General features: G+C 40.7%; 7 protein-coding genes and 1 non-coding gene across 22 annotated transcripts in view; 5 read left to right on the top strand and 3 right to left on the bottom strand.

Annotated features, from left to right (window-relative positions):
• Window positions 1–25405: 25405 nt before the first annotated feature.
• Window positions 25406–29706, bottom strand: LOC4340409 (G-protein coupled receptor 1). Its single transcript, XM_015786034.3, has 9 exons — window positions 29433–29706; window positions 28778–28809; window positions 28378–28547; window positions 27789–27883; window positions 27106–27207; window positions 26929–26985; window positions 26457–26600; window positions 25931–26001; window positions 25406–25813 (listed from the first exon to the last, which is right to left on the bottom strand). Exons 1-9 carry the CDS (start codon window positions 29619–29621, stop codon window positions 25708–25710), a joined length of 966 nt encoding a protein of 321 aa, XP_015641520.1. The 5' UTR covers window positions 29622–29706; the 3' UTR covers window positions 25406–25707.
• Window positions 29707–33512: 3806 nt separating this feature from the next.
• On the top strand, window positions 33513–36068 carry LOC4340408 (phosphopantothenoylcysteine decarboxylase-like). Of its 4 annotated transcripts, none has more exons than XM_066311138.1 (4): window positions 33525–33667; window positions 34330–34684; window positions 34813–34960; window positions 35485–36068. In XM_066311138.1, exons 2-4 carry the CDS (start codon window positions 34346–34348, stop codon window positions 35556–35558), a joined length of 561 nt encoding a protein of 186 aa, XP_066167235.1. In that variant the 5' UTR covers window positions 33525–33667; window positions 34330–34345; the 3' UTR covers window positions 35559–36068. The 4 variants fall into 4 exon arrangements, with proteins under 4 accessions (NP_001389710.1, XP_066167235.1, XP_066167236.1 ...); XM_066311139.1 differs by having other exon boundaries at window positions 34317–34684; NM_001402781.1 differs by lacking the exon at window positions 35485–36068 and having other exon boundaries at window positions 33513–33667; window positions 34813–35468.
• An 8268-nt stretch (window positions 36069–44336) lies between these two features.
• On the top strand, window positions 44337–45386 carry LOC107278582 (uncharacterized). Its single transcript, XM_015787624.3, has one exon. It carries the CDS (start codon window positions 44584–44586, stop codon window positions 44971–44973), a length of 390 nt encoding a protein of 129 aa, XP_015643110.1. The 5' UTR covers window positions 44337–44583; the 3' UTR covers window positions 44974–45386.
• Window positions 45387–49423: 4037 nt separating this feature from the next.
• Window positions 49424–54232, top strand: LOC4340405 (polyadenylate-binding protein-interacting protein 7). The gene is made up of 6 exons (XM_015787622.2): window positions 49424–49647; window positions 50986–51791; window positions 52346–52727; window positions 52853–52923; window positions 53454–53578; window positions 53739–54232. Exons 2-6 carry the CDS (start codon window positions 51054–51056, stop codon window positions 54016–54018), a joined length of 1596 nt encoding a protein of 531 aa, XP_015643108.1. The 5' UTR covers window positions 49424–49647; window positions 50986–51053; the 3' UTR covers window positions 54019–54232.
• A 726-nt stretch (window positions 54233–54958) lies between these two features.
• Window positions 54959–65978, top strand: LOC112936032 (pentatricopeptide repeat-containing protein At3g18110, chloroplastic). 12 transcript variants are annotated; one of them, XM_015788591.3, is made up of 10 exons: window positions 54959–58531; window positions 58612–58812; window positions 59651–59741; window positions 60364–61040; window positions 61162–61242; window positions 61354–61434; window positions 61517–61568; window positions 61667–61722; window positions 62515–62655; window positions 65611–65978. In XM_015788591.3, exons 1-4 carry the CDS (start codon window positions 55032–55034, stop codon window positions 60898–60900), a joined length of 4329 nt encoding a protein of 1442 aa, XP_015644077.1. In that variant the 5' UTR covers window positions 54959–55031; the 3' UTR covers window positions 60901–61040; window positions 61162–61242; window positions 61354–61434; window positions 61517–61568; window positions 61667–61722; window positions 62515–62655; window positions 65611–65978. The 12 variants fall into 12 exon arrangements, with proteins under 12 accessions (XP_015644077.1, XP_015644075.1, XP_015644069.1 ...); XM_015788589.3 differs by having other exon boundaries at window positions 61354–61568; window positions 65616–65978; XM_015788583.3 differs by having other exon boundaries at window positions 61354–61568.
• LOC4340404 (U4 spliceosomal RNA) lies at window positions 65693–65843 on the top strand. Its single transcript, XR_003243192.1, has one exon. It is a non-coding gene; the product is annotated as a U4 spliceosomal RNA (transcript).
• A 168-nt stretch (window positions 65979–66146) lies between the features above and the next one.
• LOC4340403 (putative glycine-rich cell wall structural protein 1) lies at window positions 66147–67272 on the bottom strand. The gene has a single exon (XM_015788594.2). It carries the CDS (start codon window positions 67235–67237, stop codon window positions 66440–66442), a length of 798 nt encoding a protein of 265 aa, XP_015644080.1. The 5' UTR covers window positions 67238–67272; the 3' UTR covers window positions 66147–66439.
• Window positions 67273–69936: 2664 nt separating this feature from the next.
• The window catches only part of LOC4340402 (pollen receptor-like kinase 3), a 2366-nt gene continuing 1828 nt past the window's right edge, over window positions 69937–70474 (bottom strand). Inside the window, exon 1 of the mRNA XM_015787237.2 lies at window positions 69937–70474. This exon is cut by the window's right edge and continues 1828 nt beyond it. Within this exon, the coding sequence (XP_015642723.1) occupies window positions 70167–70474 (308 nt within the window). The 3' untranslated portion in view covers window positions 69937–70166.

Genomic DNA, 70474 nt, shown 5'->3' with positions numbered 1-70474 from the left:
GGAATTTTAGAGGATTTTATTTCTATTAGAATTTTTCATATATAGCCCTTTGAATCAAAGGAATGGATCTTATGGAATCCTATGAAATTCCTATGAATTACCTAATGCCATGCAAGTTTTGGAGGAATTCTAACATGAGATAAAATCTCTTGAAAACTTTCTTTTGAGTCTTTATCTTTCATCTAATTCCTGTGTTTTTCCTGTGATCCAATCAAACGACCATTCCTATGTTTTACAGTCCTCTGTTTTACAGTTACATTCCTATCAAAATCTTGCGTTTTTCCTATTCCTATGTTTTCTTATTCATGCGATTCAAAGGGGTCCTAAAAGTTTAATTTGATCTTCTATGTTTATGGAGTAATATATTACATATTAATCTATATAGTTAAAATTTTTCATAAACATTTGAATATTATGGATATCCCTTTAGCAAAGATCATTAATTTCTTCAAACGAGTCGACCCACATAATCCTATTGAAATTTTATCAGCGTTGTTTTAATTACGACGATTGTATGTACAAGCTGAATTAACCAGTTTGTGCGCCTCAAGACACTCCAAACTCTACAGGCCGCGCATTAGTACGAAGAAATTTCCGTAGCGTTCGGCTAATTCGATCGGGCCTCCGCGTTGTGAGGTCTTTAACGCGTTGTGGCACATCCACACCGTGCCGCGCGTACGTACGTCGGAACGTGAATAAGGCCATGTTTACTTCGTGAAAAGAAAATTTCATGTGTCACATTGGACGTTGGACGTTTGGTCGGATGTCGGAAAGAGTTTGTGACACGAATGAAAAAACTACTCCCTCCGTCTCAATATATAACACCCTACAATAGGATGAGGCCCATCCTAGAACAACAAATCTGGATAGTCCAGATTCGTTGTCTCATGTGACAGTCCAGATTCGTTGTCTCATGTTGCTATATATTGAGACGAATGGAGTAATTTTATAACTCATCTGGAAACCGTGAGACGAATCTTTTAAGCCTAATTAATGTGCCATTAATACGTATGGGTTACTGTAGCACTTATGACTAATCATGGACTAATTAAATTCAAAAGATTTGTATCGTGATTTTTTTTTCTAACTGTGCAATTAGTTCTTATTTTTATCTATATTTAATGCTCTATGCATGTGTTTAAATATTTGATGTGACTTTTTTAGAAAATAAAAATTGAAAACTAAACCGGGCCTAAGTGATCCACCGATCGAGCTGCCGGCTGCGTGTGCGCGACGCGAGCAGCGGCCAGCAGTGAACAGAATACGCTGAATACGCTGAATAATCGTACTGTCGCTAGAGCCGATCGATGGACTGCCGGTGCGTGCGCGCTAGATAAAACGTGCCGTGCGAGTGTTGCGGGCGCGAGCGCCGTAGATTCCTGTGGCTTGGCTGGCTGGCTGTCTGCGCCGAACGTGAAAATTAAAGGCTTTCACTTAATAGCTCGTTACTACGGTATGTTTACTTCACATCAAACTTCTTCCCAACTCCTAACTTTCCATCACATCACATCACATCTAAAACTTTCCTACACACATAAACTCCTAACTTTTTTTTCCAAACTATCAATTTTTTCCAAACTTCTCCCCAATATCAGGAACTAAACACACCCTGCATACTCTCTCTAGCTAGTTCACGACACTATTACATTCTCTCAGACAGCACAGCTAGCTAGCCAGGTAGTAATGGAGAAATTAATGGCTTCATCTTTTCGCTTATGTTTATACTAATTAGCCAAAATTTACATTTTCAACATTAAATTTGAAGCTAATTTTGGGGTTTTTTTATCGAAATTTATTTTTCAGTTTTTGCTTTTAGGTTGCTAAGAACACGTATATAAAAGTTTTATTAACACCTTACTTCTCATATGTAAATATGCCGTTTGGTTTATTCCAGGAATCAGCTTCAATTTTCGCTGCGTCTCTACTTTGAGTAATCTGTCTGCAGCTTCGGAAACTTCAAACGCGATTTGTACCAACCAACCACGCTCACCCCAGCCCAGCTCGCTTGACCGCTAACGCCGAGGAATTTGGCATACAGCGCCATCAACGAGTGGCTCGGTGCGGAGGCGTGCGGCGTCATGGTCGCCCGGTCGTCGTCACGCAGCAGCACATCCACTTCGTGTCTCCGAGGCTCGGACAGGTCGGTACTGGGCGGTAGGTCCAATGTGCCCAACTTTTCAACTGCTTTTCTACCAGCCCACTCCAATCAGACCACACTTGTTCAGGTCAATCAATGCCCCATGCAAAGACTGCCCTGAGAAATGAGACTTTTTAAGGGGGTGTTTGCGAGCTCTCAAAAACATAAGTTCTTAGGGTAAGGACACTTTTATGAGAGGGACTAAAGTTTAGTCTCTAGTTGCTAAACTTTAGCCCCTCTCTTAAAAACATAAGTCCTTAGGGTAGTGACTTATTCTTTTGTGAGAGGGACTAAAGTTTAGTTCAATTGTTCAATGCTTCCATCCATTGTTACCTTCGCAACAAAATCTAAGATCCTCCTGCGATGCTATCTTAATTTGGAAGTAGTGGTGGAATCATTGCCGCATATGTACAGTAACGATTATTTTTAAGATTTATAATCTTAAAATAAGTCTCATCCCATCCTAAATTATAATATTTTAGGATGGAGGGAGTAATTCATAGCACAGTTCCACAGTAAAAAAAAATTGTGTACCTGACCCTCGTAATACTGGCTGGCTAGTAAAAGTTTTTTGTGTGCTATGGTTATATAAAATAAGTTAACGTTGGAAAGTCCAATTTGTTCTCGCACTATCTACTGGAAAGTCCAATTCTCTTCAACTAACTTGACTGGACTTGATCGGTAGTCCCTCCATCCCATAATATAAGTATTTTGATATTTTACTTGCATCATTCGTCTTATTAAAAAAATTAGAATTATTATTTATTTTATTTGTGATTTACTTTATTATTCACAGTACTTTTAGCACAACTTTTATTTTTTATATTTGCATAAATTTTTTAAATAAGACGAGTGGTCAAACGTTAGAAGAAAAAGTAAAAATCTACAGTATCTATAACAGATTTTGTGTTGGAGCTGCTGCCGTACCGATCAGGCCCACTATATAGGCCACACATGCGCCCACCACATAAAATCGCCGCAAGGTTGAAAAGTGTGGGCTAAAAATATTTGTACTCCCTCCGTTTCGAAATGTCTGACGCCGTTGACTTTTTATCACATGTTTGACCGTTCGTCTTATTCAAAAAATTTAAGTAATTATTAATTCTTTTTCTATCATTTGATTCATTGTTAAATATATTTTTATGTAGGCATATAATTTTACATATCTCATAAAAGTTTTTTGAATAAGACGAACGGTCAAACATATGCTAAAAAGTCAACGGTGTCAAACATTTTGAAACGGAGGGAGTAGTATGGATTATTGTAGTACTCCACGAAAGAAGTAGGAGTACGAGTTTATAGCTTTTAAAAACAAAAAGGGGAAAGTGACAAGAAAAATCTACTTCCATGTGTATTGGTAGCTCTATTCCAGATGCTGGCGGAACCCGACAAGGACATAAAGAAACAAAATCTAACTTTTTCAAACAATAAAGAAAGGGACTAGCTAAAAAACTGTCCAATGTTTGAGGAGAAAACTTTCAAATCTAACTATAGTATATAATTTCACTAGATCTATACTATACTAATAATAACTTATATATATGTATTAAAATAATATATGCAACTTTATATGTAATTTATATAGAGATAACAATATAGTTATAGTGTAGTTACACTATAATTACATTGTAACTATAGTTATATATTATTGCATGTTTATGGTAGATTTGTTTAAGTTATATCTAAGTTATATTCTATAATTACATTGTGACTATAGTGTAACTACAATGTAACTAGCATGTAACTGGAATATAACTTAGATATAACTTGAACAAATCTACCATAAACATGCAATGATGGGACTAGCTTGTGAAAAGAGGGTTTAGATCTAATAGCAAAATATCTCAGTACAAATCTTAAAGCAGAATCGACGGCTAAAAAATTTGACAGTTTTCACTCAAAAAAAACTGTCGACAGTCCTCTAGCAATTCCGATAAAGAAAACAAAGTTTTCACAAAAGATCCAGAAAAAGCAATAATTTTCCGTGAACAGAAAAATAACAAGCTCCATCATATCGTCTCGGATTTGATACTGCAGGTCTGCAGCTTATTGCCGATTGAAACCGGGAAGAAAAGGAAATGAAATTAAGATGCATGTAACAGTGGCCGTATATAATAATCGAGTAGAATTGCTAGTATTTCCAATTTCCATCAAAATCCAATAGCTTTATAGACCTGCACAAACGAAAGATACAAGCACGCCCAACTGCCTCGATCAACGCCTGACGGCGACGACCGGAGGAGGAGCGATCAGATAGATCTCACTTCCCCCTCACCTACTCGATTCCGCCTGCGCGAGCGGAAAAGAAAGGAAGGATGGCTCGGCGAGGAGAGCTGTCACGGCGGCGGCGGCGAGCGTTGCGGTGGCGACGGCGAAGAAGCCACCGTGCCCCGCTCCACCAGCGGCGCCGAGCTTGCCGACATATGCGAACAGAAGGAGACAAGTGAGCTCGACAGAGATCAGAATGGTAAAGAAGAGAGCACCTGCGGCGAGTTGGGCGCCACGATCCAGCGACGGCGAGGTCGCGCTCGACGCGGCGAGGAAGGATTCGAGCGACTGGAGGGCCCCAAGCAAGATCGAGAAGGCCGAGATGACGATCGGTGGCACGCGCGAAGCCATGATAGAGCTGTGACTGGTGAAGCGAACGGAAAACGAGAGATTTGGGCGGAGATGTGTCAGCTTTCGTGCATTTTATAGAAAAAAAATAATGATATGATTCATTCGTCCCAGAATATAATGAGTTTTAAAGTTAGACACGGTTATTAAAGAAAGAGGTAAAAAAAATTTAGATAATAAAGAAAATATGTAGAATTAAATGGTGTAAGATTGTGATTAGTTGAGAAGTAAAGGTAGATATAAAAATTGAATGGTGAAGGATCATAATTATTTTAAAAAGAAATATTGGTGAAGAAGTTATTGATATATTTTGGAACCGAAGGATTATAGGAGAATCTTATTCGATGATGAGCATGATGACGCGATTAGAAAACTGGAAAGAGCACGAACAGCGGAATATTTAATTGATTTCCTAGTACTTGTACTAAAAACACAGATGCAGCTTTGTACTATTGTTCTTTCTACTTTTGATGCAGATATTACTTGTGATTCCGACCTCGTGATAGACTTTTCCACCAACCGCAACTTGAGCCTTTTTCGAGTTTTTTTTTTACGACCAGAAAAAGATATTCAAGAGAAAGTCTTTTGGCTTTCTCAACGCGAGGGGCAAATCCAGCGGTTGCATAGAAGATGCTAATTAATTCGTCAGATTCACCTTCACAGTGTTAAACCTGTTCTTCCTTCTTTTATTTTCCTATCTAACCTGTTACCTGTCGACCTGTACGTGCAAATTCAAGGTCTGAACTTCACAATGGATTAATGGAATTTCTCGACGCGAGATCACAGCGAAATAAAGAAGGAAACCTTTCATGCATCCATCCGACCATCCCCTTGGATCATACCTCCACTCTCTCACTTTTGCAAGGCATCCACAACCGAACGAATTCATCGACTTTTTGCACACAGTAAAGTCATTCGTATCGACCTTTTGCCGATTATTATAAATGTTCAAACCGGGCTTAGGTTCACTCATTAAAACGAACGAACAGTAAAGGTGTGGACATGCATAATTAAAATCCAGTATACAATTCGGCCTAAAGATGATCATGCTTTGCCACAAAAATGAAAAGGAGTAAACGCACTTCCGTTACAACAACAAGACCATACAACTCCTTGTAACGAGAAATCACCATGTATGATATGTTTGAAGTTTGCTATAGGTCACAGGCACTCAGGCAGAGCTCCGATTTCCTAGTTATCGCTCCTCACGTCCAGTTCGTTCCCCTCCTCCCTGAACTTCGTTTGTGTCGTCGCCGGCCAGCCTCCACAGAAAATTCCACCACCACCAGAGCTTTCCGCGAAACTTCGCCAGTGCAGGTGTCGGCGTCCAATTTTCAACGAAGGCAGCTTCGACGAAACTTCGGGCGTCGATTCTTAAGCCATTAAATTTGTATTTGGTGCTTATTTTTCAACGATTTCTCCGTAGATGTCACCATGCCATGCCATTTTTCCCTTGTAAAAAATGAATCGTCTTGCCGTTCACACAGATATATAAATCGTGCAATCACTTTTGATCATGCATATATATGTTGTTCCGTCGATTCATATGCATTCTTGGTCTGATGCATTTGCATTCTTTGCAACGCAGTGCCTTCGCCGAGATAGCTTGCCATTGTAGAAGATAGCCCTGGTGCGTTGTAGTTTTGGATGGCCGCGGTGATGGAGGCAGAGGCGGTGATGGATGCCACTGATCGAATTGAGCGAATAAATTTTGATCTTTCACTAGTTGAGACCTAATTTCTCGGCATTGGTTTTCTCGGTTCGGTCTTATTCTGCCCACCCCTACCTCTCTCACCTTCTGTTCGTCGCCGCCAGATCTGGTGGGTCACGCCTCCTACCCCTCCCTACCTTGCCACCAACTCCGCCCCTCCGCTCCACTGACTCCGCCCCAACGCGTTGTTGAGTCCATCGCCTCCAGCCTCTCCTCACCGCGCCGCCGAGAGTGAAAGGGAAAAATACCCTGCGGGAGCCGGGACCACAAGAAGGAGGCGTGGCCACGGCATCGCTCAACACGGAGCCATGGGTTGTGGATCGGGGAGGAGTCGAGGAGCGCAGGGAGACACGTCTTCTCTGCTCACAGATACGCCGTGTCTCTCTGCTTATTGAAAAGTGACAGCAACCGAACGACGTCGCTAGGGCTACGAGCCGAAGACATGCGTTGTACATGGCCTTAGGGCATCAGCAATCAAAGACACTCTATGGGTGCCCTCACTAACCGAAGCCACTCCATAGGGCACCCATCTTGCAATGGAGGATACTTGTAGCTAGGTTCTTCACAATCTTAGGCAACAGGATAAGACTACTTCAGCCCACAACGGGTTGCTTCACCCCATATAGCCACAGGTATTATTTCCCTCCCTACCCCTAGCCTCTTCTCTCTCTCATTTACTCAGCCCACCCATCACCACTAGCCATTCCCTATTTCCCCATTTCTCCCCAGTCCCCATCCTCCTCTGCGTGTTCGTCTTCTCCGCCCGCGCGTTCATCCTCTGCCGTGGCCGCCCCACCGCCGTCGTCGCCAACCTTCCCGCAGCGAGCAGCGCACGGGGGGCGGTGGACAGGTCTGGTCGGGGGCGCCGTCGGCGCCCGTCGCGCCGTCGCCAGCGCCGCCCATCACATCGTCGCGAACCTTCCCGCCGCCGCCGTCGCCAACCTTCCCGCAGCGAGCGGCGCACGGGGAGCGGTGGCCAGATCTGGTCGGGGGCGCCGTCGCCGCCGTCGCAGGGTCATCGCCGTCGTCTCCATCGCGAGGTCGTCGCCGGGTCATGGCTGTCGTCTCCGTCGCGGGGTCTACGCCGCCGCCATGCCCCACCTCTCCAGCTCTGCCCGCCGCCGCGTGTCGCTCGAGGTGGCTTCCCCACCGGAGCTTCTAGAAGCTTCTCTAGGCGAAGCCTCGATGTCCATGGGAGGGAGCGGAAGTGGAAGGGGAAATATGGGAGAGGGGTGTCCAGGCGCTGCGGCGAGGGGTGGAAGGGGAAATTTGGGGGAGGGAGCAGTGTCCACGGGACACACGCCTAGCCAACACGCGCCCTCGTGCCGTGTCTCAGCGAAAAGTGAGCGAGGGGCACGTCCCTCTGCGAGCAAACGCGCACCCACGCTGGGAGACGGCTCAGAAACGGGACGCCGACGCCGTGAGCAGGGATACGGGTCTGAGATACCATTGCTGATGCTCCTCACGGTCACAGTGCTAAACCTTTTTTTCGTCCTTTTCTTTTCCTAATCGGTCCACCAGGCACCAGTACGTGCTCCAGCTGAGTACTGACTGCACACTGTGTGACATTGAAATCTTGATTTAGGCCTTATTTAGTTTTTTTTTTTCAAAAACATCACATCAAATTTTTAGATACATACATAGAAGCATTAAATATAGATAAAAAATAATTACACAATTTGCATGAAAATCGTGAGACGAATCTTTTGAGCCTAATTAGTCTATGATTAGTAATAAGTGCTACATTAACTCACATATGTAAACTGTTTACAGACCTAATTAATAAATTCATCTCACGGTTTATAGACGAGTTATGAAATTAGTTTTTTTATTCATGTCCGAAAACCTCTTTCCAACATCCGGTCAAACTACCGATTTACCACTCAATTTTTTTTTTTCGCGACCTAAACACACCCTTACATAGAATTCAAAATTGTCTCAACTTTCCAATGGAATTTTTCGCTGACACATGATCACCCACCTGCGTGTCAAGATGCCAGTGCCCACTGCCCAGTGGGTGTCCACCATCCAACATCCATGCATCCATATCCTTCTCGTATCTTTATTTGCTGTGTCACGGTTGCTAGGGTTTCATAGGCGATCCAATTCATCGAACTAGTTAGCATCTTGGCGGCCTCGTTTAGTTCTAAACTTTTTCTTCGAACTTTTAACTTTTTCATCACATCAAAATTTTTCTACACACATAGACTTCCCAACACTTTTCCATCACATCATTCCAATTCCAATTTTAACGTGAACTAAACACACCCCTTGTGTGATTTACATCGAATAATTGCTGATTCCTGTGTTCAGACATGACTTACATTTATATATAAAAAAACCTCTTCAAAATGAACAGTAAAGATATGGTTATGATTAATTAGATATATACCGAATTCGGCCTAAACATACATAAGAGCATCCTCAATATGTAAAAAAGATAACCTTAAACAATAGATGCAACACTTTAAATATTGAGTATTAATATACTTAATACTCATACTCATACTAATACTCAATATGCGAAAGAGCCTGTAATTGGTTATAAGAGCTTCAGTAGCACCTGAGGTCCTGGGTTCGACTTTCCATGGGAGCGCTGTGTAATTTGAAAAAAATATCTATCTTTATATACTAAAAGTCCATTAAATTTCCTATAAACGCTCTCATGCCACCACGTGGGATTCCTACAAACGCTCCTAGATTGTCATGTGACATTTTAATAAATTAGAAAAAATACTAAAAATTATAAGAAGAAGAAAAATAAATCTAACCTTCGATTGTCATTTAAATTGGTGGACCCATTATTTTTAATGATAAGATGTTATCTCTAACACATAAAAACAAACTCCGATCCCTTCCATCTTACTATGGGCACGGCCACCCTCCATCCTCTCCTCTTTTTTCTCCGCTGTCGGTAAAATCGAAATCATCGTATAATGATGTGGCACCAGTTGACCGGCATGGTGCTCCCATCTGTACAAGAGATGTATCAGCTACTACTCACGTTAATTCAGTGATGGCACCACAGCTTCTCCAAGTTTCCAAACAATCTGCAGGTCCATGGCAGCAAAATTGCAGTCCTCGAGATGAACATACGTATATAGTTCACGATTAACTGGGTTTTATCATCTCTCAAGCATCACAGCTGTCCACTCTACTTTTTCTCGATCATCCGAGAAATCAGAACTGAACAATATCTTTCTACTCCTAACCTTCTGTTATGTTCGATTAGTGTATTTGTGTTCGCTCCCTTTCAAAAGGAACAAGCGTCCTATAGAATGCAATTTGGCCATGTTCCAATGCTAATAAAAATATATTCTAACACGAAAAAAAAAACCTTTTGCTACTGATTCCTAAAAGTTTATGAAAGACACTTCGCAAAATCAAAACAGTTCATATTTATGCGAAGTACTTTTTTCCGATCAAAATCCATTTTTTAGGGATTATAAAAAAATAAAGTATTCTGCTATACCATAAATATTTATGGAATATCTTCTACTGTTTATAATTAATTACATTCTTCCGATAAAACCATTAATATGTAGGGTTCAGTCTACTATACCCCCAAATATTAGTGCCATGTATATATCCATATGTATCCAGCAACTGAGTCACGACTGCCCATTAGATTCTAATAGTTTTGGATCCATGATTTTTTTAAACTGGATATCCGTAGCTCCACAAATCTATCCATCTAATTTTTTTTCAATGGATTTGTTTATATACCTAAAACCCATTGAATTTTTTAAAAAAAAATTGAGGTAAAAATATGAAAAACGTTGGAATTCTGATAAAGGAAAAAAATACCCTCCCTTAATTTCATCTTTAATTTAGTGATCACTATGTCATGTACCTAACTAGCTGGGTGGCCCGCGCAATTGCGCGGCTAGCACCCAAACAAAATCATATACTTTTTACTATAACTTTACTTAAAATTTATTAAATAGCTATCTCGTTGTCTTAAGATTTTAAAAGACCAAACCTTATCATCCTCGTGTTTCTAATTATATAGATTTTAAAAGTCACACCAGTTGCTTCCCCTTACTTCTGTCATCTCCTTCTTTATTTGCTTGCTCGATCTATCACTATTTCTATTCATTCTCCTTGGATCCTTTAAAAATTGAATCTTATAGTTTCTAGAGTTTATTGTCATGTTGGGTTTCTTTTTATAATTTCTAGAAGTCCCGTCAAACGTTACCATTATACGCCTCTACGGCCCGTCCAATTTTTTTTATTGTCATTGGGATTTTAAAAATCAAACATAATTATCGTTCGAGTTCATTTTTTACTTTCTAGAAGTCCCACCAAACCGTTAGTGGCTCTGCCATTGTACTTATCTATGGCTCGCCCGCTGCCTCCCTTCTTTATTATCATTGAGATTTAAAAATCGAACATGATTATCATTGGTTTTTTTTTACTTTTCAGAAGTTCCAAACCTTTAAAAATTGGGCCTTGTTGTTTTTAGAGTTTATTGTCTTGTTGGGTTTTATTTTTTATAATTTTTAGAAGTCTCGTCAAACGATGCCACTATACTCCTCTATGACCCATCCACCGCCTAATCTTTATTGTCATTGGGATCCTAAAAATTGAACATAACTATCATTGGAATTTATTTTTTATTTTCTAGAAGTCCCGCCAACCATCGGCGGCTCTGCAATACTCCTATACATCCCACCTGTTGCTTCTCCTTTTTATTGGCATGGAGATTTTAAAAATCGAATATGATTATCAATGGGATTTATTTTTTTACTTTCTAAAAGTCCCGGCAACTGCCTTGCCCGTTTGCTTCACGGCATGCCTGTCGTTCCTCCTTTTAATCGTCATTAGGATTCTATTTGGTGTTTTATTAACAGTTTTTATATGTCGTATCAACCGCAACTACTCTACTCCTTTATAGGCATGTTACTTAATTTATCTCATTATGTCTTTTTAGATGGTCTTTTTCTTTCAACAGTCTTTATTTTTTATCACCAATTTTAGTTATTTATAAATTGTATTCCTAACTGAAATATTTTTTTTCCTTTTATTAGTTTCAGAATTTATTTTTTTTTCAAATTTTAATTAATACCGTATAGTGTTCTTTTAATATTTTTTTTTATTTTCCAATTTCAGTTTTTTCAAAATTATTCCTACTTAACTCTCTTTTAATTTTTCTAATTATGGATATTATTTTGTTTTTTATTCTGAATTTTAATTAATCTTGTATCGGGTTCTTTTATATATTTTTCTTTCAATATTGATTATTTTTAATTCCAAATTTTAGTTAATTTTAAATTGTATTCCTACTTGAACTTTTTTTTTTCTTTTTGCTAATTTCAGATATTATTATTATTATTATTTCGAATATTAACTAATCTCGTATTAGGTTCTTATATGGACTCTTCTCTTAATATTCCTTATTTTGAATTCTGAGTTTCAGTTATTTTTAAATTATGTTCCTACTTGGACTCTCCTTTTATTTTCTAATTTTGGATTTTATTTTATTTTTATTCTGAATTTTGATTAATCTCGTATTGGGTTCTTATATGGACTCCTCTTTCAATATTGTATATTTTTAATTTCGAATTTCAGCTATTTTTAGATTGTATTTCTACTTTTGGATTTTTTTTCTTTTTCTCCGATTAATATGGGAATTTCTAGCTAACGTGATGTCTCCTTTCAAAGCTGTTTTAATAATATAATAGATAGATTGACGCTATTATAAGTAATCGCAAAATAACACCGATATTTCTTACTTTGCACAAATTTAACATCGTAGGTATCTTGCATGTCATGTGTACAGTTACTAAGAAAGTAAACATGAGTACCAATTAGACAGCATGCTGGTATAAGTGAACACATCCATCCACAAATGTTTGGAGCATGACTCAGATGATGTATGTTTGCACTTAATCTACCTTTTATCTAATAGACGATGAAATATTTTTGGTGTCAGTTGAGAAAGAGAACTACCATGCATCTATCTATTATATATTAAAATTCCATTAAACTTCCTAGAAACGCTCCTAAACCGCCACATGACGTTCCTATAAACGCTCTTAGATTGCCACGTGGCATTTTATAATCTCACCGTCGATTTTCATTTAAATTAGTATGGACCCTTTATTTTAAACCATTAGATTAGATCTATTTTGCTTTACGCACAATAAAAAAAAAGGAAAATATCACGTCACGTACGTACACGAAAAAAAAGGAAAACCTCAAGTACGTACGCACCATGCGGAAAAAAAAAATGAAATCTCAAGAAATCTTACGTAGGTACGCACAATTGAAAAAAAAAACCTTTAGATACTGTTCATTAAAAAAAGGTACATACATATGATAAAAAAACTATTAAAAAGGTATTGTTTACTTGAAAAAAATTACATACTTATGCGAGTAAAAAGAAAATCTATAAAACCTAAAAATTAGATGGTTTTTTTAATAGTATTTTCTATAGTAGAAAAATAAAATTTATTACTCCACAAATATGGTAAAAAACATACAATAAAAATATATGATTTAAAAATATATGTTTTCAACTGCTTGGGCTGCACAATGCACCTAATAATTAGTTTACATGCAGTAAACACGTGTGTCATCAAAGCAACAAAGATAAAAGATGATACTAAGTGGGAAACCATTAACAATAAATCATAGGTAAATAGAGATTGCCACAAAATCACAATAAACAATAGTTGACTACAAGTAGATTGTGAGTATGAGTAATAGTGTTCCTATACTCCTACAAACACTTGAAGATGCCATGAGATGCTCTAATAAATAGAAGAAAATTTAAGAAAAAATATAGGGGAAAACAAAACATATAGCCATCGATTTGCACTTAAACCGGTGAATCCATTATTTTCAACCATTAAATTAGATTGATTCAGGTAAGCCCTCGCTCCTAAGAACCAGCTAATCCCTCTATATGCACGTGCATACACAAGAGATGTCAAAAACAAAAAAGAAGAATGCATATATGGTCCACCCCGTCTGTTAATTTTCTGTTTTTTTCTTTGTAGCCCTAAGGTTTTCCTCAAATTATGCATATATGTAGTGACCACTCTATGCGAGGTTGACGAAGAAGCCGCGCTGCCATAGCGCTGCTTCATGCCACTCTGGCCAATTTTCTTGAAAGTATTTTTTTTAACTAACAATGTAAAAGTCAATCATAGACGGCCATATAAACATGTGCACACCCACCCTATGAATGCACATACACAGATCCTACCTCCTATGAGAGAAAAATAATTGTAAAAAAAAACATGAAAAAGTATGTAGATATGAGAGACTGCCATTCGCAAGAAAAACCTTACATACATATGTACAATCCAAAATGTCATATGGAACCATATTTTATCTTTTTTAATTATGTTGTTCTCATATAAATTATGCTAACAATTAGTACAAATATTTTTGACAATATAGAGTATTCCTTTGTATATTACCCATGAACATGTATAGGTAAGTTAGATGTATAATATAATAAAAAAATCATCACTCATATTATGTTTACAAAGGATGATAATAGGTAAGTTTACATATAACTGAAACAATCTATGGTCTATTTCACGGTATAAATATTTTATTCTTTTACAGTAAGGTTATAAGACAATATATGGTTTTTATGTTGATATATGACTTTTTTTCATAAAATAATAATAATAAATTGCCCACGCATCTGCGCGGGCTTCCTTCCTAGTTTATTTAATAGGGTAATCATCCGATCTTCAATTTATCCTTAATTTGCATGTCCAATTTTTAAAATAATTTGCAATAACATTCAAAAGGATGGTCATCAAAGTACGCGGCCAACTCCCTAGAATTTTGAGAAAATCTACTCAAAGTCCATTAAACACACTCTAATCCCTCCTAAGACATCTAGAACTTCTCTTGGTATTTCAACAAAATTAGAAATCCTATAAATTCGAAGTAAGAGTAGAAAAACAGTTGGCTTTCTTTTTTTTTCCCATAAATCGGGATAGAACAATTATTATACATGGTTATATATCTAATGCCTTTTAAAAAAACTTAATTAAGTTCTCTCTTTTGCTATAACTGTTTCTTTTTTTCCCATAAATCGGGATAGAACAATTATTATACATGGTTATATATCTAATGCCTTTTAAAAAAACTTAATTAAGTTCTCTCTTTTGCTATGAAATTACACATGATCAGTGAACTTTAATATTGAGATGCCCTATGCACCAATTGCTGGTGCCATTATTTTTAGGGACCTGACTGCGTTCCCTCATCCATCCTTAAATTCACTGTAGTCTTTAGTCAAATAACGGATAAAGGGTAGATGATCCGAGCATCATATCGTGTCGTACAAAGCATGTCTAGCCTTTGGTATCATAGAAATAGCTTATGCGTAACACCTTAGCCCCATTTGCAGCATAGTATGGCACATTGTTTAAGAACACTTTTGTTCAGCAACTCGGGTGAGATTTTCCACGGCACAAAAACTACAAAAGTCATTAGGAAGTGATTACGTAACTATTAACCATTGCATATTTGTTTTATTTTTTAAAAGAAACTTCTATACACAAATATTTTTACACGAAATGCATTGTTTAATAGTTTAGGAAGTGGAGCAATGGAGAATGAGGGACTTGCTCACCCAAATGTCCTAGAAGTGGTTGTGGTAATGGTGGTAAGATATGTGCTATACGTACCCATAAGTTCACAACATGTAAAATAGTGGTAAAGATTTCACAGTTTCATAGTAATTTTAGTTTACAATCTATGTGTTCCTACGGTAATTGCAATGAAATCATAACCAATGTTGAAAGCAATCTCAAATAATTTTTTGAGAGATCTCTGAAGTTTAAAATAGAATAAAAAATATTATCTCAACTATAACCCATTCAAAATTGAATATTAACTTTACTCTCATATCTTTTTACAAAACATTAAAATAGGATGCCTGCACATAAGAGAATAAAATATACTTTTTTTATTGATTCATTGTTCATACTAGTTCACTAGGAGCAGATGAGAAGCAATATTTTTAAGATTTAGTGGGACCTTGTGAGGTCTACCTAAATTCTATTTCACAACCATAGCCATTGTAGAGTTGGCATTAACTAATGTTACCTGTACTAGGTCCCACCCTTATGATCAATTGTTGCATACACATTAAGGGCCCCTTTGATTTGTAGGAAAAATGTAGGAATTTTGGAGGATTTCAATCCTATGGAAAAAAATCCTATGAAAGCCTTTGAGACAAAGGATTGAATCCTATCCAATCCTTTAAAATTCCTATGGAATGGGTTTTGGAGGAAAGTTAGCAAGAGGTCTAACCTCTTGGAACATTTTCTCTGAGTCTATCTCTCTCATCTGATTCCTGCGTTTTTCCTGTGGTCCAATCAAACAGCCATTCCTGTGTTTTTCCTGTGTTTTGCAATCCTCTGTTTTACAATTGTATTCCTGTCAGAATCCTGTGTTTTTCCTATTCCTCTGTTTTTTCATTCCTACGATTCAAAGGGGCCCTAAGCATACATTACCAAAAAAAAAAAAGGGGAAAAACACAACTAGTACACCCTTTCACTAAGGCTGCTTGCCTAAAATTTTGAGCAACATGTGAAGTATTGATTATTATAAATTTATAAAATAAGCTTATTTAAATTTTAAAACAAACTTTTACATATAAAATATTTGGAAAAAACTGTGCAGTTTAGAACGTGATCCCGGTAAACGAAGGAATAGTTTAGTCAAATTATAATTCCCCGAAAAAAAAAAGTTTAGTCAAATTATAGAATCGCAAAGGACCATTCTGAGCCTCCGATCCGATGTGCCTAGTTTCTCGCCCCTCACGTCCGGTTCGTTCTCCTCGTCCGAACTCCAAACTGAAATCTTGTCACCAACTTCGTCCCCGTCGCCGGCCGGCCAGCCTCCACAGAAATTCCACCACCAGGGCTTTCCGCGAAACTTCGCCAGTGGAGTCGGCGTCCAATTTTCAACGAACGCAACTTCCACGAAACTTGTATTTAGTGCTTATAATCCTTTTTAAACTTGTATTTAGTGCTTATCTTTCAACGATTTCGGCGTAGATGTCGCCATTGCCGCGCCATGTTTTTCCTTACCGAAAAGGAATCGCTGGCTTTCCGTTCACACGCATATATAAATCGTGCGATCATATGTATGCTGCTCCATCGATTAATATGTGTTGCTGGCCTGATGCTGGTGCTTACTGCTTTGCAAACTTGTGCCTTCGCTGAGATAGCTTGCCCACTGTAGAAGATAGCTCCTGCGCTTCGCCGTTTTCGATGGCCGCGGCTTTTCATTTGCTCCCTTTAAGATCAAAGTTAGGCCTACTTTGGAACGGAGGAATTTTATAGGATTTTTGCGGGAATTTTAACAGATTCCTGTAAAATTCATTCGTTCCAATGTAGCCCTATTAGCTTTGGCAAGCAAGCCAGTTGAGTTACATGTGCTCTAGCTAGACTACAAGAAGGAAATCAGGTTCAAGATGGGAGCTGTGTATCTTCATCAATGGGTGGCCGGGTTTTCAGTGGCAGCCGTTGGACAGAACTACGACATGGAAGGAGCAAGGCTCAACAGAAGAGAGCTTTGAGTCAGAGATTAGATGTCCAAGTGCAAATGAATGACATGCAGAGAGGAGTTTTGTGATCATGCTGGCATGGAGATTGGGCACCAGACTACTGGAATAGCGCGCATCGGCGCATGGTTACAATTCTTTCAGGAAGACCTACCAGAAATATCACAGGGTAAAGCAGTTAAGATTCTTACAGGATACATACCGGGAATATTACATGATTCATACCAAGTTTTTTTTTTTTCATTTTGAGAACTATTCATACTAAGTTAATGCCAAGAAACATACAGTAAACTTGTCATTTGTCAAGAAACATACATACAGGGCCGGAAGAATGGGTCCAAGCTGATGTGGATGCGGTTTTGAAAAGTCCATGGTTTGTTGTCGAACATATCATTTGTTCAGTTCCCACTTGTGGGAAAAGTCATCAGTAAGGTTCCTTCTGTACTTGCAAAGGTCAAGATTATTTACTACTTAACTTGGAAGAAAGAGGAGAAAAACAGTGTTAATTTTATCTTCTTTTCTATCTCTTTATCAATTCACTCATCTTCTGCAACTGAGCACATAACTGCTTTGTAGCACGACTTGAAAAGGCACAACTGATTGAAAACAAATGTATACCTTGCAGGACTGAAATTTGCGAGAAAAGAAAACCAATCACTCAGCTGATTGTAAATTGCTGTACATGATAAATTTACAGAAAACTCTATGGTGCATGATTCTTCTTCTCCTTCAGGCCCATCAAGCACACTGGAGGTCGCTGGTTGATTTCAATGCAAGGACCGGAATGTTCCATGTCACCATGTGCCACCTTATGCCTCGCCGGAGCATACTGGTTGCCCAAGATTCCTAGTCACTGGCAGAGCATATCAGCATACTGTCATGGACGGACCAGCTTGGTAGTGATAGGTACAACAGATTCTTTCCTGGATCATGCTGACGACTTGATGAAATATACAAAGTTCGAGATCTGCCGTGATGGAGCACTCTCTTGTGAATCCAAGAAAGGACATCCTGAAAGGTCAAATCTTTTATTCAGCCGTGCTCTAATTTCTTTCTTGGCTTTTCCCTCTGATGAATTGCCCCGTATGAATTCGGATAGTGCCACAGGGGATTAAGATTTAAGACCCAAATCCTTCTCAAACCTGAACAGAAATCTCAAAGAATCCCCAAATAACGAGGCTATGACAATTGAGAGACACAAGCAGAAGCAAGGCCGAGCTCACGATCACCGGCGACTCAGAGAGCCACTCGGCGGTAGACAAGGATTATGCCGGTGAAATAGGCGGCGGGGAGGGCGAGGCGGAGGAGGTCGCCGGCGGCGGCGTCAACGGCACGGTTGCCCGTGAAGGAGCCGTTCTCGAGGGCCTCGATAATCGGTCCCAGGAAGCCGGCGCAGCCGACCGCGAGGCAGAGAAGAAGAAGCGCGGCCGCGTCGAGGTGGGACGCCATTTGTGTTAGGTATGGGCACAATCTGGAGATCGAGCTAAGACCGGGAAGAAATTGGACAAGGTGCGTGCAGCGATGCAGAAAATGCTACCGCGACAGTAAGCAAAGTTTTTTTTTTTTTAATCCTCCTCCTCGTCCCCCTCCTCCGCCAGCCGCCGCCGCCGTCTTCTTCTCCTCCGCCGACGACGTAGCCGCCGACTTCTCCTCCACCTCCTCCGACTCCGCCGACGCAGCCTTCTAATCCTCTTCCGGCGCCGCCTTCTTCTTCTCCTCCTCCGACAACGCCGCCGCCGCCTTCTACTCCACCTCCTCCTCCGCCGACGTCGCCTTCTACTCCTCGTCCGACCGCCGCCTTCTTCTTCTCCTCCGCCGACGACGCCGCCGACTTCTAATCCTCCTCCTCCGCCGACGCCGCCTTCTTCTTCTTCTCCTCCGACGATGCCGCCGCCTTCTACTCCTCCTCCGCCGACGCCGCCGCCGCCGCCTCCTCCTCCTCCGGCTGCCTTCTTCTCCTCCTCTTCCGCGGACGCCTCCTGCTCCTCCTCCGGCCGCCTTCTTCTCCTCTTCCTCCTCCTCCTCTCCTCCGCTCCCTCCTCTCCGGCCGCCTTCGATTTCTCTCCTGCTTCTCCTTCTGGAATGAGGTAGAACCTCGAGTCATCCGGAGGGCTTATTTACAGGGGAAAGGTATTTGTTTTACTATGGCACTGTTTGGAAGATTAGCCCACGGTTAATTTTAAGAGCTAATATTTAGCTAAATTGGTAGGCTAAACATTAGCCTAGGGTGGTATGTTTGGATCTATAGCCTAATTCAAGGCTAAAAAGTGGAGAGAGAGTAGAAAGAGAAGAGAGAGAGCTGCTTTTTTTTTTGTCCCTACACAAAATTAGCCCCATTAGCACCCCTTGGAGGGGCTAATATTTTGAGGGGGGCTAATTCACATTAGCTCAAAATTAGCCCACATATTTGGATCCTTGAGGGCTAATTTGAGGCTAAAAGATGAGGGCTAAACATTAGCCCATGGAACCAAACAGGACCTAGATAGGCCCTTAGAAATATCATTTATTTCTCTTCATCAGCATTAACAAATACTCTCTCCATTCCAAATTGATATACATATTTCGTAGGTACATCAAGAAAAAAACTAATAACTCTCTCATACTATATTTACTCTAGCAACAAACTCAATGCATACACCATCCCAAATATTTCTTAGCCAATAGCAAATAAAGATATTGCATGTGTTATATAAATACTGGTGTGTATGGATGCATGCATCAATGTCCATTTACTCTAATGCATAAATAATGAATAGACCTAATAAATAAATATAAATACGTAGACCATTTAGGAATAAACTAATAGATTAAATTGTAAGGGAGGGAGTACTACTAGCAAGAGAGTAGAGTACGGTCCTTTGAATTTTTTGCTAGTAGCTCCGTGTTGACCTCGCACGTAAATCATCTCAGAATGGAGACACTATGGTAACATTTTCAATCGAGGAAAATACGAGATAGACATGGGGTTGTAAATTTTAAAAAAAAGAGCGTATCAAGTTATCAACACTCTTTTAAGAGAGAGAGTATCATCAAACACATAATTAAAAAATTTAGAGATAAGTGAAAGGTGCACGGTGCACCATTGGATGCTTAGATGGCTTGAGAGTAGGAATGCAAGCATAACAGTCAAGCGGGATTATTCTGCCCGTTTATCTCACTTTGAGTTTTTCTTATTTTTAATTTTATATTAACATGTGAGAAATTAATTAGCAAGCGAATTTTTATACTGACAGAGGAATTACCCACTTAAATTTCTACTTGAGAGGACTTGGGTTGTCACCCAGATTGAACTCTCCCTGTTGAAAGTTTTTGAAGCGTCTCTCCCCAAAAATCTTACTTTTGACAGCTAATCCCCTGTAGAAACTTAAGCTGCTTGCTAATACTACCAATGAACTTAATATGCTGATAGCTTACGGCGTGGTCAGGGGCTGCCGGACCAAATGGTGAGCGCTTTCCTAGCAAGTTGCGTCGTAGACGACCACGCAACGCGCAAATACACAACCATGTGCGCGTTTACAAGTTACAACCATCCGAGACCAATCTGCTTCAGTTCAGAGCATCACTGAACACCTGTCTCCCCCACATTGGCAGGGAAAAGTATTGCTTCTACACACTTGCATTTTTTTCCAGAGAGAATTTGTAAGTACTTCCTTTTGTTGGTAATAGTATCTGCTAGGGAGGAGCATCATTTGGTGGTAGTACCTGCGAGGGAGAATATCCATGCCTATTACATTCATATTTACTTCTCGCTTTTCCTACGGATTTTTTTACTCCTTGAAACAATCTCTAAACGAGAACGGTACTTGCAATCCATTATTCAGCTGGCAGGCAGCGTAGGTTTTTTTTAACCATTTTCTTCTCTATTAAATAATGGATGTTAGTTTGTCCTTAGCACTCCCAACACATTTTCCATTCAAAAAAAGATCTCTAAACATTCACGCCACTGTCCGTTCCATCTTCCAACAGTGCATTTCTCAGACCTTTGAGCATCGGTCTCCCAAAGAAGATGGCTTGGGTATCCAATTTATTCTCCAGAACGAATTGCCAGTACGTGCTTCAACTGAATGCAAATGAAACCATCCAATCCAACGTACAACACGATGTGGAGTGACAATAACTAACTTTCAGAAAGGAGAAATTTCACATTGCATATCCATGGAACTTTTGTCCAATACATTATTGACTAATCATACTCATCAGGGTGGTGTCTTTTCGCCCCCAAGGCCAAGCAGGAAAATGCCTCGTTAGGAAACTAGGGGATAGCATAGCTATAGCAGCCACTGTCCATGGCTGCACGCATGGTCCCCTTAAATCTACTCCCTCCGAACCATAATATAAGGGATTTTGAGTTTTTGTTTGTAGTGTTTGACCACTTGTCTTATTTAAAAAAAAATTTGAAATTATTATTTATTTTATTTGTGACTTACTTTATTATCTATCGTACTTTAAGCACAACTTTTTGTTTTTTATATTTGCAAAAAAAAAGTTGAATAAGACGAATGGTCAAACGTTACAAGCAAAAAAAAAAACTCAAAATCCCTTATACTGTGGGACGGAGGGAGTAGATTGTAGAGTGCTTCAATTGTAAATCCATGGCGTTACATGCTACTCCAATTCGTTGTATCTGATACTATCACTTTATTGTACTGAACTATCTGTAGTAGTAGTAAATATTTTTCCCCACCACTTGTATGTTTGGATTTGGGGATTTAGCTGGGATTTAGTTCAGGCTCAACCAAAATCCTCAGCAAATATTACCTCGCTCACTGTCACTAGAGGCCACCGCCGGCGACGACGACGACGACGGAGGCAATGGCTGGCCTGGCGAAGACCAGCGTGAATGCGGTGACAATGGACAGCTTCACGGCAGCCGCGACCGCCGATGGGGTAGTGACGGAGAGGTAGACGAGGAAGACGCAGACGAGGTAGGCGAAGACGAGGGCGAGGAGGGCGGCGACGATGGCCGCGTCGGCGGCGGCGCTGCTGGGGCTCATCCCGTTCGCCAGGAAGTCGAGGATAGGCTTCAGCAGCCTCGCGCAGCCCTCGGCGGCGCAGAGGGCCACAATCGCCACCTCCGGGAGTGAAGCCATCGCCGCCGCCGCCGCCGCCGCCTTGAGGTGACTATGTGAGAGTGAGACTAGCCGAGCACAAAGTAGCAGCTGGTGGGAGGACAGACGAGAAGAATGTCAGCAGGAAGGGTGACAACGAACAAGCTAGCGGCCACAGCCAGAGAAAAACTAGAAGCACTGCTACTTGGAGAACTAGTACTACAAGCAAATGAGGATGTCATTTTGATGTTTCTAATAAGGTTTTTAATTGACGATTGAAATAGCTCGTATAAGAAGTGCAACAGATAAGTTGTATTGAAAACAGAACAGTGTAGATATGTGTTTACTTATTTTATCTCTTATACTTTTATGAATTCCTAATCATATGATAAAAAGTATTGACATGTCGTCACCCTATTTAATAAAAATGAACTTTTTGTAACGTACCCGGAATTCTTTGAAGTCAGAAAAAAAGGAAAATAAAGAAAAACTTAGCAAAATTTTGATTTTGATTTTGATTTTTTTTCTTTGTCTTTTGAACTTATTTTTGGCGTTCTTGGATTTTTCATGCATCTTATAATGTATTTGCAAGCAATAGATATAAACAAAAAAATGTTGAAGTATTAAATCAAAAAGGGATAAAAAGAATTGAAATAAGTGGTACACACTTGAAATAACCTTCCTTAAGTCTCACAAGTTTTTCATCTCAATCAAAAAGACGAAAACATCCAAAATTTGATTCAAATTGAAATAAAAACAGTGAACTTGTATGAATTTTCAAAACAATATAAACTACACATGAGAAAAATCCCAGAAATTCACCAAATGAAGTTCATGACTACACTAACTTCCAGTAATTTTGGCACAAGCTTTTGAGCTCTGTAACAATCCTGAAAAAAAAAATTCCCAGACTCTCAGTTTTCCCTCTCCTCTTCACCTCTCCCCCTTGAGGTCATTTCGTCGAACATTTGGAGTGCCAACCCGAAGTCAGCGCCTCCAAGACGACCAAGCCACCCTCTGTCCGCGATTCCCGCTGTGCCAAGGCTGCACAAAGCCGACGCCGCCCCTGCCGCGCCCAGGCGCCTTGCACCGCAGCCGCCGTGGCCAATCCAATGCCGCCGCCCTCTGCCCTACCTCTGCCCGATGCCGACCAAGCCAATCTCCGCTCTGCCGCGGCCAATCGACGCCGCCCTCTCTGCCCAAGGCGACGACGCGACACGACGACCCCGACCGCCGCTGCCATCCCTCTGCAAAAAGCCTCTGGGAAGGCTGCGTCCCCAGCCTTCCGCCGCGATTCCCGCCGAGGCCGCCCACGCCATGTCTCCCGTCGGCCTCGCCCGTGCGCACCAACGGCGAGACAACCGCGCGCGCCTGCTTCTCGCTCCTCCCTCGCCTATAAATCGAGACCTCGCGCCGGCTGACTCCCCACACCACACTCGTTCTCCAACATCCCTAGACGAAGCCCTAACCTCTCTGTTTCGACGGGAACGGCCGCGCCATCACCGCACCCCCGAGCCGGCCGAACAGAGCCACCGCCATCACCTACACCATCGAGCCGTCGCGTCGGTGAGCCCCCTTCCTTTTCCTTGCGCCAGCATGACCCCGGGAGCCCCTTGAACCCATTTCATCAACTAATTTTAGACCCCCCCCCTCGCCGGAGCGCCGCCGCCGCCATTGCCGCCGTCCGCCGCCTCGTGAACCCGTCGCCGCGCCGTCACGCACCACCTCCGCCCCGAATCAAGCAAGGAGTAAGCCTCCTCGTAGTCCCTAGGCCCTCCCCTATCCATTAATCGAGCCACTGTTCGCCGTAGCACACTGCCCGCCGCCGTCCCGAACCGCCTGCACTGCCGGCCATGGCGCTCGCCGCCTCCAGCCACCCCCGGCTGCGCCACCGCCTCTAGGATGTGCGCAAGGACCTCCTATAGCTTCCACGGCCTTCGGCCGAGCCATCCCCGCGGCCGCTCGTCGCCGGCGAGCCCTTCCCGAGTCGCCGCGCCTCTCTGCCCATCGAGCTGCCTGTAGGTTGAAGGAGGAAAAGATAGGGGGCTGTTCAGATTTTGTTATTTTAAATAAACCTTACTAAATTTTATTATTTTAAAATTTTGATAAGATGATAATATTGTTAAAATTTTAGCAGAATTTCTTATGTATTTATCAAACTTAACAACAAACTAAATATATATATTTTTTAATAACTTTAAAAAAAATGATATGGTTGAAAATGATGTAAAGTGAAGAGGCCCAGTGTCTTTTTAAGAAATGCAAGACACTGATAGGTAGGCATAGGATCTATATGTAATTTCTGGAAACTTTAATGATTGGCCGAATGATTAGAGGAGTGCCTTTCACTGACATGTGGACCCACTGTTTTAAATCGATGCACACAATTAGAAAACGTTTTCCCTGTAGGAAAACGTACTCTATATAGTGCGCTTTAGTTTCTTTTGTAAACAAATTATTAAATCTGAGAAAAGGTTTCTGTTAATTATTTTTGTACTGAGAAATTCTGAAACTTTTGAAAAAAATTATATAAAAAACATTTTAACTCCGATTGAGGTTAACCAAATTTTGTTAGATTATAATAATTTTCTCTTTGGTATTGTACACTCAAACTTAGCACCACCATACTGTAAAATTTCATTAATTTAAATTTGAATAGCAACCTTAGTATTTACTGTAATTTAAATCTTAGAAACGCGATAAATTGCACATACATCAGATTTAGGCAATTATTTCTCCTAAATTTATATTAAATCACCCTATATACGCTGAATATGTTCATGCACCATGCATCATATTTTATATTAGAGTTTTACTGGATGTTCATTTGAATGTACGTTTAAATTTAAAATAGAGGACAAATCGATTGTCGCTGTTGACGAGAGTGTGCAAGACCGAGAAATATTCGAGTAACTCCTGAACAAGCCAAGCCCTATTCAATTCTTCCTTCGAATATGTTGAATCCTATCCCCAACACCGTAACTCCTAAGCAAGGCAAGCCCTATTCAATTCTTCCTTCAAACATGTTGAATCCTATCCCCAACACCATCTCAAAGCAATTGCCAGCCTCCTTCCTTTCCCCATGTATTCACCTTTTGCCGCTTCTCCTTTTCCACTATGGACGAGAGCTCGAGCCAACACCATCTCAAAGCAATAGCCTAGTGCTTTTCCTTTCCCATGGACAAGGCCACGAGGCAGTTTACAAGAACTACGCTTTCACTAAGGTGAAAATAATCATCAATGGGAAAAACTGTTTTGACACTGTCAACTGTTAGGACTCAGGAGAACCGAAACATTAGTAAGTCGTACCGTATGTGGCCTGTGGCCAGTATTTTGAGACAAACATATGAAAGCAAAACATGGAGAGGGTGGTACACTGATACATCCACAAAAAAAGGGATACAGATCAACGTCATAGTAGTATCTACAACTCTGGCTATCTCCTAATCTCTTATGTACTCCGGACAATGCAACTTCAATATATTACACTGCTCGTGTTCAAGGCAATCAACAAAGGACCGCAGGGGAACTATTCCACATGCTAACAAATGGTTAATGCTAAACATCTGGCTCTACAGTAATGTCATACACCCTTTCTGGATTGAAGAACCCACAAGATATGAACAAACTTAGTGTGCTAGAAAAATTCCTATGTGTTACTCGCATCGACAATAAGAGAAGTAAGTTCATTTTCTTGCTGACTTTTAAATCGTGTCAGAGTAGGGAGGCTCCTTTTAAATCTCTCAGGTAGATACCTGGACAATTCAGGAAACAAAATGTTATATAGTGCATAAACCAATATAGTAAATGATAAACGGAAATGAGGTGATACAGGAGGAACAGATGATTGTAAAGTCTAGAAAATAACTCACATGTCAAGTCTTTCAGCAATCGCTCTGCGCACTGACGAGTTGAGCCCATAAGCGATGGAATTAAAAAGCCCCTAAAGATACCATGAAGCATTAGAATCCATGGAAAATGTGTTCACAGATGATGTAACGCCAGAGAAGTTTTGTGAGATAAGCTCAAGCTGAGGTAAGCCTCACAAGGAAACAAAACAACAATACACTTCTACAAACAGAACTTCAAGAGGACTCCACGAGACCATGACTCATCTATGCATTATATAGAGCCAATTCTTTGGATACTGAAGGCTAAGTATGAAATACAACCAATTTCATAGGCCTGTTTCAAGAAAGAGTAGGGTTGGAACTCCAGCGCTCCCATTTATAAAAAATTATCAACAGGACTGACAACAAGATACGTGGAGTCCTCTAAGCCTCTTTCTCTAGCCCTAAACTTAAAAGGTTGGCTCAACCCACATTATCAAAGTAGTTTCAATATGTTATGAAAACTCTTCAGAACTGGGTAACTAGCATCTAGGATGAAAATACTCACCATAAGTCCGGCAAACCCAACATCAAGAATAGAGAGCCAAAATATCTTGTGGCCTGGATTAGCAAAGTCATGCACACGATTGATTGTTGCGAAAGCCCATGAACCTATTAGAATGAGAGGGTAATAACCCCACCGATTAAACGCCTGCAAAAGAAAACAAGTCAATAAGCTGTATCTGCTCAAATAAACATTCCTATCTGCTACCAGACAGTAGACAGTGGTGCGAGGCTGATCCAGACATCCAGGTAACATGATAATATAAGTACTCCTAGAATTTACACATCATTTTTGCTCCAAACATGATAACATAAGGTATTATACTCCAGTTCATCTCAAGACTGGAGGTATAAAAAAAATAATAGGATCAAATGAGTTACTCTCTGAATTCATGATAGTAGGAAGAATACAGTAGCACATTAGGGGAAAATATTTCAGTACACATAATGAGAAGAGATGTGTAGGAAATTTATACCTTCTTGTCTGCCCTCACGTCAGATTGAATTGATCGATCACTTATGCCAACAGCCATCTACAAATTCATCCATTATCTTATGAAAATCAGAACATATAAGCAAAAAGAGCAGAATTTACAAGGATTCAATACAAGCCTTATTTATCATCAATATAAAATAGAAAACTGTATGCATACCCTTGTCGCGTTGTTTATCATGCGATTAACCTGAAAGTATGTATACCCATTGTAGAGAATGGCACCCCACAATGGAAGATAAAAGGTTACCAAGTGCAAGACCTGCATATAAAAGACATATAATGAACAATTGCTAAAATTCTGACAAAGTGACAATATTTTTATTTTGAATGAGTGGTCTAGCTAGGATCAAGATGGCAAATTAACAGAAGACATAGATTGCAGTAAAGATATGGAAAAGAAAGAAGCCAATGCACAAAAAGTCAAACATACAAACTAAGAGAAAGCATGCGTATACTCTCAGAGACTCACTAAACTTTATGATACCATCTGTCTTGTGCAAGGTACGTAAGCAATTCCAAATAAATAAATGTTACTACCTCCATCCCACAAAGACTTCATTTCTGACTATGAATATAGACAATACTTGCCTAGGTTCATAGCTAGAAATGAAGTCTTTTTGAGACAAAGGTAGTACTTATTCTGTTGAGTGGAGTTTGTTTTGGATCATTTGATAACAGCTCAAATACTAAATGAAAGCAAAAACATATAGGAACGTCATTAGCACCAATTTGGGCCACTCTGACTACCATGGATAAGGTTCAAATGTAAGCTGTAGATAGGTGTTAGCAGTGTTAGAACCAAGTTAACTGATTCATGACAAAACACAAAAGGTCACATGCCTTTCCCATGCTTCCTTGTTGGATCCAACACCAGGTGCCTGGCCTTCCATAATCACTTCCAATTGAACGTAATACAGTTGTAGCTAGTGAAGTTCCTGAGAAACATATAAAAGGAAAATTATTGTCACAAGAACTGTAAATTCAAGCAGGGCAACAAGATTAATAGGATGAGTTACAACACATGTTCGCAATTATGTCAAGTCAACAAATGTCTTAAGTTGTCTACCATTCAGTATATACATTAGCAGACAGGAATGAAAAATGCATGAGAAACTGGAACTTGCATACTTGGTTCTTAGATGACAAACAATGCAGACAACAATAACAGAAAAGGAGAAACAAAAGTATGTGCATCAAATCTACATAATGCTTAGATATAAGAAATCAAAATGCTCCCGCTTGTTCCCTCTTATCAATCACATACACTTCAAATAGATGAAACAGCTATAAAATTGTCAATACTTCAAATGAAAAAGAAGCACTATACCAAATCAACAAGCATTTCTAACTTCTTAATAATATTGCACCAGCTAATTTGGCACGCACAAGCTCCAAGAAAGGCAGAGAAGTGGTCAAAAGAATTGCATACCCCACACATACAGGTGGAAAATTGATCCAAACTCCTCAACATCCGTTTTATGTTTGACAACGGTGCGATGAAGAGTGAACGCTATAGTGGTTGTCCATAGAAAAGAAGCCACACAGAAGAAGTGTGCACTGTAGTCATGAGCAAAACAGTAGAATGCATTTGATGGGCCCCTGCAATATGAAAAGCATGTGTGTAAGAATATTTCACTAGCGCATAATAGAAAGTCAGCAAAAAAAGGGGTAATCATGAGTAACAGTTCCAAAAATAACAAAATAAAGAACAATATGTTTTTTCCTTCACAGTAATACACTTTCTCCTACATTAGTTGCAGTTATTTAAAGTCAGGAAGTAACTACGTGCATTATCAAATACAATTTGAATAACACAGTCAGAAGCATACCCCATAATAGTGAATAAGCTGCAAAACATATCCTGCAATTTAGACAGAAGCTGTCAGAAAAACACCTTGAATAGAAATGTGATATCATTTCTCTCAAACAAATTTCCAAATGTCTTGAAGAAATTGAGATTAGAGACATCAGCTTGTCTTGCAGCAATTAATAATATTAACAAACCAACATGATAATTAGATAACAAACCAACTGTACTTCCAATCCAAGAAGACAGTAGCACGAAATGTGATCTCCCAGCCAATTGCCTACATGGATACTTATAGGGACATCACTTGCCACATTGAAGTAAGGGTCTATGACATAAACATCCTCACACGGTTCACTAAAAAAAAAATGGAGCATGCCCTATGCTACTTCAAGTGCCGATCAGATAGCAAACATCTTACAAAAAAAAAATTGTCGAGAACTGCTTCAGCTCGCACGCATAAGCAGCAAAAACAGAGCATCCGTTGGTTAAACTGACGGCGTGAACCCCCAATATTTCTCAATCGGAGGCGAAATGAACACCGCACTGCCCTCAGATCCCCACTTTGCGCTCCCCAATTCCAAATCGCAACCCAACGCAGTTACGCAGATCACGAGGCTAGCCTCCCGAACCCAGAACCCCCCAAAACCAAGTAGTTCCAGATCTGAGCCGCTCACCGAGACCGCGAGGAAGTAGACGAGCTTGAAGGAGAACTTGCGGAGCTCGCGGAAGAGGAGGTAGCAGAGCACGATGAAGGAAGAGCCCGCGAGCGAAAGCGCGGCGGCGGAGGTGCCGACGGCGTCGAGGACGTCGCGGTCCCTCAGCGCCTGGCTCACCGCCGCCGCAGCCGCCGCCGATGCCGCCATCGCCGTCGCCGGCGAGCGAGCGATCTCCGCGTCGACGAGGAGGTGGGGGGAAGGAAGGAATGGCGCAGTGGAACGGCCGGTCGGTGGTTTGGTCGTTGGGTTGGGTTTGGGTTTTGGACCGGATTTGCCTGCCTTCGTAGCGAAGGCTGTGGTTTACTTGGTCTGTCTGGTGGTTAGTCTAATGGGCCGAGCCAGCGTACAGACGTATTGCTTTTTGGGCCTTCTGTGTGTATGGGCCCATCCATGGATGAACTCGGTATAAGTCTGCCTTTGGTAGCTCCAGTTGAGAACTTTTCCTTAACACCAAAATGGAGTGACTCATTAGCACATAACTAATTAAGTATTAGATAAAATAAATTTAAAATTTACATTTATATGAATTTTTAAACAACTTTGATATAGAATTTTTTTTAAGAAAAACACACCATACATGTGTGCGAGAAACGAGATAGTATAAATTAGAAAAGGGGAGAAAAGAATGCAACCTAAGATTACTGATTTGGAAAAGGTTTTTTTCTTAATGAATTTTTATTACTGACACTGATGGGTCATGCTTAGATCGTATCTAGATTTTATTTAACCAAAAGGTTGGGATCATTTTTGTAAGATTTTTTAGAACGTGTATGCTCTATCGATTTCCTTTTTTATAGGATGTATGTATATTAGTTTGTGCTTCTAAAACTATAAATAAAGTATATACTCCCCTCCGTAAATAGTATATGATGCTTCTCTATAAAGTGGGTTAGTTTCAAAATAGAGTGAATTGTATATTGGGCTAGTTATTATGACTAAAGTTTCACTTTGGACTATGGCACATCCAACATTTTTAGTTTATACAAGAGTCTTTTACCTTGGGTTGCACATTAGACCACTCTATCCATTTTCACATTCCATGTTTCCACTCAGCCACTGCTTGCTTCTACATCAAGCTGCTGACTGTTGCCAATCGTCTCTAACTTTGGCACTGACATTGGGTCAAGCTAGCAGAGGAGCACAACACCACTAGCCTAAGGTATTGAGAGCCGCGGGGAATGGCGTTGAAGAGAGGAGCTCTGTCTACGTTGCCCCTGAGCTTGAGCTCAAGCTCCATCTGTGGCCACCTTTGCTAGCTGCGTGCTTGAGCTTAACCTCCGCCTTCCATGCCCCATGCTCGAGCTCCACTTGCACCGTCGTGGCGCCTCAACAGCCCTGCTCCGTAGCTACTCTTTTTTCTTCCATGTATTGTGCTCATTGCTCTTGCAACAGTAGAGGCAGCATGATCTGATCTAGTGCTTGATCTAGTCATAAGCTCCTAATCTAGATGCTCAAGCTCAAGGGAAACAACAGATGGACAGCTAGACTGCTATAGGCAAACTGGAAAGAGAAGTGGAGGGAGCGATAGTGGGGATAGGGATGGACTGGTCTTGAGGAGGAAGAGAGAAGGGGAAGAGGGAGAGACACACATGGTCTGGCTGACATGTGGGCCTCTTGTCCAAATTGCATGCTCAAGTAACTATAGTTGGTTGAAAGTGAAAATGTTTGATAACACCTAGTTCATTGTGAAACATGGGTAAGAAAACATAGTTCAAGATGCAATTCACTCTTTAAAATATCATGATTTTGTTTTCTTGAACATGGTCAAAGTCGCGATTTCCTTTACTACACCGCTCGTTCTCGATGGCAAAATACTACATTTTTTAGGTTTGATCCAAGGACTAAAATACTACTAGTGCTGTATACATAAGGATTAAGGGGTGAATATGCAACGACTGTGACTGTGAGGCGTGTACTTCAACAGACAGATTTCACACAATTTTGTACAGATACAGTGTCCAAATTTATATGCACCCATGTGAGCCATAACCTTATGGCCTAGTTAATTTAATTAACTTGTGGGCTACCAGTACAGCAGTAATATTTTTCTTAGCTCGGATGCATTATCGAGTTTAATGCATCCAAAAAATAATAATTCCATTAGTCAAACGGCCCTTCGATCGCACCTTATGCTACATTCCTTGATCGAATTAATCATAACCTCCCTTGCTGATTATATACGCTTTGCTTTAATTTGTTTTGGAAGATACTATTTGTTTCTTCACAGAGATCAATTATATAGAGTATGTACTCTCTACGTACTAAAATATAACAACTTTTAACACTTTGAATTTTTCTCAAAATATAATAATGTTTTCATCAATATTTCCTTATCAATCAATCACAACATCTTTCTATTTAGTTTATCTAATTTTTGTATAATATTATCCAATTGTAAAACTTTTTTATATTCTAAAACGGAGAAAGCGGTAACTAACCAATACGTCACATTTAATTTTTGATCGAGATCTAACCGCTCGTCGTTGAGGTCAACGTAGCACACCGGCTAACTTTTCCGGCCTCCATAAGACAACACATCAGCATGTACCAGTACCCCTCCAGAAAAAGAAAAGACCATTCTCGAGATGACCTGATACTTAACTGCTACTACATCATCGTCACCGATCAGTCGTTTGGACTTATTGAAGAATAGTTAAGTTAATTCATCTAGTGATTAAATTAGCTTGACACCCAGAAAAGGTCACAGAAAAGGAGTATAATTAGAACACTCTGCAAGCAAGCTAGCTAAGCTGGCTTAGCTTAGCTTCTTCTCTTGGTAAGAAGAAAAGCGAGAGAGATTAGAGATCAAGCTGAGCTAGCTAGTGAGGTATATAGGAGAAAGCCAAGAAATGGTGGACGACGTGGTCCAGGTCGCCAGGCGAGCCATTCTGTTCCGGATGCCGAGGAGGAGGGCGGCTTCGGCGTCGGCGTCGGCGTCGGCGTCGGCGTCGACGGCGACGGCGACGGCGACGGCGACGGCTGGGCGGATGAGGAGGAAGAAGGTGGCGGTGGTGAGGCTCGGCGGCGGCGGAGGAGGAGGAGGAGGGACGAAGAGGAGGCTGTTTGGGGCGCTGCGGCGGCTGCGGGTGCGGTGGCTGGCGGCGATGTACCGGCGCGCGCTGCGGCGGCTGCGGGTGTGCTACGCCAACGCCGTCCGCGACCTCATCGACGGCGCCGCGCTCGCCGGCGCCCTGCGCGCGCCCGTCGGCATCGAGTACTCCCACGCCGCCGCGTTCGGCCCCGCCGCCACCGTCGGGTTCTGAGACCGAGACGTACGGACGGCGCGCGGACATCCGTCCGCCGGTGACCGCCGCCGCACACCGTGGCCGTGTCGGTGCGAGCATAGGAGCTCAGTGAGCCTCTGTGCCCTGTGTTTGTGTGCGTGCATAGCATGTTTAACCCACATGGAAATCATGGCGTCTTTTTTATGTGAATTCTGTCTTTGTTTGAATCGTATTTTGTACAGACTTTCCTCGTTTTGGACGTAGTAATAAGTAGTAAATCTTGTCACAAATTAGCTGTTGATGGTTTGATCGTTGCAAATTGCAATTATGCAGGATGATTTTATCTTTAGTTTTTTTTAGGCTCTTGTTTGCAATAAGAACAGGAGATTCTTTTTTTTTAGAGATGAAGAACAAGACATATTTAAGTCTGAATCATTATCTAAAGAAATGTTTTAAGTGTGGATACTGAACAAAACTGTGTTTATGCTATGCAAAATACATTTATGCATTAGACCACATTACAAAATCAAACTTGTTTAAAAACAAGTTTGATTTTTGTAATATGGGCCTAATATATGAGCCTCTAACTCTGCGATTTTTTTTAGTTTTTAATTTTATTTATTAAAATATTTAAAAAATAATTTTCGTTTTGAAAATATTGCAAAACTAGTCGCCCATCGCTTAAAGGCGACTAGTTTTGTAAATTTTTCAAATAGAAAACTATTTTTTTAAATATTTTAATAAAAAATTAAAAATTAAAAAAATTCCTAAGTCTGCAACCTCACAGCCCAATACATTACTGGGCCCAAGGCCCAAATCTTCTAGTAACCAAAGTCCAAAGGCTATTCTGAACCGAAGTCCTCCCACACCAAAACTTCGAGGCCCCCGTCGCGGCACCCTCCTCCGCCGCCGGATCTCCACCGGAGTACGGCGCCGGCCACCCCCTCCTCCCCCGGATCTTCACCGCCGGTGAGTCCCCCGCTCCTTCCCATAATCTCTCGGTGAGTCTCCGCCTCTTCCCGTCCTCCTCCTTGCTCCCCCGCGCCCCGCCTCCTCAAGCGCACGGCCGGCGAACACCCAGAGGCGCTGTGTGCGGCCGGCCTCCTATCGTTGTCCCACCCCCAACGTAGCCTTCTCTTCTCCCCACTGCCGGATCCTCGCTTGCGCGGCCGGGGAGCAGCGTTGGAGCCAGGGGTGCGACCTTCCTCCATCTTGGTTCGAATGGTAGCGTTTGTTTCCTAGAGGAATTGGGGGGCTCAGCTGAGAACCATGGCCGGCGTTAGTTTCTGGCCATCTTAGCACAATGACACTACGGAGTATTAATTTGTACTAGGTGAGGTTATTTCCACCTCCAATCTGAGTTTAGTTTTAGTTAGACCGCTACATCAATCCAAGCTTGCAAGGTAGGAACAGAAACTAGTGACCAGTTTGCTAATGTATTTATCATGATGCAATTACCTTTGTTTTTGAACTAATCTTTAGCTTAGATATGGAATCCGTGAATGAAATGGCATTTCCCCTTTCTGTTTCACTTTCATTTCATTCCAGAAATTCATTGTGAATAGAGTTTTCGTATAGCAGCATAAAGATCTTCTGAATTCATGTAATTCTAATGTAGTGGAGCGGTACAGGTGAAGTACTGAGGTGATGACTACATCAGAGTCAGTACAAGAAACCTTGGGATTGGATTTCCCTCATCCTAGCAAACCTCGGGTCCTCCTTGCTGCCTCTGGAAGCGTCGCTGCTATAAAATTTGAGAGCCTTTGCCGTAGCTTCTCGGAATGGGCAGAAGTCAGAGCCGTCGCCACCAAGGCTTCATTACATTTTATTGATAGAACGTCTCTGCCTAGCAATATTATTCTTTACACTGATGATGATGAATGGTCTACCTGGAAGAAGATAGGGGATGAAGTTTTGCACATTGAACTGCGAAAATGGGCAGATATCATGGTGATTGCGCCATTATCAGCTAATACCCTAGCTAAGGTATGTGATTTTCTTTTCTTTTTCTGGTGTGAACCATATATTTTTTATGTTGAATCCTGGATTTGTTTGACAATGTCAACTTGTTTTCGCTGCCTACAAAAAAGTGACACTGGATTAGTTTTGTTCAGATTGCTGGTGGTTTATGTGACAACCTCTTGACATGCATAGTGAGAGCATGGGACTACAGCAAACCACTCTTTGTTGCCCCAGCTATGAACACCTTCATGTGGAACAACCCGTTCACCAGTCGTCATCTTGAGACAATCAACCTGCTAGGTATATCTTTGGTCCCTCCCATTACCAAAAGGCTGGCCTGTGGTGATTATGGTAATGGTGCAATGGCTGAGCCTTCTGTGATCGATTCCACCGTCAGGCTTGCTTGCAAGAGACAGCCACTTAATACAAATAGTTCACCTGTGGTTCCTGCCGGCAGAAACCTCCCATCTAGCTGATGCGGCAACTATTCTGTTCAAGATTAAACTCTGGACCTAGTTTTCTATGGTAAAGAGTACTTCGTGTCACAAAATGAAATGTTAAGTGATGTCTATGTCGGCCAACATAGCACCTTTATTGGCCAGTTGTTGTACTACTATTAGTGATATGGTAGGACGTGGAGATTGGAGAAAGGCTATTGTCCCAGCACTTTAATGTTGCTTTTCCAAATTTCTTGTGACATAATGCTAAGGTGCTGATGAATATGTTCATGTTGTAGCACTATTTTTTTCTGCAAATGTTTGCAAAGACTCGTGATGGAATCAAAATGTAGCAGGTTGTTCTTTCATCCTTTTCTTTTTGTGCAGCATGCGTATATTGGAAGGTGAACTTGTCTGGTGTGCAAATGCTGCACTTTCCTGCTTGGATACGCAGCCGCTAAAGCTTGGACATGACGGCTTACCTGAATCCTTTGTTTCGATCTACGCTTCCCTCTCGTTGATGACTGGTGATTTGTCGCATGGATCACTTGAAGCTGGTGCAGGAACAAACTGAGAATGACATGTGGCAGGCAAGCCCTGTGAATGCAAAAAAGAAAATGGTGACTAAGCAAGAAGATAATGCCAAGTTCAGATAAGCATTTGGTAGGGGATTGCAACAAGCTGGGTGAAGGTGGCGTTTCAAGTTTAGTCATCATCTGCACCCCACAAGGATATGGTGAGGAATGGTTTACCGATCAATTGGAAAGATTATGACCGTTCAACATCGACTCTTTTGGATAATTCTGCCTATATGGTATGCATGATAAAGCTCAACTAGAGGAGTAACACAAAAAATGCCATGCATATATTTATCAATCAGCATGACTGAACTTGAAGTTGAACTGCATATGGTTGGCCATGGTGTATGTTGAAATAGTAACACAGTGGTGTTGAAGTTGAACTGCATGGTACATCTTGATCAGTTGATTCTGAACTGGTCTACGTTCTTTCCAGCCTAAAAAAATTGAAAGTATAACAAGAAAAACCATAAAATTCCCCTACGCTTGTCATCTTTAAGATCGTGAAAGCGCACTGCGTTGGCGCTTTCATGGCCTCAAACTAATAAACATGGCCGGTCACAACTTTTCTGAGATTATGTTGGGATTGAAAAAGGGGGTCAAATCACCATTTCTCTGTCTCGCGCAGCTAAAACGACTTGATTTGTTTCACTACACATGTGTTATATTAATTTATTTCGTTGAGGATGATTTGATTAAGACAAGTATATGCAAGGTCTAAGAAGCTCACACCGTAATTCCCCCATTGGTTTCAGCTCTCTGACCACACAAAAAGAAGCGGACCTTGGAAGAACTCAAGAGCAATTTGAATTGTAGAATCCATAGCAGTGTGAAGCGTCTGAGTGTCAACTTCAGGGGAATTTTTTTAAAAAAGCTATGTTTGAGTATTCTAAAGCTCAATCCACACAGAAAATTTTGTGTGTGTTATCAAGCGACGGCTAGTCGGTTGATAAAGCTACATTATTTGGCTGAACTTGGCTTTGCTGCAGAATATAATTCAAAATGCTTTGACTTTTAAAGTAAGTTTTTAGAATATATAATTAGAGATAGATTTTATTTAATTTCTTTCTTACTGACCTTGTAAAAAGAATGGGCAAAGGACATGATGAAGAAATATCTTAATTAATTCTAAAACCAAGTCTAGAAATTTAAAATCAGCTCAGCCAAGTGGGTTTATGTGTTTGAAACGGATGGTTAGATAATAACTTAGATGGACAGTTGCTTATAGAGACGAATAAAATATCTATTATATAATTAAAGGAATAGAAAAAGGAGCCTCCACGTTCGCTCTCATGGTCTAGAAATTCTCACATTAATCGAGGAAAAAGAAAAAGCAGAGTCCATATAGAAATACAATTTAGAAATAGTTAAAATTCGGAATTAAAAAATAAGGAATATTAGAAGAGGAGACTAGAGTCTATATAAAAATACAATTAGGAAATAACTGAAATTCGGTATTAAAAATAAGGAATATTAGAAGTAGAGTATAGAGTCCATATAAAAATACAATTAGGAAATAACTGAAATTCGGAATTAAAAATAAGGAATATTAGAAGTAGAGTATAGAGTCCATATAGAAATACAATTAGAAAATAATATAAATTTTAAATTAAAAATAAGGAATATTAGAAGTAGAGTATAGAATCCATATAGAAATATAATTAAGAAAAAAATATAAATTCGGAATTAAAAAATAAGGAATATTAGAAGTAGAGTATAGAGTCCATTAGGAATTTAAAACTTACTAAAATTTGGAATAAACATAATAAAATTAAAAGTAGAGTTTAGAGTCCGTATAAAAATACAATTTATAAATAACTAAAATTCGAAATTAAGAAAAACATAGGAAGAAAAGTTTAAGGTCAGTATAGGAATATAAATATAGGAATACAATTTAGAAGTAACTGAAATTCGAAATTAAAAATTAAAGAATATTGAAAGATGAGTTTAGAGTCCACATAGAAATACAATTAGAAATAATAAAAATTCAGAAATAAAAATAAATAATATTGGAAGAAGAGTATAGAGTCTATATAGAAATACAATTTACAGAAAATTCGGAATTTTAAAAAAAGAAATATTAAAAGACGAGTATAGAGTCCATATATGAATATATATAATTTACAAATAACTAAAATTTGATATTAAAAATAATTAATAACTAACACGTATATAAAATATAATATGAATATTACACATTAGTAGTTTTATAAAATTATTGCAAAATTTAAAATTATATTGTCATTTTAATATATTTGAATAATATAATGAGAAAACATATACGCTATTATATGAGAAAAAAATATAATGATACTAGCCGCGCAATCTGCTCGGGCCACCCTGCTAGTTATATATTATATAGCTAATATCTAAACAATGTTGATGTAAAAAACTTTTGAATAGCAAAGCAAGTGTAGCTCAACTGGTTAGATTTTTTGTCGTGAAGGCTGATTACCCGAGTTCAAATATTAGATGACATCGCCAGTGAGGTAAATATGGTGACTTTGTAAATATAAGATATGCCGACTCAGTCTTCACTCTTCAGATGTGCTTAGTTTTAATGTGCGTATATGCATTCATAAGAGGTGAGTGTGTGCGCATTTGTATGGGCACATGTATCTATACTATGTTGGAAAAGGAACTTTCGAATAAATCATAATTTTAGAAACATCTATGTATCTATACTTTTTTAAAAGCCCCAATAATAATGGTAAGTGGTGAATATGCCACCACCCACCACCACTTCAGGTGGGTGGACTTTTGTCTCTTTTTCAACCTCAAGTCATCAAACGAGGGAAAAGAAAGTTTTGAAGTCAGGTAAAAATGATGACAAATAATATAACCTAAATATTTATAATGAGAATAACTTTATTTTAATTTCTTAGGTTGTAAAGTGTACGGTTCAATGATGGTAATCCATGCATAATCTATCCACGATAATCTAAAAATATGGTTTAAACTTTATTTTAATTTCTTATGATGTAAAGTGTACGGTTCAGCCATGGTAATCCACGCATAATCTATGATAATCTAAAAATATGGTTTTCAACTCTATATCAGGTGCCTACACTCAACGAAAAGCACAGTATGAACGGATTTAACATCAGGCCGAGCTACTCCCTCCCCTCCGTCTCATAAAAATGAATTTCTGATTATATATATATAGACATAGCTTAGAAGTTGATTTTTTATGAAGTGGATGGAGTATACTAGGTGTGTTGGCTTGTCCCCTACCGTCAGTCATGCATGTGATCGATCGCAATGCTGCACCGCATCATGTACTAGACATCAAGCAATTAATCCGTGGCGATATATACAGATAACAACGGGGAGCAGGCAGAGCCTGCCTGTAGTTAAAACGAAGTCGATAGCAACCGCATTAGAGCACCCGCAATGGTAAAGTAAGGTGCTCTCTATAAAATATGTACATCTCAGCAATAGATTAGATTAATAGTAAATCACCTCAATAGTATGTCTACATGGGTATCTATAGCTCTCTCATCCATTGCCTCGTTTTTCTCTATAGACTATCTCTAAGTTAGTAGATAGTTTTACTCTCTCTCTTCATTTAATCTCTTCCAAGTAGGAAAATATGATGACATGGATCTCTTGTAGAGAGCATATAGATAACCATTGCGGGTGCTCTTAGAGCAAGTTTAATAGTATAGCTAACTACTAGCTCCAATTTATCTATAGCCAATCTAATAATTTATTCATACAATAGTTGCATACTATACTATTAATACCTGGTCCTACTTGTCATACACACGCTGTGTCTTGAAGTCCGTGCTATAATTAGCTACAAATCTGTTTGTAGCTGATTTATAGCCTGCTATTGTACCTGCTCTTATAAGGACAGGCTAGTCGTGCATGAGGTACCCTGGTCTCCTGTACTCGGCGTACTATGCTAGTCTACTGTATAGATACTGTAGCTATCAGTACTTGATTAGTACCACTGTACCAGTAGCAATTGCTTTCCGTTTGATCGATCACTACACAGGTCATGTCACGACGGGTCACGGTTAATTACTGTATAATCTATGGTGGGCCGATTCGGAGATCACGATTTTGAAAAGGCAGATCGCATTTGCTTATCGTCGTCACGTCGTTCTCGGTTCTTACGACCTCTCACGGTCCTTAATTTGCAAGTTGGAATGCACGGTAGTCGGTAGTGTCCCAGATAGACATAACGAATGTTCGAGCAAGGGCAAAGCAGAGTGATGATCCTAAATACGGAGTATTTTCTATGGGAAACCCACTATCATAAACCATCAGTATTTCAAATTGGAGAAAGAAAATCCATCATAAACATACCATCGGTATCGCTTAATACTGACGACTAGCATTTTCACGTCTTAATTACTGAGTTTGAAATCGAAAGTTCGATAATATGATACGGGTTACAATTATCATTCGTTCATGAAGGTAAGACTCCATTCTTAATGATTAATGGACCGCTTTTTATTTAATCGTCTATCGTACAAGTTTTATCTTTTAGAGTTTTTTTAGCGTTGCTTGTGTTTTGTTACTCCTTTTATGCTTTTATTGATCCGACATGAACCAGGGTATATATATGTTTCTATTTACAGTACAAACGTTTTGGTTCATTTGCTATATTATCTTTTCTAAGGCGAGAATTTCACATAATCTTTTTAGGGATTCTTTTTACATAAAATCAATTTAACCTTAGTAAGAATCGGAATATATATAGCTAAGGACATGTACAAAGTTAAAGTCAGATATGAGCTCTATATTATCTAGAGACTAGCACCCTACAATAGTTAGAGACAATATGGTCTTTAATCATAATGTATCAAAATATTTTTTTCTTACTCTTCTTTCCTTTCTTTCATCACCATGCAACAAAATTTGCTCTAATAAATGCTAAGAGTCGACTCTGAGCATTATCATGCATAACAACCATGCTCCTTTCTTTTTCTTCCATGTCATCAAATTTAATTGCATGGCAATAAAGATACCACTAATATAAACCGCTGTACATGTCCTAAGCTTGTGCACGGACACAATGACGCTATCCCACGGTACATTCATGCATGCATTTGCTTAGCCAGGTAAAAATTAACGTACAGGTACGTTCCGATGTAGGTGGATCACTTGGTCGATCTCCACCAACTTTTAGCATACGTCAACCGGCGATGAGGCGATCGATCGATCGGATCCCAGCCGGATCGTCGATCGATCTCGTCATCGTCATGTGAGTATGTGACCCCGCCCGCTCTGTGTCCTCTTGCACGCGATACCTTCCAAACGTACAGCGAAACGCGCCGCTCCTACGGTGCGGTGGATCGATCGCTCAGTCGATTCGACGCGTCCGCGCGGTTGCAAAAAAACATTTTTTTAAGGATTTTGTGAAGTACGTGCAAGAGTACACATGGATGTACGCCCCACATTTGGTCCATACATCTAGAGAACTCTGGATGGCCTATTGTTAATTCCATTGAACACGCATACTTTCTCCATCCTATAAAAAACTCAACCTGACACCTTCTACTACAATATATCTGGACTATCCTTTATCGAGATTTGTTGTACTAGGAGATGGTACATCCCCTCGCTTCTAGGTAGGGCTGTTAAAAAAGCTCGGAGCTCGCAAGCTGCTCGAGCTTGATTCGAGCTCGGCTCGAATACTAAACAAACCAAGCTCAAGCCTAGACTGAGACTCGCAAGCCTAGCAAGCTCGAGCTCGAATAGCTCGACAGGGTTTGATTAGCGTAAGATGCATTGCATGTATGAATATATTTTTGATGGGTCAATGTATATTTGTCATCGTGCATGACCTGCTCAAGTTTCAAGATCTCATTAATGCTTCTCAATAAAGCAATTATCCGGTTGCTAATAATAGTACTACTATTCCTATTAGATGTAGCAGCTAGCTTTTGTTAATTGCAACGTTTCAAAGCCATGAATTCATGAGAAAAGCTGCAGAGGCTTCATTAAAGACAAGTAGCACCCATTATTTTTTACTACTGATAATTTGCATTAATATCTCTTATACAAGAGTAAGTTCTTTGGAGTTTCACCAAGTCAAGCTGTCAAGCTCGAGTAGGCTCGAAGTTTGCTGGAGCTCGAACTCGAGCTCACTCCCAAGCTCGATCAATATCCAGGCTCGGCTTGAGTTCATGTCAAGCTCAAGCCTACATAGCCAAACTCGCTCGAGCTCGGCTCATTGACAGCCCTACTCCTAGGTTAAGTTTTTTTTCGACAGAGAGAGTATACACATAGCTGTACGAATTGACTGTATTGGTTCCTTTTCTACGTGATGGTTAAATATATAAATTTCTATAGAGAATGGTTATATTTCATTAAACAGTAAAATTACGACCGATCTCTGCATCAAGATGCACATAGCCTTAAAGAAAATAAAAAGATAACAAGAACAGATCATGTTGCCTCTTAAGAGCTCACTATTGTAGCCTAAAAAGGAAAAAAACAAGAATAAAATATTTGTAATAATTATTCGAGAATATAAATACTCCATAAATAAATTAACTTTTATAAAGCTAAAAGCAGTTTTAAAATAGTAATATCTCATAAACTCATATATATATATATATATATATATAATACTCTTACAAAATCACGTAGTTTTGATTAGTATACCTCGGGATTCATTTCCGTAAGTCCATTTATATATCCATTCCTCGAAATTCCTTGCAAAAATGAGAACAAACGTCAGAGTCTCACCACAAGCTTATACGAAACTACGATATCACCTCACCTGAATTACCGTATATGATCTGGTCTATCATTGAATATATTTCGTGTATGTTTTGTTTGTTCGTTCTCTCTCTCTCTCTCTGTATATATATATATATATATATATATATATATATATATATATATATATATATATATATATATATATATATATATATGCGCACGCGCAATGTACGTGCATTGCTCAATCACATGGTTAGTACCAGGGTTTTCCAAACCGCCGGGGCGTGGTAACCCCGGCCCCGGCGGTAAGGACGGTTACCGTGAAAAACCGTGCAAAATTTATCAAAAAATTCAAATTATTTTTAAAAATTATTTGAATTTAAGGAGGTTACCGTGGTATTTATATTATCGTACCCCGCGGTAAGCCCGGTAACCGCGCGTTTACCGATGGTAATATTAACCCTGGTTAGTACTGGTATTCCTGCTCCCTCAGTAAAAAAAAATGAATCTAGAAATATGTCATGTAGTATAACAAATTTGAGTTTTTTTTTTACGGATGAGTACGTACTAACGTGTAGTAGGATGAATCATGACCAATCTGTCCGTGTCACATGGCTGGACTGTCCGGGGCGTCCCTGCATGCACGGACTGATCATCTGGTGGTTGTTTTTTTTTTTTTTTGGGTCACCACTCGAACACCAGTATGTGACGATCGTCTTTTCTCTCTCTTTCTTCACAGGATCCTATCAATGTACGTCGTCTTAATGCATCATGGCTTTATCACAGGATGCTCTCCATTTCTTTTCCCATGGATATGCGATTCTTTTCTGTTCTTTCGGTGAGTACGTGCCATGTTTCATGTACATTTGCTCACAGGTTTTCTGCATCAATGATAAGCACCGTGCAGCACATGACCTAGGCCACTTTGTTTCTATGGTAAGCGGGAAGGATTAATGCATGTAATGTATAGAGATGGGACTCGTTTTTTTATTTATCTTTTTTTTGCCTTTATATATGTAGTCCAAATGTAGTTCAATCTTTATATATAGATTGAACTTTCATATTAAATCTGTTCGAAAGAGTTAGCTACTGCAGCGCTGCCTGCTGCGAGCCTGCGACAGACAACAGTAGCTCAGCGGATAAATCAGTAGCTACAACAGATGAATGGCTAGGATGTAGTCTAGACCTGTAGCCGAGTAGCCGAGTGGCTGCGCTATCCCGTGTAGCCTGAACAGCTACATAACAAAATTACCGAATAACCTCATTGTATTTGGTGTGATCTTTATGGGTAGTTGAGATTAACTTTGTAAAACAATTAAGGTATAGAACCGGACGATAGCTTATGTTTGGTGGCAAGATAATAATGTAGGTTGCTTTGATACTCCTATGTCATTCAATTTTCTAGAGTGGGCACAAAACCTTTTTCCTTGTTTGGTTGAGATGCGTTTCATTATGAATCTTATGGTTGTAGGCATCTACATAAAAAAAAAGAGCAATCGCGACAAATCATTTTTATCAATTGAAACAAAAAAAAACGATAAATAGCGCACACGAAAATGACGAGAGGGCCCAACGACAACGACACGGTATCCGAACTTGCACCAATTCCACCTAGCAGGAGCTCAGAGAAAGAGTAGTCGACTAGTCAAGTGGTGGTGGCGCGGCGGCCGCCACTCCCTCCCCTCCTCTCTTCCTCGGTGCCGTCGCCAGCTGTCAAGGTCCACACATTAAAAAGGGTGGGGACCCTTCCAGCTCATCAGCCCCCTGACGTGGGCCTCCCTTTCGCGTCCCCGTCCCTCTTCCACTCTCCAACTCTCACCGCCACATACACCACTCGTACTCACTGACATGTGGGCCCTCCAAGGGATGGCCCCACGTGTCCGCGTCTAAGGGGGAGGAACCCCGACCGTTTCGTGGTGGGCCCCACCCGCTCCACGCCGTTTTGCGGATAAATACCACATGGAGACCACACGTTTCGGTGGAGAGGAAGCAGTGAAAGATTAGCGGCGGTGCAAGAGAAGAGGAGAGAGCGAGACGTCGCCTGCGATGACACCGGCCTCACCCGCCGCCGACACCGTCATCGCCGCCGCAGCCGCAGCCGTAGCCACCGTCCGGAGCGAGGAGGGAGAGCGCCACACGGCGCCGAGCGCCGCCACCGTCCCCGCCTACGCCGTCTGGGAGAAGGAGCGGTAAGGAGAGAGGAGTAGCCGTCGTCGTCGTCGTCGACATGGAGGTGGAGGCAGCCAGGTGCGAGTGCTGCGGCTTCACGGAGGAGTGCACGCCGCGGTACATCGCGGCGGTGCGGGAGGAGTACATGGGGCGGTGGGTGTGCGGCCTCTGCGCGGAGGCCGTGGGCGACGAGATCCGCCGCGCCGGCGCCGGGAAGGCCACCATCACCACGGCGGAGGCGCTCGACCGGCACGTTGCGTTCGCGCGCTCCGCCGCGCCGCGCGCGGGGGGCGCCGCGGCGGAGGACGACCTCGTCGCCGCCGTCTCGAGGCTGCTCCGCCGCTGCCTCGACTCGCCACCGGCGTCCCCGGCCGCGCCACCGCCGCCGCCGCAGGGGAGGAAGGTCGCCGCGGGGTCCGGATGCCCCGGCGGCGGAGACGACGACTGATTCATTGCTTGCTTTCCCGGCCGGCGGCGAAGCTTGCCACAATGATTGGGATGTTGAGCTCGTCAATGGCGAGTTTATTATTGAATCAATTAATAATAAATTAAGAATAAACTTGGGAGCATGTGTAGATTGGCTCTCAAAGAATAATAATAATATGTGATCTGATTGATGATTGCTCGAGAGAGGAGCATGATTAAGCTCCGTGTGATCGAGCATGAAGTTGTGTGTGTAGCATTGCAATTTGTAACTGTGTCCAGTTGTTTTGGACACCGTTCAATTGGATATTAATTGTGGCCACCTTGTAAATTAGTAGTAGTTGAAAACATTGTATTAGAGCTGTAAGTTTCGTTGTACCATGTTTGTACATGGGGTTTGTAATGTTAGCTATTCAAAAATCCATGTTTATGTACTCTCTTCGCTTGTGCTATAATTCCTCTGAAATGAACTCATTGTGTGGGTAACTTAATTTGTTGTTCATTACTCCATCCATCTACTTTTGATAGTCATATTTCCAAATCTGAAAAATCTATTTTTGATAGGTATATTTCAATCCAATAATCTATCATCTTAATGATTTTCTCAGATTTAATGCATGACTCTCCATTCTTCCACACAAGATTGGTTGCATGGACATCGAGAAATGTAAATGTTAATGAATCGTTTGTTTACGAGGAATGACTAGTAGCATGTTTAAATGGATGATAAGTAGAATCACTTATCATTGGTCTGTGTGTTAAGATGAAATATGACTATCAAAAGTAGATGGAGGGAGTATAAGATAAGTGATTGCAATGACTTTGATGACGGCGTGGTGGAACATCTTGCTGGAGCGTAATAGGAGGATTTCCAGCAAAATAATCAGGATGAGACTCATATTTCTTTTCCTGGTTTCACATAATCTTGGCTTGCTCGCGTTGGCTACTTACTATGACGATATTTCTTTTCAGGAAAACTACGACGATATTTAGAGCTTCTTTAGTGGCTCTGCTCTTGTAATCTCTAGTCGTTTTTGCCTCTCTTTTTTTCCCTTTGCTGTACGTTCGAACCTTGTATCTTTCACCCCTTCCTTAAATTAAATTAGGCAGAGCTCCTGCCGTTTTGTAAACAAAACACGACTAATCTCGTGCAAATTCAATTACTATTATAATTGTACTAAAAAAAGTCGCAAATGTTGCGCCAATTAGATTCTCCAACTAAAAAATGCCTTCTCAGACGGGTCAACTAATGATACCGTAAGAAAATCTTACGATCATTCTTCTTGCCGTTTGAGTACAAAGAACTCGATCGTAAATGAGGCCATTCAGTACCGGTAGCTGCAATATTTTGGGCTGGAGTTACAAATCAAGCCCAGCCGTTTGAAACTTCAATTGCAACCCATCTGAAGTGTGATTATGTGATTCATGGTTGGCTGCTGCCTTCCTGCTGGCTTGCTATATAGCCATATGTTGTTATTGCCAGCGAACATCCTTATTAATATGATTAGCATTAACCCCAAATGTTGCATACAAGTATATACAACCGCGAGAAAAAATAGAGTTGTGTGTAATAAGTAAGCAAATCACTTGTGTGTAACAAACTTTACATTTATTCATGTAAACAAACATAGGTTAATTATTGAGAAAAAAAAAGGCCAGGGACACAATAGTTGAGTGTACAATGTCTAATAAAGGATAAAGATAGATTGGTTGTTGGACAAGTTCAGATAAGGGAGGTGAAATTATTGGTGTAGGCATCCAATATTCTTCCCCATATTTAACAACTTTATTTGATCTGGCGACCTCTTGTTTGTTTACCTTTTCAATCCACACTCCAACTCCAGGATGACATTTTCCGTACTCCCAATTGCGAAGGGGCAAGTCATCAGATTATCTAACTAGCATAAAAACAGTACTAATACTTTTTTGCTGTTTCTTTTAAATGCCGTAGTAGCTAGTGGCCCGTTCAAATTGTGAAAAGCCTTTCACACGAAACACACTCTTTCACCGTTTAACAAATTAAAAAGCCTAGCAACAAAAATTGAGATAAAATCTATATCTTAATCAAGAATAAAAGAACAGGAAGGCTTTAGTTCCACGTTAAAATTAAAAGTTTGAAAAAATTGGAACGATGTAACGGAAAAGTTGAAAGTTTGTGTGTGTAGGAAAGTTCGATGTGACGAAAAAGTTGAAATTTTGAAGAAAAAAGTTAGAATCTAAACAAGGCCGAAGTAGCAAATAGAACCAAGCTAGCTTAGGCTTCATTCGAAGGTAGAGGTTAGGCCATCCCCAACTCTCCTTATCATTCAGTGTCCATAGCATTAAATATATTGTCACATATGGAAAAATCTGATGTGGTAAAAGAGTTAATGAGAAGAGAGATAAAAAGATAAATAAATCATTTCTCATGCAAGAAATCATCCCCATATAAAAACTAGAATGAAAACAAGATATGTAGATAAAAGGATAGAGAAGATAGATGATTTCTATTAGATATATACTACCTCCATCCCAATATAAGTGCAATTGTGGTTTTTCGTGTCCATAGTTTGCTCGTTTGTCTTATTTAAAAATTATGAAATAAATAAATAAAATTAGTCACACTCAAAGTACTATTCATGTTCTATTGTGTAATGAGAACAAAAATATTAATCATAATTCTTTTTCAAATAAGAAAGACGGTCAAACGTTGGATGCGGAAACGCACAGCTGCACTTTTTTAGGACGGATGAAGTAGTTTCTATACATAGTGTATATACGACATGTGTCGACAGGGGATATCCATAGATCGGATGAACAGGGTATTGGGGTATGTTGGTACGACATCAAGCAAACAAGAATACAAGAATTATACTGGTTCAAGTCCCTCGTAAGGTAATAGCCCTAATCCAGTTTATATGAGATTGATATGGAAAGACCACATATTGCAATAGAGAACCAGAACCAATGATTCTGAGATTACCGGCGAGATCCCTATCGAGATGGTTTCGACGAGATCTCCTGGCGAGTAGGCTTCACGTCCTTCGGATTGTAGGCTATGGTGGTTGTGTTGGTGTTATGATTCGATCCCCTAAACCGTGAATCACCTTAGTCTCCAAGTAAAAATCAGAGATTATAGGCCCCCGCACGATATAGTATAAACCTAATCCTTTCCAAGTAGGACTCTGTTGTTCACTTGCCCATGAGGCTAATTTCCATGATCTATTGTTAATTTTCTTAATGTATACGGAAATATATCGTACATACGAATGTATGCCGTATCCGTATATTCTATAAGTGGTAGGATAGGAGGTATGCCTTATCTGTAACCATGACAACATGACAAGTATGAAAACTAATATAGTTTTTGGGTTGGGATGATCTTAAGCTATATTCGGCAGCATTTGTTCCCAATTCCTCTCACTCGTGTTCCGTGCACACGTTTTTCAAACAACTAAACGATGTGTTTTTTTTAAAAGTTTCTATACGAAAGTTGCTAAAAAAACATATTGATCCATTTTTTTAAAAAATAGCTAATACTTAATTAATCATTCGCTAATGGACCACTCTGTTTTCTGTGTTCAGGAGATTTATTTCCAACACAGGCTGCCAAACACAGCTTTAGAAACTCCACCTCCCTACAAGCACAACGGAGTGATATATTAGTTGAAATAAGTTTAATAGTTTTTTTTAGAGGAATTTAAAAGTTGGATTAATATAATCTTTTAAAATAACTATTCTATAAAAAATACGTCATCTAATAATTTAGAGAGGGTTTAGATTAGGGGTGTAAAGTTTTGGCGTGTTACATAAGATAAAAAACTAATTACAGAATCCGTCAGTAAACCGCGACATGAATTTATTAAGCCTCGTTAATCCATCATCAACAAATGTTTACCGTAACATCATATTGTCAAATTATGGAATAATTAGGTTTAAAAGATTTGTCTCGCTAATTAGTCGCAATATGTATAATTAGTTATTTTTTAGCATATATTTAATATTTTATGTAGGTATTTAAATATTTAATGTGACACGGTGAAAAATTTTAAGGATGGGATATGTGACAGGCGAGAGTGTGTGCGCGAAAAATCGCCGAACGCACCCAAGCTATCATCATCAGCTGGTGTGGTCCAGCGCCGGAAGCAAAGCCGGAGCAGGCGAGCCAACTGAGCCAGTCAGGGACGGAGCCACCCATAGTTCGAGAGATTTCCTGGCACGCTCGCTCGCATCACCCGCCCGCATATTCCCCCCGCACCCCGCAGCGCCGCGCAACAACGCAACCAGCCAGCCAACCAACCCAAGCCAAGCCACCTCAGCCTCGCAGCGGCGCCCCCGATCCCGAGGCCGCCACCACCACCCACCCGCTTCTCCTCCACGCCACGGTGGGCCCCCACCCCCACCCCCCGCCCCGACGGGTCAAACTCCACCATCCCTCACCTATCCACCCCCACCCCCATCCGCACCAACCTCTCCCTCCTCCCTCCCCTCTCCTCGCCTCCGCCTCCGCCTCCGCCTCCCAAGAAGGCGAACCCTATTCCGCCCCCGATTCTCCCGGAGCGGGGGGCCGGACTCCCGTTGCGCGATTGGGCGGTGAAACCCGAATCCCCCTGCGGGCGGCGGCGTCCGTTTCTCATCTACCGTCGGCGTTGGGGGGGACGCCGCCCCATGGGCCGGTCGCCAGCGATATATCACTATCAGCTCATCGACCGGCGGAAAGGTAATTAATTAACACCCTCCCGGCCTTTTCTCCTCTCCAGATCTGGCGCTGGCTCCCCCCGGGTTCCGGGTAGATCTGGGGGTGTAGATCTCGCCCGGCGTTAGGATTTTTTTTTTTGTTCCGTTGATTGTCCGGGTTAGGGAAAACCCGGAAAAGGCGTGATTTTTTTTTGATTGAGGCATCTCGCCACCGGCCGGGGAGACGGGGAGGAGGGCGTGGGGTGTTTAGCGTGCGTGTGCTGGACGGAGAGGAAAAGCAAGGGGGTACTGTTTGCTCGTCTTTCCGTTGCTCTTTTGCCTCTTTTGATTGTACAATCTTCCCTTTTCTGTGTTAGAGATGGAGTTGCGTGGACTTTTGAGGATATCTTCTCTTTCCTTTCCAAAAAAACAGCAATAAGCTTCTGTTTCTTTTGTTATGGTTCCTTTCTTACTGATTTGATGGTTTCTATATACGTTTGGGTGAGAGAACAGCGTGTCGGTATGTGAGAACGAAGGACGGAAGGAGGAGATATTGAGCCTATTTAATTGATGAATTTATGGAGGAGATATTGAGATAATGTGTCAGAAAACTTGCTTCTTTTGCGACGGCAGCTATATGAGTTACTAAGAAGAGTCGCGCCAATTTTGTGGAAACTGGGAGCAAATCATTAGAAGTTCTCTTCTTTTTTTGGTTGACAGAGCTACTGATTTTGGGTCTTCTGTGAATGTGGAAATTTCTATTATCAGTATCAGTCGCATTGATTGTGGTATTTCTCCCTGGCAGTGAAAACAAACAAACAAAATATTTTATGAATCCTAACGGAAAGTAAACGGCTTGTAGATTTTTACTTTTTAAGAACTTGTATAACTGAATCCTTGTCCATTTGTCCAGCCTTATATATCCTATTGTGTTATCTTCAATCTTTGTATGATGCAGCGGCTTGCTGGCTTTAATTTATGGACATACTATGAAGTAATTAAATTGTTTTGTTCTAAATATTTATTGCCCTAATAGCAAGAACTAGCTGTTGTTCTTGTAGTTGGTTTATTTGTTTTTGGTATTTTATAATAGGGTTGAAATGAAATTTCCCACAACACTATCAATTTTATTGAGTCTGACAAAGATTACTAGCTCTAGTGAGCCTTACCTGTAGGTTAGCATATTGTCTTGCTTATTAACAAAAATACTAGTTTCTTTTTTTGAGTTGACAAATACTAGTTTATTAATATTATGGAAGTTATATTTTCTGTTAAATTACACCTATTTGTTCATATATAATCTTTTGGTAAAGGTTGACGTGATTGTGGTACATCAAGTGCTCAGCCATGTTCATGCTAATCCTTGTTGATATCTTTGCAGGGCTTGGATAAAATCTTATTGCAAATTTCCCCTTGTACATGTAACATCACATGTAATTTCTATTAAAAATGACTTCACTCAATAAAGTTGTTTCCAATGGAGATACAAGGTCAATGTTGCCAAATAAAGTCACAGCATTGAATCCCAACGCAGCAGAATTTGTACCTTCATGTATTAGACCATCTTTTGAGAGTAGCGCTGTCTCAGATGTAAGTAAGGCAGATCTTAGGGCTTCTGGGAAAACTATCCTAGATAGGTCCGAGTCATCAAAGTCAAATAACTCGGATGATGAGGCACACCAGTTTTGGCGTAAGCAGCTTCCTGATGACATTATTCCAGACTTCAGTTTTGAGAAAATTGAACAAGAACCTGAAGAATTGTCTCTTGCTGGATTATCCTTGAATGCACCCCCTTTCTATGGAACAACAGCTAGCCGCTTTTCAAGAGAGCATGATTTATCTTCTCAAGCTAACAAGAGCCTGGAACTGGGGCTTACCAGTTTACTTTATGAAGATAATTCACAAGCATCGTTTCCAACTATGGGTTCAAGCAATTGGGAGCAAAATTTTGTAGGGGATCTCCATTTTACGAATGGAAATCAGGGCCTTCATTATGATTCTGAAAGTGCTGCAGGCTTTTCTGACAGTTTTGCTAGCGATTATGCTGCAGCAACAGACGATGTTCTTGACCCCCTAGCGTATTTAGCTTCACAGTTTCCTGATTTTTCATCAGAGAGCCTTGCAGAGCTGTACTATGCTAATGGATGTGACTTCAACCATACTATTGAAATCCTCACCCAGCTAGAGGTAATCCCTTCTGTCAGTGAAACTGGCACGTAAATCAATGCTACTTCTTTACTTCATATCCACCCAAAATATTGCTCAAAATTGCTAGTCATATTGCATTTTTTTTGGTGAGCAAATTTCAGAAAACTGCAACTATAGTGACAACTATCAGTTTGCTGCAACATTAGTGATATATTTCAGTTTGTTGCAACAATAGCGTGGGAAATTATCACAAAACTGTAACTTTTACGTGATATGCTGCTACAGTTGTCACCTACATGTCCTGTAGCAGCATATCACGTAAAAGTTGCAGTTTTGTGATAATGTCCCACGCTATTGTTGCAGCAAACTGAAATAAATCACTAATGTTGCAGTAAACTGATAGTTTTGTCACTATAGTTGCAGTTTTCTGAAATTTACTCTTTTTTGGTAGAGCTCGTTAGGAACGCAGCAATAACTGGTTGCAGTTGCACTTGCATCCCATTGTCATGCTGACCATCTTGATCTTCTGCGGGCACTAGCATGTTTAACAGTTTTTACATTGTCTGTCTAGTGATATCATTTTTGTTTTTCAGATGCAAGTTGATGCTACCTCCAATCCAACTCTGACCCCCAGGACACCAAACTTTAGCACAGGGGACTTCCCCGCACTGCCAACAGTTGAAGACCAAAATGGTTTTTCCAAAGGCAATGCAGATATTCTAAGCATCTTCAATGGACGCAGCTCACCCTCTGTATCTACTGGTACTGGTGATTTTGTTTCAGCTGTTCGCAAACTTGCATCGCAAAATTCTGGCCATTGGAAGTATAAGAAAGGTCCTGAATACGGTAATGGTGTTTCAACTGTTTCTGTACCCAAGCAGTACAGTTCTACGACCAAAACATCTTCTGGAAACAAGTTTCAAAGTGTTAGCAGTGCAAGAGCTGCTCCATGGCTCGAAACTGGAGATGCAGTAGGTAATGCCCATCTTGATATACCAAGTCATTTGTGTGGATAGCGTGTTTCCCTCCTGTATGTTTGATGATTTATTCTGTTCCACAACTATAGACTGATCTCTTTATGTTTATATGCAAATCAATAGCAAACATGTACTCAGAATCAAGGGGAGAAGCCCGTGATTTTGCCCGCATCCGAAATGCATGTTTTGAGCAGGTAAGCATCATCCATTGTGGTCTCAGTTGCATCTCGTATGCATTTGCATCCATGGGTGTACGAGTGAAATGTGCCACATGCTTATACAACTTACCTGCACCAGTAGCCTTGTATTGTTTCTTGATAAAATATCTACTTCCATTTTGACCCTATAAATTTTGCCATTTATCATCCTGTATCAATTTGTTTGTGTGTACTATCGCCATGTAATATGCATTCCATCCATCCACTATTAAAAATTTAGCCTCTGGCATTTCGTTTATTAATAATTTTTTACACGGTTGTTGTATCATCAAATATTGATGTTTACATGCTACTCTTAGTATAACCTCTTCAATTCCTTTTATTACTTATATTTTGAGTATGAAAATTGGTTTGTGCCTATTATCATGTCCACCACATCACTGACGTTCATTTAGCTGACCTCATTTGCTGTATCTTTTGCTTATGAGTGAATTGAAATTATAATACAATATGTAACTTGTTTACATCTTTTAGCTGAAGTATTTACATAAAGATCTACTTGACAGGCTAGACAGGCTTACCTGATTGGCAACAAAGCTCTAGCCAAGGAATTGAGTATGAAGGGACAGACATATAACACACAAATGAAAGCATCTCATGAGAAAGCAAGAGAAGCTATTTATCGACAGAGGTCGCCTAACTGGTTCCCTGTTCTTTCTGCGCTGGATGGAAAATCCTTTTCATGCCAATTTATACTTTGTCCACCCGATTGACAAGCTGCGCCTTGTACTGTTCCTAATATTTACAAGTACACTTAACATATCATATGTTTTTGTTGCAATGTTCCTCAGGAACCCATCTTCGCAACGAGGGAGCGACCGTCTGATCGATCTACATGGTCTCCATGTGAACGAAGCAATCCATATACTTAAGGTCGAGCTCGGTACTCTTAAGAGCACCGCGAGGGCTACAGGTGAGAGGATGCAAGTCATGATATGTGTCGGGACAGGTCATCACACCAAGGGTTCTCGCACCGCCAGGCTGCCCATCGCCGTCGAGCAGTTTCTTCTGGAGGAAGGCCTCCACTACACGCAGGCACAACCTGGTTTGCTCCGTGTTGTGGTGTTCTAACATCTCTTAGGTCAGCAGCACGAAGAAAAAAGAAGCAAAACAAAAAAAGGAGAAAGAGATGTAGGGAAAAGAAAAACCTAAAAAAAATGGCCGCTGTTGCAGCACTGTAATTTTCTTGTAGTTGTATATTAAAAGAGGCAGCAGGAGAATAGCCTGACAACAGAATACAGTGTAAAATTATACATAGCTTCATTCAATTCACATTCCATTCCCATCCGGTTGTTCTTGCATGTTCTTGACGTTTTCTTTTGAGGTACTCGAAGGTTGTTTGGGATGCATATGCGATTTAGTATTTGCCATTTCTTGCTGATGATTGATGATGAACATTTCTAATAGAACGAGTTAGACCATGTTTTGAATTTCTGAAAATTCTCCTGGTTACTGTGGTTGTTGCTGGAACGGAAACTGATCAAGGGCCTGTTCACTTTGATGTTAAAAAAAACCTTACCAAATTTTGGCATTGCTAAAATTGCTAAAATTTTGGTATAGTTACCAAACTTTTGACAGGATTTTTTATATACTTTATCCGTTTCACAATGTAAGTTATTCTAATATTTTTTACATTCGTATTAATGTTAATGAATCTAAATAGATATATATGTCTAGATTCATTAACATCAATTTTAATGTGGGAAATGCTAGAATAACTTACATTGTAAAACGGAGGGAGTAGTTATCAAAATTTAGTAGCAAACTAAATGTAACCACTTTTTTTTGACATCAAAGTAAACAGGCCCGAAGTTTAGCTATCCAAATATGCCCCAAACGTTCAAATCCAAACGAAATATGTTGAAAAATTGAAATTATGTCGGCCTGTCAGAGGCTCTTTCATCGCTTCTGAAACACTGAAACTGCAGCTACGAAATTTGAGACAGATTTTTCAGGAGCAGGGAGACGCGCGAGGAAAAATATCTTGCGCTCGATTAGTGATTACCCGCTCAAACTCCCGCAACGTTATCATCTCCACTCTTCCACCTCCATGCCCATGCGCGACTGATCCGCCGCCCAACGCGATGCCTCTCATGGCCGTCGCCTCCCAACCCTTCCTCTCCACCTCCACCTCCACCTCCTCGCGCCATATCCGCCGCGCCACCGTCGCCACGGCCGCGGCCGCGGCGCCGGATGATTTCGACTACCCCCTCGCCGACCCCTCCGTCCGCTGGCCACACCTCCGCTTCCCCCACCTCCCCTCGCCTCGCTTCCCCGCCGCGCCCGTGGCGAGGCCCTCGGAGGGAGGAGAGGAGGAGGAGGCGGCGGCGGGGCCCTCGTCGGCCGCCGCCTCCGCCGCCGCCCTCGAGCCGCTCGACGCGCGGGCGCACCGCGGGAGGGTGAAGAAGCTCAGCAAGCTCGCGCTGCGGCGGGCGCGGGACTGGCGCGCGCGCGTCGCGGGCCTCGCGGACCGCGTCCTGGCGCTGGCCCCCGGCGCGCCCGTCGGGGACGTGCTCGACGGCGCGCGCCCCGCGCCGGACGAGCTCGCGTTCGTCGTGCGCGCGGTGGGGGTGGCGTCCTGGCGGCGCGCGCTCGACGCCTTCGAGTGGCTCGTCGCGAGCGGCGGCGGGCGTGCCCCGGGCCCCCGCGTCGTCGCCGTCGTCCTCGGCGTCCTCGGGCGCGCCCGCCAGGACGCGCTCGCGGAGGATGTCTTCCTCCGGTTCGCCCGCGAGGGTGCCACCGTGCAGGTGTTCAATGCCATGATGGGCGTCTACGCTCGTTCTGGCCGCTTCGACGACGCGCGCCAGCTGCTTGACGCAATGCGTGACCAGGACATCGAGCCTGACCTCGTTAGCTTCAATACCCTTATCAATGCCAGGGCCAAGTCTGGGTGTTTGGCCGCTGGTGTCGCTCTTGAGCTCCTACATGAAGTCCGGCAAGCTGGGCTGAGACCGGATGCTATCACTTACAACACCCTCATCAGTGCTTGCTCACAAGGTTCTAATTTGGATGATGCAGTGGCGGTGTTTGAGGAGATGATAGCTTCAGAGTGTCGGCCAGATTTGTGGACGTACAATGCCATGGTCTCCGTGCATGGCCGGTGCGGGAAGGCACAGGAGGCTGAGCTGATGTTTAAGGAGCTGGTTGAGAAGGGTTTTCAGCCGGATGCAGTCACATACAACTCGCTCCTTTATGCTTTCGCGAAGGAAGGCGATGTGGAGAGGGTGGAGCGTGTGTGTGAGGAATTGGTTAAGGCTGGTTTCAGGAAGGATGGGATTACTTATAATACCATGATTCATATGTATGGAAAGATGGGCAGGCTTGACTTGGCGCTTGGGTTGTATGATGAGATGAGGGCTATAGGCTGCACTCCAGATGCTGTGACCTATACTGTTTTGGTTGATTCTTTAGGGAAGATGGATAGGATTTCTGAGGCAGGGAAGGTGCTGGAGGAGATGGCTGATGCAGGATTAAAGCCAACTTTGGTAACTTTCAGTGCTTTGATATGTGCATACGCCAAAAGTGGGAGGCAGGATGATGCGGAGCGTACATTTGATCGTATGGTTGAGTCAGGTGTCAAACCTGATCGTTTAGCCTATTTGGTTATGTTAGATGTTTTTGCAAGGTCTGATGAGACTAGAAAGCTGATGGTTCTGTACCGGGCTATGATCAAGGATGGATATAAGCCAGATGATGGTTTATATCAGGTCTTGCTTGCTGCACTCGCAAAGGGAAATGAACACGATGAGATTGAAGGAGTTATCCAAGACATGGAGGCCGTTTTTGAAATGAATCCACTAGTAATATCCAGTATACTCATCAAGGCTGAATGCATTTCTCAGGGTGCTAGTCTGTTAAAGAGGGCATGCCTCCAAGGATATGAGCCTGACGGTAAGAGCCTACTGTCCATTTTAGACGCATATGAAAAAATGGGTAAGCATGAAAAAGGTCTCTCTTTGCTTGAATGGATCCGGCAGCATGTTCCCAACTCCCACAACTTAATATCTGAATGCTCGATCATGCTTTTGTGCAAAAATGGGAAGATTGTTGATGCCATTCAGGAGTACAGTAGAAAACAAATGTTAAAACGTGGATCCTTTGGTCAAGACTGCGACTTGTATGAGTACTTGATTACTTACCTTGAGGAGGCTGAGTTATTTCCCGAAGCTTGTCAAGTGTTCTGCGATATGCAGTTTCTTGGCATAGTTCCTTCCCAAAAGATATACCAGAGTATAATTTACACATGCTGCAGATTGGGTTTCCCAGAAACGGCTTATCAATTGATGGATGATGCTGCGCGATCTGATATTTCCTTGAACATTCTTTCATGCAGAGTAGCAATGATTGAAGCGTATGGTAAGTTAAAACTCTGGCAGCAGGCAGAAAATTTTGTGAAAGGATTGAAGCAGGAGTCTGGTGTTGATAGAAGGATTTGGAATGCTTTAATACATGCATATGCTGAGAGTGGCCTTTATGAGCATGCAAGGGCAATCTTTGACATTATGATTAAAAAGGGTCCTCTACCAACTGTTGAATCAGTTAATGGAATGATGAGAGCATTGATTGTTGATGGCAGGCTGGATGAGTTGTATGTGGTTGTTCAGGAGCTTCAAGATTTAGACATCAAGATCAGCAAAAGCACAGTACTCCTTATGCTTGAAGCTTTTGCAAAAGCTGGGGATGTATTCGAGGTAATGAAAATATATAATGGGATGAAGGCAGCAGGATACTTGCCAAATATGCACCTCTACAGAATTATGATCTCCTTGCTCTGCCATAATAAACGATTCAGAGATGTCGAATTGATGGTTGCAGAGATGGAGGGAGCAGGATTCAAACCAGATCTCGTGGTACTTAATACCCTTCTTTTAATGTATACTGGGACAGGAAACTTTGACAGGACAATAGAAGTATATCATAGTATTCTGGAAGCTGGATTAGAGCCTGATGAGGATACATATAATACTCTTATAGTCATGTACAGTAGAAACTTTAGGCCTGAAGAAGGTTTTACTCTCTTGTATGAAATGGGTAAACGGGGTTTGACACCCAAGTTAGAATCCTACAAAATCTTGCTTGCTGCATCTGGAAAAGCTAAACTCTGGGAGCAAGCTGACCTGCTTTTTGAAGAAATGAGAACAAAGGGATATCGGTTAAATAGATCTATCTACCACATGATGATGAAAATATATAGGAATGCCCGCAACCATTCCAAAGCCGAGCACTTACTATCAGCAATGAAAGAGGATGGGATTGAACCAACCATCGCTACTATGCATATCCTCATGACTTCTTATGGGACTTCTGGGCACCCAGACGAAGCTGAGAAAGTCCTGAACAGCTTGAAATCTTCTAATTTGGAAATTAGCACTTTACCATACAGTACTGTTCTCGATGCTTACTTGAGAAATCGTGACTACAGTCTTGGAATCACAAAGCTTTTAGAAATGAAAAGAGATGGTGTAGAACCAGATCATCAAGTCTGGACAAGTTTCATCAGGGCTGCTAGTTTGTGCGAGCAGACTGATGATGCCATTCTTCTTCTAAAGTCTTTGCAGGATTGTGGATTTGACCTTCCCATTAGGTTGATATTGTACTTGATTATGTTCATAATGTTCCGTATTTTTTTTCTTCATCAGTGATTAAATCTTACACCTTCTGCAGGCTCCTTACTGAGAGGACTTCGTCTCTGTTTACTGAGGTTGACAGCTTTCTAGAAAAACTTGGGACACTAGAAGATTCTGCTTCATTGAACTTTGTAAATGCACTGGAAGACCTGTTATGGGCATTTGAACGTCGAGCAACCGCTTCATGGATTTTCCAATTGGCTGTAAAAAGAAGCATATACCATCATAATATCTTTCGGTATTTGCAACAATCTCTAACTCCGAAGATTTTCATTTGAGGCTATGCTCTATTTTCAGATTCAGCATGCCAGATGCAGCATTTCCAGTTTACTTGACCATTATAGGTACCCACTAGCAGAGTTCCACTTTTGGTTCACATGCACACCTGTGCACACGAAGAAGCTGATAAATTACAGTGACTTCGTGAACAACATTAATTGCAAAATAAGTGAGCCAGAAAATCCAGCCATAAGATACATTGATGTTTTATTTTTATTTTTTTAATCTGGACATTCAAGAGCTATAAAACAAGTAGTTAGCTTATAACATGTTTGGCCCACAGATGGCCCAGACAGGCAACTGGCTAGCAATATGAGTCTAGGTGTCATCTCAAAGAGTCAATCTGCTATAGTATTCTTACATTGGTGTGTTCTTCAACACTAGGATAGCTGAAACGTTTGACTAACATGGTCTGGTCTTATTTTTTGCTTCGTTTTATTTGTATCTGTTGGAACAAATTGTCCCAACAACATGGCAGGGACCTTCCTCTTCGTGAGAGGAAGTCCTTGCTAGTGAACAGTAGAGGGGAGGAGAGCATGAGGGTGAGGATGACAGTCCATGGATGGAATGGATGGGGATGAGGACAATATCTGATGATTTTTTATGATACTTGGCCTTACCTTGATCTTTTAGGGGACTTTCCATTTCTTCACATGCCTTTGTTTATGAGTTGAAATTGCTTACGTAATTCTAGATGACTAGGTTTAATTTCCTTATGATTATGAGTATTGGTAAATCCAAAGCGGAACGATTGTTTCTACTGTATTGATTAATCATTTTCTTGGTGAATGGCTCAGAGTGGAAGAAAAAGATTGGGGAGCTGACTTACGCAAGTTGTCTGCTGGGGCTGCTCTTGTTGCTCTAACATTGTGGCTTGATCAGATGCAAGTAGGTCTTAAAAATAATATTAATTTTTATATGGTGTTGCATTAGTTGATTGAAAGAGACCAAATCAATGATTAAAAACTTGTTTTGAGTGGAGAAATAGTAAAGTTTGTTCACTAGCTTTACTTATAGTGTATTGTTTTTTTGCCATTGTCATGACTATGGACAGTACAGCACACACTTTTGAGTCAAATGAACTATAAATTAAGAAGAATGAAGTGACTACAGACAAGTAAAATGTGTGGAATGTAGGCTATTTATCTCAGTTGTAGTGTCTAATGCATTTCTACCTTTGTTTGACATTGTATGCAATTTTCACGTAGAGAATCGTGATAGGTTTTGTGACAGTAACATGATGAAGCATTGTCCTCCTTTTTTGCTAGTCTATCGGCTTGAAGCACAAATTAATTTTTGTCCATATCGAGGGCACAAATATTGTTGAATCTACCAATTGGCGGCAACCTGAATATTCCCCTAAAAAGCTTGAATGGTTGTATTGCGAATGAATTTAATACGTATCAAGTTTTCCTTTATAGCTAATATTTTGTTTGGATGGGCTTTTGTTTTGTTGATTTCTTAACTCTCCCTTTTTAAACATTACATCTGATATACTCTGCTTGTATAGGATGCTTCACTGCAGGGTGCACCAGAATCCCCCAAATCTATTGTATTGGTCACAGGAGAGGGGGAATATAACATGGTATCCTTGCGTAAAACTATCAGGGCTTACCTTTTGGAAATGGGCTCCCCTTTCCTACCATGCAGAAGTCGGTCAGGTCGCTTTGTGGTGAAGGCTTACTCTCTTAAGATGTGGCTGAAAGACTCTCCTTTTTGCCTGGACCTTGAGTTGAAAGATGCTCCCGCTCTTCCTAAAACGAACTCAATGAAGCTTACTGAAGGATATTTCATGAGAGCCGGTCTTGTACCTGTATTTAAAGATATACATGAGCGACTTGGAGAAGTATGGCCAAAGAAGTTTTCCAGACTAGCTCTATTGTCAGAAGAAAGCAGGGATGAAGTTATTAAAGCTGATATAAAAGGAAGGAAAGAAAAATTGGAGAAAATGAAAAAACAGGGTCTTGCCATAGCAAAGAGATCTAAAAGAGGGCCTCGGAGAGGGAAATTTGTTAAACAACAAAGCACACAGGAGGTTCTGAAGTAGTATTTGCTTTACTTAGTGTCAGATTTGCCTACATCAGTGAGAAGCAATGGTGATATTACCGTGGTGTTCATTGCTCACATTAGGTAGTGCGATCGAAGTTTGTTCTTTAGAGAACATAGTATTTGATTGTTTCATCCGAGGTTAGTTGATCGCAGTTGATTGGACAGCTCATATGGGAATGATGTTCTATCATGTCATTTTCTACAATGTCTAACCTACAACTTTATGGCTTCATATAAAATTTGTATAGTTTCTTTGCAGAGATGAACAAATGGTGAAGATAGCATATTTCACTCTGTGACACTGGGATGCAAAACAACAAAACCTCACGTGATATTTTAAGTAAGTTCTTTCATGTTTCAATTGGTAAAGATACTTTAATTTCAAAATTAGAGTTGTATTTGATGCACTAATTCAAACTGGTAAAAAAACTGCTTTGTTCTTGTCTCACAGATTTTATTGGTGATTTGATAACGCAGAAGATCTGATATATTATTCCTCCAGATTGTGTGAGCATGTTGCTGCCTGATGGGGGTGAATGAAACCAGCTTAGTATAAACCCCTGCAATTCAATTATTCTTGCTTATCTGTTGCACTCATGCACTAATCTTGTCAGGAACATGAGATACATTGTTACATGACTTCACATCACATCACACGACTATCAGGTGAGGCTTTATCTATGTAGGAGTTTTAATTGGCTTGAAACCTAATTTTTGCTTGCTTCTTTTCTTATTACAAGCCTTTCTTTCCTTATGCGTTGTAGTGCGGGTTAAGCTGGTGTTATTAACTATGGTGATTTCATTGGTTCGTGCCTCTATGGTAAGAAACATATTGATTATGAAGATTTTTCTTCGGTCAATGACCTGATAAAGAAGAAGAGTGCTTGTGATGTGTAATTCTGATATAGACATCTAGTTCTTCACAGTAGTTTAATTTCATATTGGAGAACATAGGACAAAAATTCTTTACAAGATAGTTTCTAGTTGACCATGTGAATAGTTTCTAGTTGACCATATTAACTATACTGTTCTGTTACTTATTAGGACCCTGTCGCTATATATGGGAGAATCATTCATTTCCATTTTCCAACAATAGATATAAATCTCACCATAGAGCCTTTAGGGGAAATTTTAGCCTCAAGTTTCTGTAGAGCTACAGCATACAGCGGAATTTCAGAAAGTTTTGTTTTTTTAGACAATGGATCAGAAAGTTTTCTGATGCTCTGATAGTCTAATTAATGCTTTTGTGCCCAACCTGAAGACACCTACATCGTGAATCTCGATGCCCATGCAACAAGAAGCCGATTCTCCTCGGAAAACTTGCCCTTAGAAAAGTAGGGCTTGTTCATTTCGCTAACATTTTCAACCTTACCAAGTTTTGGCATTGCCAAATTTTGATAAGATTGCTAAAATTTTGGTAAGATTTCATATGTACTTATTAAAATTTGGCAACAAACTAAATGTGCCCAAAATTTTGGCAACTTTACCAAAAAATGGTATGTTTGAAAATGACATCAAAGTGAACAGGCCCGTAATCTTTCAGTTATATCAATTCTCTATGACTATTTGCCTTTGAATTATGAAGTAACCAAACCTTTGCCCTTCTTTTCAGGTATGTCGATGCTCTAAATGCTTTATGAAGATATGCGGGAGGGGATGGCTTGATTATTTTGGCTTTCTTGAATCTTGATCACCTTGCATGAACAATTCAACACTGTACAAGCCGTATGTGTTACTCCCTCCGTTTCACAATGTAAGACATTCTATCATTTCCCACATTCATATCTATCTATCTATCTATTATCTATCTTCTATTATATACTAAAAGTCCATTAAACTTTCTACAAACGCTCTCAAGCTGCCACGTGGCACTCTGATAAATTAGAGAAAATCCTAGAAATTCTAAGAAAAAAGCAAAACACTACCCCTTCATTTTCACTTAAATTGGTGGGTCCAATATTATACACCGTTAGATGAAATTGATCGTAAAACAAACCAAATACTATGGGTCCCACCTCTCCTCTTTATACGTGCATAGGTAGGTCACGTACGGGTATGTAGTACGTACGCCTCCCTCCCTTTTGTTTCTTTTTTTACTTCTTTTTTCCATTTATACAATTGATAATTTTACAAACAAAGAATATACCATCATATAATTCTTTATAAACACATGTAACTAAATTAGCTCTATAATCTTTGAAAATAAAATTTACACCATATTATATGTTTACCCATTAAATCAATAATGTAAGATAGTTTCCACTTAAACCGGTGTACTCATTACTTTGTACTATTATTTTTAAATAATGCACTATTTTAAAATAAAATTTACACAATTATATTGTGTACCTATCAAATAAACAATTTAAGATCTATATTAACTAATATATACGTGCACTTAAACAGATAGACCCATTATTTAAATCATTAGATCTATTTTTATAATTACTTTGGACTATTATTCTCAAATAATACATTGTTTTAAAATAAAGTCTACACCATTATATTGTGTACCCATTAAATTAACAATTTAAAATATATATTAACTAATTTATATTTACACTAGAACAAGTACGACCCATTATTTAAATCATCGGATTTATTATTAATAACTAAAGTGTCTAAAGTTCTCTTTTTGGCCCGCTGCATAATGCACGTCTATACCTTTTCCTTTCGCATGTGTGACAAAGCGTCATGTCTGAGGCATCTCAGGTGATCATGACCGCTGCAGGTACCGATTTTGTTAATAACATGAAAAGAAAATTAAATGTGATGCAGTGAGAGAAGAATTAAGCACCGTGGGAACACTTAGCTCTGTTTAAGCCGAAATCGATAGTTGATTACATAATAATTATAATGTATTGTGTTATGTTGCATTCAGATTTTGTATTATTTGTTCGTAAATCATTATGTTACAAATGTGAGCACAATATTAACGAATATCAATAGAACTCTTACTAGGATAAGAGTGTTATAAGGGAGTTTAAGGCCCTATTTTTTCCCTGATTCCATCTTTTGGATTTTCGTTTGCACGCTCCACGCTTTCCAAGTTTCTAAATGGTGCTTTTCTTAAACATCTTTATAACTTTTTAGAAGTTAATTCATTCGTTTATAATCTCAAATAGCTATCACATAAATTAAATAATTCATCAATTTCAATTGTCCTAAACCCTAAACCCTAAGTAGTACATAATTATAATTTTTTCATGCGAGTCATGGTGATCAGTAAATTAGTGATCAACGCATAATCAAAGTCGTAAGATGAATCTGTAAGAGCTACTATAAACAATTGTAAATAGGTCTGTATATAAACACGGACGAAGCTATAATGAATATTAACATATATCCCATGCATATATATTACATGGTTAATATTATAATTACATGTGGTAAGTACATTAAAATTTCTTAAAATGCCCTCAAGCTGCCACGTGGTGCTCTAATAAATTAGAAAAAATATTAGAAATTCTAAGAAAAAAAGCAAAGTATCTATTACTTGATTTTCACTTAATCGATGGGTCCAATATTATAAACCATTAGATTAAATTGATCTTAGAACAAACTAAATACTACGAGGTTCCACCTCTCCACCTTCGGTATGCACCTACGTACGTGGGTACCTACGCTTCCCCTCCCTTTTATCCATTTTCCCCTTTCTTCTTTTTCTCCATGTATACGCTTCCCTCCCTTTCTTATTGTATCATGCACCTTCATGAGACGATTTAATCACAAGAATTTTAAGTATCTTGCTCTCACCTTTTCATTTATAGCCATACTACAAGCAATAGTTTATTATTTACTCGAGAAAAAGAACATGATTCAAAAGTAGTAAGTACTTAATCCATCTCTTACTCAAAAGTTTATGAATGGATTTTTAAGATACCTTAAGAAAATAGAACCCTTAAATTATTACAAAATACCCCCTCCGTTTCGAAATGTTTGACACCGTTGACTTTTTAGCACATGTTTGACCGTTCGTCTTATTCAAAAACTTTTGTGAGATATGTAAAATTATATGCCTACATAAAAATATATTTAACAATAAATCAAATGATAGGAAAAGAATTAATTATTACTTAAATTTTTTGAATAAGACGAACGGTCAAACATGTGATAAAAGTCAACGGCGTCAAACATTTCGAAACGGAGGGAGTAACAATATCTAAACTTTAGTTTGCCCTTAATCTATCAGACAAAATTTTTGAACAAACAGTAAAAATCTTACCTTTCAATAATACAAGTGCCCGAGCATACGCGCGGGCCACCTTCCTAGTTGATGTTAATGAATCTAGACATATATATCTATCTAGATTTATTAACATCAATATAAATATGGAAAATGCTAGAATAACTTCCATTATAAAACGGAAGAAGTACAAAAATAGATTTGGAGATACTCTCTGTGACCATGTACTTTTCTGAAAGACAACCTGAGTTCACCCTGTGATCCAGTCTCTTGAACAGTTGAACTACATCAAGATTTCACACGAAAGTGTCTTACAGCAAGTGCCCAGGGTATACTACTCATTGATGACAGAAGAGTTCTCTTTCTTTTCTAAAACAACGAAGACGTGCTTGGGTACCTGACTTATATTAAGGAAACAATAACATTACAGAAAAGATCATAGCAAAAGAAACTGCAAATAAATTTAAGGAAAATTATAAAAAGTTGGAAACCACGGATAACGGTTTGATTTTCCATGTTTAGTTTAGTACCACCTCGGCTGTCCAGGGAGATGTGCGGGAGCGCTGCGGGTATAAAGAGGGGAGGTGGGCTAACGTTTGATGGCATCTTTGCGCTTGGGGCAATGACGCAGCTTATGAGGTTATACCGAGGCGCGTCTATTGCTGGTTGAAAACTATTTCCAAACCCCCTCTCTGGCCCACCTGGGCCACTGAGAATTTCTGGAAGGGCTCTTTCTCTTCGGAGAGAGTAAAGCCCTATAATTCAAATTAATTTTAATTTTTTATCCAACTTTTGTACTCATTTTGTTCATGTTGTAAAGTGTTTTATCTTCTGGTATATTACTTTCCTTTCCGGCAGCCGGAATTCCTATATATGTGAGTCGATCGTTACTCCGCCTCGGACATGAACGTTGTTTGATTAAATTTCAACTTTTACATGTTCATCAAACTTCATGCCTTCACCATACAGTGATAACACGCAAGACCTCGCGTGCTAAGTTTCTTTTGTTAGGATTATCACCGCCATTCAAATATTAAAAAAAAGAGAAGAAGCTAGCATTCACTAACCACGGATTATATTATCACATTTCCATGCTGAGCCTAGAGACCTAGACCCTGGATTTATTCATATACTTTGTAAGACAACAAATAACAAATTTCACAAAGATTATACAAGCACACTTACATTGCTATAGCAGCAGCATATGCAATGCAAGATGGCTACTTTTATTACATACAGCCATGGCAAAGTAGTATTATTTAAATGCACACAACCCGTTTGTATCTTCAGCAATCACAATCAGTAGTATCGATGTAGCCATTTAATTGACATGCCGGATCAAATGAATGCTCTATGGGTGCCAACCGGCGGATCCGGATCCACTTCCTGAGCCACTTCCGGAACCACTACCGCCTGGGCCACTTTGTCCACCACCACCGCCACCACCTTGACCGCCTGCTTGAGCATATCCGCCGTATGGCCCATATCCACCAGCTTGACCATATCCGGAACCAGAGCCTGAGCCATACCCTGACCCGCCATTTTGTCCACCACCACCACCTCCACCACCGCCTCCTCCTTGAGCATATCCTCCACCATATGGACCATATCCCCCGGCCTGACCATAGCCAGAACCGGAACCATATCCAGAACCACCATTTTGACCACCACCGCCGCCTCCACCGCCGCCACCTCCTTGAGCATATGCTCCACCACCGTAAGGACCATATCCACCGGCCTGACCATAGCCAGAACCGGAACCTGAACCATACCCAGACCCACCATTTTGTCCACCGCCGCCTCCGCCACCACCGCCACCTCCTTGAGCATAGCCTCCATAAGGCCCATATCCTCCAGCTTGACCATACCCAGAACCAGATCCTGAACCATACCCAGATCCACCATTTCCGCCTCCACCACCGCCTCCTCCACCACCACCGCCTCCACTAGCATACCCACCGGGTCCACTTGCCTGGCCATACCCAGAGCCAGAGCCAGATCCCCATCCAGAACCATTCCCTGACCCACCACCACCTCCCCCTCCTCCACCGCCGCCCCCGGCGCTAGCATATTTCCGTGGCAAAGCATTGGACAGCCCAATGCTCAGTAGCACGACGAAGCTAAGAGCTACAAACTTGGTTCTGGCCATTTTGAACTTGTTAGATTGAAGAATGGGATGGATGCAAAATTGTAGATGGCATTGGCACTTATATATAGTGCCGGAGACACAATGGATGCAAGGCTGTAGTGCACAATGACACTCTATCAAGATGATCGATGCAGCTTCCTTCGCGAACGAGCGATAGACAAATATATGGGTTTGGTATATAATGACTTTAACATGACATTTTCTGACTGTTACGTGTGGATTTGAGTTGATAATACTGCTAGCGCTGCATGGTACGTCAGGGTAGATACCACGCGCGTACTAGAAATTCAGGCATTTGACCATGCAATCCGTTGCAGAGTGAGATAACAATGTATATCTAGCTATGTACCATAAAGCACCCAAGAGTTGCCACTAGTATTACAAAAATGCAGAGACGATGTCCTTAATTAATTAATTTGTTTTGGTATGCAAAGTCTAAGGCGCGTTGACATCACCTACTATTTAATTAGTACACACCAAATAGGCTACTTAACTTGTCTAATACTTGTGGCGCATGCCTGCACACTGTACCAGTCTGAAACTCTGAAGTCTCTGATGAACAAATCGAACGGTGCAGTGTCCACAAGCCTGAAGCCTGCATAAATTCATGCCAACTTTGACTAATACATGCAGGTTCTCTGTCTGTATGTGTGACGGCCTTTTGTTAGGTGTCCTACTACAGGTGCTAGAAATGCACCTAATTAAACAGCTCTGTGAGCCTCTGACGCATTCAATTACAAACTGCAAGATTTTTGGCTGAATAAAGCCCATAGATCGATCAGAACGACGTATTGTAGAAGCTTGAAAAGGATTAGGGGGAGAGCGAGCGAGCTTGTAATGGTATTTGCAGACTTGCTATAAAAAAAACTGTTGTTTGCAGATGGTTCTTGAATTCTTGACATAGTTCTATAAACAAAAGAATTCTTGACATAGTTCTAAAAACAAAAGAATTCTCGACATAGTATATGTGCAAGTGCGATCATGAAGTGAGTAGTTTGACACCATCAATAATCAGATCAATGAGCTGAGTCATCAAGTAGATTACCGGAGATTTCGTGTCCAGGAAAGTTTTTTTTTTTTACATAAGCGTGCAAGCTGGAGCGCAAAAATTTTACTACAAACTTGGACGCACAAGCAATCTCAATCTGTTTACCTGGCGAACTGTGAACTGTTAAGCATTCAGACATTGAGAGAGGATTATAATATGCAGAGACCATTACATACTAGAACGAGCCACGCAGCGACGCGTAGCGTGTGATGAGTATATACATCGCTCATGCACTTCACCTGTCGCCATGTCAGCAACTTCACTGAACCATAAACCAAGACGAAAGAATTGATCACGCAACAGTTTAACTAGGGGTATGTTTAGTTCACGTCAAAATTGCAAGTTTGGTTAAAATTGGAACGATATTGACGGAAAAGTTTGAAGTTTGTTTGTGTAGGAAAGTTTTGATGTGATAGAAAAGTTAAAAGTTTGAAAAAAAAGTTTAGAACTAAACGAGAGCTTGAAGTTGGAAAGAGACTGACGAAATGAGCATTGTACACATGACACATGCATATGGAGTATCAGTTGGAGAAAATATGTACGCTGCAAACCATATATGTTACGCAAAATTATACATCTATTTTTCAATCCTACGATAATTTTCAGGTTTATACTACTTATTTTCCCGTTCAGATCGATTTCTCCTATCAGACTCCCTAACCGAAGTGGAAATTTGAATTGGCTGGGGGCATTCAGTAAATTTGGTAAAGCTAGGTTCGTGGGCCAAATTAGAACCACCATTGGTTTTGTTGCGATCCAAATTATAATGGGCCTAATTAATTTCCCGAGGCCCGATCGAGCACTGACTCGCTGTGGACCAGGCCGTGTTCCATCCCGGCGGCCGGAGGCCGGAGCGCCACCGGCTGCCCATCCGCCCTCGCCTGCCTGCTTCCGACGAAATCCTGACTAGTACAAGTACTAGAGTCCCATTGGTTACCCTAATAAGCCAAAACAAAAATCAAAAATTAAATTTCCAAACTAAATTTTGAAGTTGATATTAAAATATTTCAAAGGTTTATTTCAGTATTAACTTTTAAGTTGCTACCGATACATATATAAAAGTTTTACCTATAAATTAATTTTTATTATTTGTAAGTCGTTTTGGCTTATTAAGAAATATGTACAAACGATGAGGACCTAGACTGGAGCTAGACCTATGGAACAAGCTGCTCGGCCTCTACTCCTCCGTGGCCTGCCCCGCCTCGCGCACAGCCTGTTCGACGGAATGTCCCGAGCGGGACGCCGTCTCGTACAACACCCTTATTATGCGCCTTGGTCACATATGTTAGGATTTTTTTTATTTATTTACGGAGGGAGTCACGAATATGAGAACTTGCTACACCATCTTTTCTTTCATTGTTGACAGAAAGAATATTAATTTTTAGCCCTAGGGCCTAGGATGACTCCGTAGACCTGTGAGTATAGTTTTTGTGGTTGATTTATAGCTCTATAGTGTAACAAATTTGTCGAAAAAGTATAGTGTAACAAATTTGGATTGAACAACTTATGTTTTAGTAAGGGTATCTTTAAACTGTTTTTTTTTTAAAAGTCTTTAAACTGTTTTTAACTTCTCTAAGGAAACGATAACCTAAATCACAAAAATATGACCTCACTAATTGCAAGTTCGGCAATCCATTTTAAACGAGAAAAATTCTGCAAGAATCTGGTTGGATCGATGTGTATTGTTTGATATTTCTGCCTTTGAAAATTGAAATGCTCCTGTGTGTGCGATACTGGACGCAGAAACAGTTTCTTTTCTTCCTGAAGGCTTTAGCTATTGCTGACATAGATAAACAAGAGAAAATTTTGACCCTCGCTTGCCTCGCCGACTTACCAAAAAAAAAAAAAAGTCTCCGGCCAGCCACCTCGCCGCCGGCCGTCTCACGACGAGTAGTCGTTGCTACCTCGCCGGGACGACCGCTCGCCGACGCTTGTGATCCGCTGCATGGACCCGTCTCGCACGTACTGGGCGTGCGACGAGCTTCTGCTGCTCTCGCCACCGGCCGCTTGATGCCTCTCCCTCACCGTCGCCATGGCCGCGGCGACCACCTCCTCCACCCTCGCCGCGGCGACCTTCATGTCCGGCCGCTTGTCGGCGTCCGTCTCGACGCAGTCGACGGCGACGCGCATGAGCCGCGCCATGTCCGGCAGCGCGAACTTCCACGCCGACGTGATGGCCTTGTCGAACA

The sequence above is a fragment of the Oryza sativa genome, chromosome 6 (assembly GCF_034140825.1).
Source record: "Oryza sativa Japonica Group chromosome 6, ASM3414082v1".
In the NCBI taxonomy this organism is placed as follows: Eukaryota; Viridiplantae; Streptophyta; class Magnoliopsida; order Poales; family Poaceae; genus Oryza; species Oryza sativa.
This window is presented reverse-complemented; position numbering and strand designations above follow the sequence as displayed.

Coding starts and splice junctions, on each gene's coding strand:
- LOC4340409 (XM_015786034.3), bottom strand. CDS start 29,621: ATGGCGGCATCGGCGGCGGCTGCGGCGGCGGTGAGCCAGGCGCTGAGG. Junction 27,208..27,788: donor AACAAGGAAGCATGGGAAAG/GCATGTGACCTT, acceptor TTTTATATGCAG/GTCTTGCACTTGGTAACCTT. Junction 26,986..27,105: donor TGATAAACAACGCGACAAGG/GTATGCATACAG, acceptor ATGAATTTGTAG/ATGGCTGTTGGCATAAGTGA.
- LOC4340408 (NM_001402781.1), top strand. CDS start 34,346: ATGACTACATCAGAGTCAGTACAAGAAACCTTGGGATTGGATTTCCCT. Junction 34,685..34,812: donor CAGCTAATACCCTAGCTAAG/GTATGTGATTTT, acceptor AGTTTTGTTCAG/ATTGCTGGTGGTTTATGTGA.
- LOC107278582 (XM_015787624.3), top strand. CDS start 44,584: ATGGAGGTGGAGGCAGCCAGGTGCGAGTGCTGCGGCTTCACGGAGGAG.
- LOC4340405 (XM_015787622.2), top strand. CDS start 51,054: ATGACTTCACTCAATAAAGTTGTTTCCAATGGAGATACAAGGTCAATG. Junction 51,792..52,345: donor AAATCCTCACCCAGCTAGAG/GTAATCCCTTCT, acceptor TTTGTTTTTCAG/ATGCAAGTTGATGCTACCTC. Junction 53,579..53,738: donor GAAGCTATTTATCGACAGAG/GTCGCCTAACTG, acceptor AATGTTCCTCAG/GAACCCATCTTCGCAACGAG.
- LOC112936032 (XM_015788591.3), top strand. CDS start 55,032: ATGCCTCTCATGGCCGTCGCCTCCCAACCCTTCCTCTCCACCTCCACC. Junction 58,532..58,611: donor GGATTTGACCTTCCCATTAG/GTTGATATTGTA, acceptor CACCTTCTGCAG/GCTCCTTACTGAGAGGACTT. Junction 59,742..60,363: donor TGTGGCTTGATCAGATGCAA/GTAGGTCTTAAA, acceptor CTGCTTGTATAG/GATGCTTCACTGCAGGGTGC.
- LOC4340403 (XM_015788594.2), bottom strand. CDS start 67,237: ATGGCCAGAACCAAGTTTGTAGCTCTTAGCTTCGTCGTGCTACTGAGC.